Source organism: Cryptomeria japonica, chromosome 1 (genome assembly GCF_030272615.1).
Source record: "Cryptomeria japonica chromosome 1, Sugi_1.0, whole genome shotgun sequence".
NCBI classification, from domain to species: domain Eukaryota; kingdom Viridiplantae; phylum Streptophyta; class Pinopsida; order Cupressales; family Cupressaceae; genus Cryptomeria; species Cryptomeria japonica.
The window spans coordinates 220535706-220607794 of record NC_081405.1 but is presented as its reverse complement, the minus strand read 5'-3'; the positions used below and the strand labels follow the sequence as shown (position 1 = coordinate 220607794).

The 72089-nt window shown below is 37.1% G+C and overlaps 1 protein-coding gene across 1 annotated transcript; it reads left to right on the top strand.

Annotated features, from left to right (window-relative positions):
* The first annotated feature begins 15712 nt into the window (after nucleotides 1-15712).
* On the top strand, nucleotides 15713-48022 carry LOC131042887 (uncharacterized). Its single transcript, XM_057976217.1, has 8 exons — nucleotides 15713-15891; nucleotides 15994-16111; nucleotides 44036-44087; nucleotides 44318-44521; nucleotides 44962-45000; nucleotides 45189-45251; nucleotides 47824-47937; nucleotides 48014-48022. The coding sequence occupies exons 3-8, from the start codon at nucleotides 44061-44063 to the stop codon at nucleotides 48020-48022; spliced, it is 456 nt and encodes a 151-aa protein (XP_057832200.1). The 5' UTR covers nucleotides 15713-15891; nucleotides 15994-16111; nucleotides 44036-44060.
* The last annotated feature ends 24067 nt before the right edge of the window (nucleotides 48023-72089 follow it).

Sequence of the window (72089 nt, the reverse complement as noted above, 5' to 3'; positions counted from 1 at the left end):
AATGTAGATAGTTTTCAATGTTAGATTCAATGATCAACCAAAAATATCTATGAACCATTGATGTACCTAGATTACCTGGACCCATCATAGACTTACACCATTGCACAACTGTTTCTACATCTATCAACTCAGCACCACCTTTGTACTTCGATTCTTCTCTAGCTAGGGCTCTTTTTACACATGTTCTCGCACCATCGTGCTCTCCCTTACCATGTCTAGCTTCAGTGAAATTCTAAAAATGTTGTATAGTGCTTGTCCTATGCATCCTTTTCAACCAATAAAACATCCTTGCATTCTTGAATTGTGCGGTGCAATTATCTGACCATATTAAGTGTCGGTTGTATCGTATGTTCCTTTCCCTTAAACTATCATAGAAAACTTTAAAGCATCCTTGTACAAACTCTGATGAATGAGTACGATCATCACTTATGTAGAAGTGATACTCTCTTACAACCTTTCTATCCTCCTATGTGCTACCATATGCATGCATGAATGCTATGTGTACAAAAATAGAAACTTGTGTAGAATGATAATACATAGATTGCACTTTATTTTGAGGTTGTAGTGTATAATTTTCAAAAAAATCAATGATAGAGATGATGGTGCCAAGAGGAAATGTGTCCTTACATATCTTGAATTGCTTATCTAACCATCGAGCTCTATGTGTATGCATTATGTACTCATAAACTAGTTTCTCTTGAAACATTTTCATAAATTCAGCTACACATATATCATTTTTCAGTAGTTCACATCTTTTCAAATATTTTCCATCTTTAACTCCATATGTGACTATCTTGTATTTTCCGAAGGAAACTAGTTTCCTACCAATTTCATATGTGCTCTCCAAATGTAAACATCTTGGTAAATGTTTCAAACCACCACATATAGCAGAAAAACCTTCCAAACAAGGCATCTTATAATAAATGCAACCATAATGTCTATTACATAGCACACTTGAAATAAATTCTCTTACCGACTTAGGAGGTGCTTATATTGCATTCCTGCAAAACATTGTTAGTGTGCAAAGTAAAACAAATATGATAAAAAAATATCATAGCACATGGAAAATTCAATATGCATCCTACAACAACACGTGGTGCGTACATGATTAATCTTAATATAAAAAGGTTTTTCCATTTCAATAAATCTTTGATAAATTCTTATTTGAGGAAACTTTTGAAGGAATCTTTCATAAAATTTTGTTTGAATCATATCCAAATAGTGTTTGGCATGTGGCTCATGATTTGTAGACCCGATTCACCTTCTAACAACATCTCTTTGGTTGGGCGAAACTCTTGTGTTGTCATGCCAAAAAATTTCAATTAATGTTCTTAGTGCATCAACAACAACCTTGTCTTTGTGTGGTAGTCCACTTGAGAATGCCCAAAGAGAGTTAGGTTCCTCTATTTTTTCTCGCCTTTGTAATTCTTTACTTAATGGCGTTCTACTAACGTTTAATGACTTACTTGTTTTGCATATCAAACGATCTTTTTTAATTTTCTTGCTCATTATGGTTGATGTAATGACACGTTGAGTAGCATTAGAATCTTTAGTACGTGATTTTGAACCAATAGCTTGATATGCATCAAATAGATTTCTCACAATAGTTCTTTCACTGTTACTTTCAAATGATCTTAGGCCTAAATTTTTTATTATCTCTCTAAAATTCAAATTTTTAATCATTTGAACAATTAATTGACTGTTGTCATTGAGGATTGCACCTGTGATGCTAAGTTCGAAAACAAGCAATCTTGTGAAACGTGGAAACACCTTCGAGCCTGTGGGTTGCTCAATGTGAAGGTGAATCTTCGTAGATCAGGTCGGCTTCCTGTTTGGTGAATCTCTTGTAAATACTTTTGATAAGAAAAGGGATAGAAAGGGATAGAAAGCTTGCATCTTATAAAAAATCTATTATAATGAAGGTGATGCACCAAATATCTTATCTAAGGTCTGCAACTTGCTTAACTCACAAAACCTTCAACAAATAACTTTGATTGCTTCACAACTCAACTGAACATGTAGATGCATAAACATTTCCTATAAAGGGATGAATTTAATGCATGCATGAAGGAAAACAACAAATTTTCACAACTTCAAGCAATTAAAATCAACTAACACGTAGCTCCTTGCACCACAAATTGACCGAATGAGATAAATTAGAGGATAAAAATCACAGAAAATTATCAAAATATTCATTCACTAGATAATACAAGAAGTGCCAAGAAAGAAATATGATGCTATATTACTGAAAAATAAAGGAGTGTTGTTGTTACAAAACTCAAATACTGTTGAGCTACAATGCTTTTTTGCAAAAATGTGCATGCAAAAAAAGAAAGAACTAGAGGGAAAAAAGGAGAGAAGGAATATATAGAAATTATGATGAATCCCCTTCATAACCCTAAAATGACTGCATGAGAAAAGCCTTGGGAGAATCTGTCCCCAAAAATGGCATAAAAACTCATGCATAATATTGTAAAATAATAATCTTTACTTCTCAAAAGGATTGTCATTGATCCTGCATGAAGAGAAAATCTGCATGTCTAAATGCGAAAAATAGCTATCTCCATGTGAAAGTTGCATGATGAACTAAACCGTGACTATATTAAAAAGAAATCCCATCGAGAAAATCTTATGAATTCTCTGGCAACTTCTCTCCATGTTGAAACTTCTGTTAAAAATGGTTGTGGAAATGATCTCCTTGTTTCGCAATCTTTCCAACGGTATGTAACACTTGCATATTCAGACAATCAATAAGCATCTGCATTAATCTTTCATGTAGAAATTCATCTCCTTGCTTGGCGGGCTTTTCACCATTCAAACAACCAATTCTGAGTCCACCGTGAAACTTTTTATTATTTCCAGCCACTAGATCGCCTGCATTGACCATGACCACTTGCATTAACTATTTCGTTTACTTCCTAACGAGCCCCACTGTTTGTCACCAAATCCGCATGATTATCCATCAAGCAGTTTCCAACTACGGTATGGCGACCATCGTTTGATCTGTCAATAACCTTCTTGCTTTTTACCTCTCTTGTTGCTCTCTTCATCCTGGGCCCACGAGAATGAGCGACGATAATGAACTTTGAAGAATTTAACCACTTTGAAGTGTTGAACCACTTTGAACCGGTTCAAAGTTCAAAGTTGACTTAAAAAATATAGACATCCACTCATCTGTAGACTTTTGCCACGTGTTAGCCTCTGATTTGCTCGTGGGTCCACTTTGTCTGCCATCTGGACCTAGACCCACCTTGTCACCAAGTCGCATCGATAACTAGGCGAGCAAGTTTTCCTTGCAGCTTAGTGACCACCGTCAGATCTGTCCACCCGACCGTTGGATGTGATCAATCGCTTGATCTTTACCTTTTCTGATTTTCTCTCTTGTGTCATGTGTCAACATATGTCACCGCCTTTGGATCTAACTGGGTGCCACCTTGAATGCCACGTCATCAGTCACTATGTCGCAGGGGATAATCAATGAACATCTTCATCATGTGGTATAGCGACGACCATTGATCAACCCTCAAACTGCTCGATATTTAGCACCTTAGACACTCACCTCCCCTTTGCCTTTTCCACACGTGCTTTGTCACCATGCTGTAGGGGATAATCAGCGATCATCTTTTCATTGCGACATAGCGATCATCGTCAGATCTCTCGCATCACCGTTGATCTTTCTTCAACTTGCCAAACCTTTAACCTCGGTTGATTTTCTCTCTTGTGCCACATGTCAACATGTGTCACCCTTTGATTGGATCATGAGATCTGCCTGGGCACCTCCTAGTTGTCAGGCCTGCCACGCGTCTTGCTCTGTCGGATATCCTTCTTTCGGCCAAAGTATTCCCTTGGCGAGCTATTTACCAGTCTCATTGATATTATTATGTCGATGAAACTGAGCCTTTGGTGAAACCTTTTCGGGACACATCGCGACCAAGGTCTGCTTGATTTCGATGGAACTAAGCTTTCAATGAAACCTTTTTACGACTCATCGCGGCCAAGATTTGCTCGATAAGTCACCCATCTGTGCCATGTCACCAGCCATTGGACCGCCACATGTCTGCCACCTGTCCTTGGTCTTATACTCTCTACCCCGCCATGTCATCAGTCGCCAAGTCGCGATGATATCTGGCGAGCATCTAACCATCATGACATAGCGATAACCATTAGATCTATGTGATTTGTTTCTGATCTTCCCTACTTGCTCGCTCTTTAGTCTCTTTCTGTTGGTCGATCACAAAAATAGAACTCCTTGAGATGCATGCGCATGCGGGGTCCACTGGGCGATGAGCCTCTTCTTGCCAAAAGCCCATAAGCTTTGACACTATAGTTATATGTGACCTTATCTTTAAATGTGATAAACTCCCTCCGTGCAGCCAATGTGGGATAAAAGGTCCTCCTTCCTAGTGACTGAAACCGCTTGGAAACTCTAAGACCTTTTAAAACCCTCTTTGGCACCCAAGTAAAAAACTTTACACGGGTCGATTGCATTTGCTCTGAGTTTCTTTTGGCCTTACATCAGCCATGCCATTTCATCTGCAATAGAGCATAGATGTCTCTGAGATCTACAACATGCTGAGCTCAACCCTCGTGGGAGCCACATTTTAACCCACATGCTATCTTACTTTCCTGTATCTGCACATGAAGCAAACAAGTTAGAGATAAAAGGTGTATTTCTGATTTCTTGCTCGTGATTTGGACCCTTTCAAAATGAATGCAAGGCTTCATTAGGGCACCAAATTTGGCATGTGCAAATTTTTGGTAACATTGACATCTTGCGGTTTGATTTAAGTTTTCAAAATAGTTTTGATATATTCTTTTAACCATTCTCCTGCAAGTTTGTTCATTCATTTTATCATGCATTGATTTCAATATATTCTCATCAATGTCAATTAGATACTTTGGTTTCCTACGAATGATTCTAGGAGGTGTTAACATCGGTGCATTGTGTACATTCAATTCATCAAATAGAGAAGGTGTATGTTCGTCATTTAATTGATTATTCAATGTGGTATCTTCTTCAATTACATTAAGTTCATACGATAAATCAAATGTCTCTTCTTCAATTGCATTAGGTGCATTATGTTCATTTGGTAAATCGAATTGAGATGTTGAGGATGATAGACCTTCTTCTCCCATTGTTCTTATGTCACATAATTTCTTCATACGCTGCCTTTGTTTTTCCTTTTCGGCCTCTCACTGTTCCATCGTTCCTCACTTGTTCTTTCCCATGGTTGATATCGGTTGTCCTAAATAGAATCATATTACATATATATGTAAACAAAAGTTCATAAACAAATAAATAACCATAAATATGCATCTTATCATTATTATTTTTGAATCAAAACTATTAAACAATCACAATAATATTGACAAAACTAATAAGAACAACAATTCAATCATTTGAAATCATGCAAAACCAGTGATAGAAGTGCAGACACAGTTGCAGTGGGGCCTTCAACGACCTAAAAAACTTCTTTTGAGGCCATTGAGGCTCTTGGGAAAATAAAAATATGTCTAAGTACCCCATACACCCTATATTAATAACCGCGTGCGCGTTGTTAGTCCCTAAAATGTTGGCAAGCCCAATAGTATTTTTTCCCACCCTGTACTAATAATTAGCGCATACGCACTCCTACGCTTTAAAAATGTTATGGCAGGGAAGCGAACTAATAGGCTCAGTACCTCGTACATGCTTACAAGTAATAAGTAGCGCATACACGCTCCTACGCTTTAAAAATGTTATGGCAGGGCAACGAACTAATAGGCTCAGTACCCCATATGTGCGATTTTTAGTAAATAAAATGTGAAGAGAGAGAGAGAGAGAGAGAGGAGAGAGAGAGAGAGAGAGAGAGAGAGGAGAGAGAGAGAGAGAGAGAGAGAGAGAGAGAGAGAGAGAGAGAGAGAGAGAGAGAGAGAGAGGGATATGGAGGAAGAGAGAAGGGGAGAGAATCAAGTCTCTATTTTTCACTTAAGTCTCTCTCTCTCTCTCTCTCCCATTATTTATCTTTGAAGTCTCTCCCTCTAATCCTCTATCTCACTTTCCCCTTCTCTCAGGTGTATCTCTCTCTTATTCTCTCCCTCTATCCTCACCCTCCCTCTCTCCCTTTCTCATTACCTCTCTTTCTCACTCTCTCCCTCTCTTCGCACCTCTCTCTCTCTAGTCTCTTATACTCTCCTTCCATCCCTTCCTCCCTCTCACTTAGACTCTCTCTATCTCTCATCCTCTCTCTCTCTCCCTCACCTTTCCTCACTCCACCTCTTAGGTCTCTCTTTCTCCCCCAATCCCTCTATCCACCTCTCTCTCTCTCTCTCTCTCAAATTCATCTCTTCTCTCTCTCTCTCTCTCAGTCTTTATTTATCTATCTCACTCTCCTCCTCTCTTAGGTGTATCTCTCTCCCATTCCATCCCTATCCTCCCCCTCTCTCCCTCTCTAGGGTAATATGGTATTCTTACAAGTCATATGGCATCCTAGGGATCCATGCACGTCTCCTGAGGGGTCATAGGACACCATATGACCCATAACGACATGTAAGAGGTCATATGGAGTCCTAAGGGGTCATAAGACACCATGTGACCCCTTAGCATACCATACGACCCATAATGACACCAAATGGTGTCCTAAGGGGTCATAGAACACTATATGACCTCTTAGGACACCATACAACCCATAACAACACCATATGGAGTCCTAAGGGGTCAAATGGCGTCCTAAGGGGGTCGTAGGACACCATATGACCCCTTAGGACACCATATGACCCTTAGAACACAATATGACCCCCTAACAACATCTAAGGGGTCATAGGACACTATATGATCCCTTAGCACACCATAGGACCTATAATGACACCAAATAGTGTCCTAAGGGGTCATAGAACACCATATGACCCCTTAGGACACCATATGGTGTTGTTATGAGTTGTATGGTGTCTTGAGGGGTCATATGGAATCCTATGAACCCTTAGGACACTATGGTATCGTTATGGGTTGTATGGCATCTTAAGGGGTCATATGATGTCCCGAGGGGTCATAGGACACCATACAATCTCTAATGACACCTAAGGGGTCACATGGTGGGCTAATAAAATGATATATTATTTAAAATTATGAATAGAACATCAGTAGTTTAGTTTTGATATAGCTAAGTTAGACCATTGTCAGCATAAGAGAGACTCCAGGCGAACAAACAATGAGGCTTCGCTAAAAAGAAAGTGTAAGAGCTTGACCTAACCCGAAGAGTCCTTTCTAAAACATATGATCGTGTTAAATTTGCAAGGCTATAGGACTGATCTCAATTGTGACTATAGGAATTACACACTTGATTTATTTCATGGGTATGTACCCTTCCAGGCCTTTTGACAAGTGATGATCATCATATACTACCACTGGCATGCTTACAACAAACTTCAATTTCTTTAGATGATAGGCATTGTGTAACAGCATGGGAACTCTCGCATGCCCACCACTATCATTCTTTGTGACATCATCTGTGTTACTCTCCCTCTTTCTCTTCCTACCAGTTGTTTCCTTCTGAAAAACATATTGCAGGTAGTCTGACTCATCATTTTGCTTTGTTGACACTATTTTCCACATCTTCTTTGCTCATTAAAAACACATTCGAGAAGAATATTGTTTTAGGTTTCCTTGTTTGTCACATAAATGCACCTGTGGTTCAATTTCAGACCCTTCTTCCTCCTATTCAATATACACACACAAATCCATCAGTCAATTTTCTTAGGAGAGCATACAAGATAAAAATCAAAGAGGAAGTTGCAGACAAGAAATAAATTCACTTACTTCCATAGAAGTGCAAACATAGTTGCAGTGGGGTATGGAGGGAGGGAGGGAGAAAATAAGAGAGAGAGGGATGGGGTATGGAGGAAGGGAGAAGGGGAGAGAGAGGAAGGGAGAAGGGGAGAGAGAGAGAGAGAGAGAGAGAGAGAAGAGAGAGAGAGAGAGAGAGAGAGAGAGAGAGAGAGGGAGAGAGAGAGAGAGAGAGAGAGAGAGAGAGAGAGAGAGAGAGAGAGAGAGAGTACACTTACATACACACATATTTGTGTATATAGGCTTGGAAATAGGCCTGGATGACAAAACTACGGTTTGGAAGTTTCATTTCCCTCCATTTCCCTCCTTTTTGATGTGTTTTTATTTTATCAACTTGGTTTATCGACTTTGTCATCATCAGGTCTACACTTCATCAAGTGGGTATTTCTAAAATTGCCACCATATTTTCACCCATCTTCTGAGCTTTCTAAGCATATAATTTTTTAAAAATTTGAACAACAATAACATATTATTATTGAATTTCTTTTACTAGTGTCTCCATAGTTCTCACAGACATAGGTGCACCATTTTTTTAGTAACTTTTGATATACTTATTCAAATTTAATTTTTTTTATATATTATTGTAGTGCACTTGATTCCTTGCAGTTTTTTTTTTTAAATTGTATTTTGGATTTGTTTAGTGCAACTTATGCTTCGCACATGGACATGTACCTAATTTTCAAGATGTGCTCGATTGGAATAATCATTAAAAAAAAATACTAAACAAAAACAAAAAAAAAAAATACGCATCTTCTAGTGCTCACTCTTAACTATCTTTCTGCCAAAGGATTTGTCAAAATACTAAATCTAACTATGGCGTTTTTGATGCACACATCAGACACTGTTATATTTTTTAGAAATAATCAAGGTCTGTTTTTCGTGCACGAAGGATTTGACCCCCCTTAATCTTATCCAACTTTGAAAAAGTTTAGTAGTTTGGAAACTAGATTCAAAGTACTACAATATTTGTTGTTTGATTATCTTCATAACTTGAGTGGATGACTTTCAAATTTTGCCTCCAAGTTCAGATTCACCTGATTTTAGAAAAAAAGTGTCCACTTATACCCCACTTTTTGACCACCATCTTTGTGCACTTACCCAGATAGATATTACCAAAGAGGCTTGAGAAAGTTAAGAGAGTTGCAAGAGAAATGATGTGAGATCTCAAGAGTGCTGTAGAAAAATAGGGGTTGTTGTAGCAAGCGAGAGAGAGTTGGAGAAAGTTGTGAGAGCCAAGAGAACGAGAGAGATTGTATGGAGGAACTAGAGAACTTAAAAGGAGAGAAAAGATATATTTAAAATGAGAGAAGAGGAGGGAGATAGAGGGTCGTGAGCCATTTAGAATATTCTGAGTCGTTTCCATCGACATGCGCAAGTGACAAGTGGAAAGGCATGCTCAAAATCGACATTTGAATGTTGAGATGTCGCAGGACAAATGCATGATGTGTGGACGTCCGCTTGATGCACTAGTGTCCAAATGAGTCATGCTCAAATCCAACATGAGACAAGGGGGACACACGACTAACAAGAAACAAAAGCTGAAGGATAACTGCTGAAAGGGGGTCTTGAGCATCCTGAGAGGGAAAAGGCTGATGCAAGGGCTGAAGTGAGCCTACTCAGGTGCTAGGGGAATCGACACCAAAGTGGTTACAAAAGATGTAGGTCAAATTACAAAGGAGTATGCAATTTTCCACACTACACACCTTTTAAGCTTCAATCCCTAAGAAAGCTAGAGCTAGTTCTTTTGATTGTTTCTATCTAATATCTATTTGCAATGTTACAATATAATAACTAAGTTGATGGTTGAATTTGTTAGGCAAATGTTATAATTTTTGATATCTTTTGAGCAGAGAGGCTTTGTGAAAGGGTGCCAAATTATTTATAGAATAGTTTTTTATTCAAAATCTATTCATTCTATGGGTTGTTATAAGAAAAATGCTATTTTTATCAATTAGGACTGCCTACAATAGGGTTTGATGGTCTTTTATTTTAAATATTCTATCAAGATTTGGGTTTTGTTCAAAGCAAGTTGTTTTAGTTATGAGTTGTGTGACTTCTTCATCTTTATCAATTTTGATTATTGGTATCCTATCTTCTATTTTTCATGCTTCACGAGGATGCAAACAAGAGGATTCTATCTCTCCTTAAATTTTCATTCTTATTATATAAGGCCTTAGTATATTCTCGACTCAAATAAAAGTTAATATTCAACGTTGGTAAGTAACCTCAAATTTTGATTCTCATTCCCATCTTCAATTTGTTGATGATATTGTTTTAATGGGAGTTGATATCATTTATGAGGCTAGAAACATTAAAAAAGCTTTGGATAATTATTTGATTTCTTCAAGCCAACATATCAATGAGGATAAGTCTATAGTGTTTATTTTTTTATTACTCTTGAAGTTCAATAGAAAATTGGATCTATTCTCAAGTTTCATAAAAGCCAAATTCCTTTGACTTGTCTTGAAATTCCATTGTCAGTGGTCTTTATAACATTTTCATTGGAAACTGATAATTGATAGACTTAAAATGAAGGTTAATTATTGGAAATTTAAATGGTTATCCTTTGCAGGGTGACTTAATATTCTGCAATTAGTGTTACACACTTTTCATGTCTATAGATTTCTAGTGCTTTTTGCTTCCTAAATATTTATTAAAATAATTTGATTCATTGTGTCACAAATTTATTTTGTCTATAAATTCGACACTCCTAAGTGGAGTCTAATGATTTGGGATCATGTTTGTAGACTTGAATAAAATGGTGCTCTCGATGTTAGACTTTTAGAGTGTAATAGCTAGGTGTTGACACCTATACTTTTCTTAGTGGTATTGTTACAATCAACATCAAGCATGTGCTCCACTTAACACAAATATTTGTGTGATATTGTTGTAGAGGATATTCCACATTCTAATTTGAGTGGAAGAGGATTTATTATATGAAATACTATGAGAATTGGAGCAAATATGGTTAAGAGTGGTCTTTTTTGGATTTTTTCAATTTTAGAAATAATGCTCTTTTTTTGTTGGACTCTCGAGACCTTAATCCCCTCATTCTTCATTCTTTTCCTTTGCCTTCTTGATCTAAGTAATGCTTTTTTAACAATTTATTGCTCTTGTGTGGTTTCATTTTTTTGGTCTTCTCATTTGGTGTGTAACATTCATATTTATTCTTAGAAAGATATGAGTTGTTGGCTTGTCGGGGATTAACAAAATGATTAATATTCTCTCTCTTCAATTTTAGCTAATTGACCTTGCTGTTATATAGAGAAGAGTGATACTCTTGCATGGGGGTATGATACAAAGGGATCTTATTTAGTTTCAAGTGGTTATAAAATCTCATCACAAGAGTGAAATGTGTATGATGATTTTCCTTGGTGGAAAAGATGTGAAATTCATATTACTAGCCAAAGTGAAATGTTTTATTTGGCTTTTTTCTCATAAGAAACGTATCACCTTGGATAAAATTCAAAAACGGGGTTTCAAGGTCCTTCTAGATGTGTTCTATGTGGATCCAATGGGGAGAAAGTATCTCATCTTTTATTTCAATGCTCATTTTCTGTTGGCTTGTGGATACAATGGTGGTCTATTTGGAATCACCCTTTTGTTTATGCTTCTTTTCTATCTGAATTTTGGGCTACTCAGGGCCACCTTCCTACCCTAGCCTTCATTCTTTTGACTATTTGGGACATAGGACCTATTTTCATCCTTTGGCAAATTTGGCTGGAGAGAAATCATGAAATTTTCCGAGGCTATCAAAGTCTTATTGGGTATATTTGGGAAAAGTTTTGTAACTCTCTGAAAGAAACATTATAAGCCAAGTGCTCTTTAGATGTTGTCTTTCTTCTTTAGAGAATACAAATTTTCAAAAGTTAGATTTGGAGAATTTGAATATCTCAACCAACCTTAAGTCTAAGGTCAGATCTTTGAGTAAGGGGAATAGAGTTGGAAAATGGTCTCTTCCTCCTTTGGGATTGTATAAGATTGATATTAATGGTTCTTCACGAGGTAAGCTAGGAGTTGTAGGGATTGGTGGAATTGGAAGAGATAGAATTAGGTTAGTTCCTTTTTTTTTTCTTTAGCTACGAAGATTGGTATAAATAATCACATGGAGGCTCATGTTGTCTTATAGCTATGGAAAAATCTTGTGAGATAGACTAGATAAAGTTTTTTGTGAGATGTATTCAATGGTTTTGGTTTCCCTTTTCAATAATGGGAAAAATCCTCACTTGATTGTTTATACGACTCAATTTTTTTGCTCGACTCAAAATTTTAATTATGTCTATTTTATCCTTATTCCTCATAAGTGGATGTTGATGCTTATTATTGGCTAAATGGGTTTCTAATGTGAATTGTAGCTGAAATGTTATGGACTAGGGATCTCTTTCTTTAGCCCATATTTCACAGCTTCTTTCACTCCTTCATCACGATTCGAGCTAATAAGTTTTTGTCCTGTTCTTGCTATCCTTTTCTTTTTCGTTCTGCTTCAAGGTTTCTAGGGATGGTTCTACAACAAACCTCTTTGAATTTTTATTACTTGGACTTTAACGATGATTATTGCTATTTGGAAATCTTTATGTAATTCTTTTAATTTCTAGTTTAATATAAATTTATCTTTTTTTTCCTTAAAAAATAATTATATTATTTCATTTGATCAAAATAAACTCAAAATTAAATAAGGATAACTGACTGATTCAAAATTCTTATTTGCCTTTTTTGACAAAAAGCCTTAAGCTTAGGCCGTTTAAATGACATACCCTTATATCAACAATTGAGGCAAGAAAATAATGTAATTTGAAGCAAAGATATCCTCGCACCAACTTCAATGTGAAATGGGTTAGTAAAAAGGCCTTAAAAAATGGGAAGAAATTGTATATTTTTTTGCACTATAAAGACATTAGAGAAAAAACACTTTATTAGTACTGGTTATATGCAACACTTTTGCATTTACTTAAGCCTAATTAATCAATTTTTTGCACCAACCAAAAGTGAGTATTACTTTTGTTTTCAAAATAAACTTGATTTTTTATAAAGTTGATATTATATTTTAAAACTAAAAAATATTTATCTACAATATGATTGGGTGAAAAGATTTGGTGTTATAAGAGAAAATTTATAGGAATGATAGATCTTATAGGCTTTTCCTTGCTTTCTTCATAATTAAAAAAATAAATGTCTATTTTAAATATCTTTTTTCATTATTTATTGATAATCTTGTAAATAGAGTAATTTTTTCATATAAATATATAAATTTTAATAATTTTTTTTGAAAATATAGGTAATAAAATTAATTAACTATTGTATAGGGATTCAATTCACACCATTTAAATAAAATAAAATAATAATTTAAATAAATAATTAAACTATTTCATTACAACCATTACACAACAAATATTTCTTTAAAAAAAAAACCCCAAGTATGTATCTTTTATAGTTATAATTTTGTACAATTTTTTTTGGAATCATTATATTCTTCTTTAATATTTTTTAAAAACCATAATTTTCTTTTTAATCATTTTAATATATACAATATAATTTTATAGTTCATTTAATCATAAATTTAAATATTTTCATTTAGTCATTCAAAAATACCTATTTTCACTTTATTATTATTACTTTGATCTGTAAAAGTCTATGTTTGTATTAAAAATATTAAGAAATTACATAATCCTCAAACATCAAATACTCTGAATCCCACAGTTTGATTTTCACAAAACTACATCCCCCCCTCTAAAATTGGATTCTCGACTTCAAACCCAACCCCAAAATAACACAAGTATCTATTACAATATCAAAACCATATACTATAAACCCTAAAAAAGTCTTGCTCGCGGCCTATCCACCCATCGTATACACAAAAAATTAACAGCTTCAACTAAAAACGTACTGCTTCATCTTCTTATCACTCGACATCTCACAACTGATCTAGTAATCTTCCTTACAGAAGACAAATTTTTGTTTTTCCTTTTGAGACTCCTCTCCACCTGAGGCTTGTTCCATTTGTTCATGGTTGTAGAGGTATTCCTTGATGAGGTTCCAACCTCCTCGTGCTTCTGCCTGACAATGTTCTTTGTCGCTGTTCGCTCCCCGTACTAGAAATGGTCTCGATGGTGACAAAAAATCTACATCTCAAACCCATTCCCCACTCTTGGTGATGAAGCCTTCTCCCGATAATGCCATTTCCATCAAGGTCTGCATCTTAAACTTCCAGTCTTCCCTCACAAATTCTCAAATTCCCTATTTCACATCCTCCTTATTACCCAACTCTAAACACCAAGCAAAAAACACTGAGCCCACATCCACGTTCGTGCAATATTTGAACTTAGAATTCATGTATTCCTCCCCCAAAATATTTTCAACAATCGTCAAAAAATGCAAGTCCTCTATCTTAAAAATGTTCATCATCCCATCTTTTGAAATCTTCCCCATAAAGACAAGCTATTTCTTATTCATCAAGAGAGAAAACATAGCCTCAATTATTGCTATGTAAATCCCTGCCAAACCCAAGCTTTCTTTGCAAACACCACACCCATTCTTCCTTCACTACCTTCCAAAAGCAATTGCTGCAAACCTCTTGAGCATGAGCATTTAAAGAAAAGGCATCATTACTTAGACCGATTCCTTCGCTCCGCACGTATTTGCCACCTCTTTCTATAAACTCCTACTTGGTCCTCGTAGATCTCCCAATGGTTGTGTACTACAAACTCCTCTCATCCACTACACTTCACATTCTATTGATTCCTTCCCATGCTTGGATAGACTCCTGTCCGATCAGTCATTTCTTTGATCTATCCAAACTTCACTAACCAGATGCAACCCTCTAAAGTCATTTCACCATTTCATCAAATTAGCATTGCTATTAAGACACCCCCAGTTTGACATTTAGTCCACCTCCTTAATTCCCTTGTGTTTGATGTGTGAGAATTTAAAACTTGGAATTGATTTAATTTGGATTTAATGATCTTTATAAAATTGTTTATTTTCTAATTTTGGGCTTCACCCTTTGCAATTGGTGTTACTATCACCTAGTAATCACCCTCAATGAAGTTTAGAAAAATTGAGAGTCGGCTAGCGAGAGTAATTTCAAGGATAACTATTTGGGCTTCAACATCATTGTTGGTTCCCTCTTCTAGTTCTTAAGCACTAATTGCAAGTTTGTTTCCATCTTCATTCCTTGTCGTGCATCCCACACCCAAAGAGCTAGGATTTCCTTTTGATGCTCCATCAAAGTTGATCTTAATCCACCCTTTCTCTAGCCTTTGCCAAACGACTTTTGCATCTGAAATTTGACTTTGATTAACCCAAGAAGGCCCTTTAATAGACCGTATTTTCACTTTATTGTTTATATTATATAATTATATAACTATTAATAGTTATTTTATTAAGATCAATTGTAATTAATATTACATAAATATAATTAAAATAATAAATTATCTTAAACTAATAATTAATAATTAAGTTTAAGATTAATTTAATTATTATAATTATAATTATAATTATATAGATTTTATAATTAAATTAGAATTATATTTTTAACAAAATGTATATTCTTACTATAATGTTTATATTATAATTATTAATATTATTTAATTGAAGTGAGAGTTATACTTAATATTATAAAAACATAATTAAATAATATAATTTTAAATAACAATAATTTATAATTATAATAATTAAGAATTACAACAAATATTTTTATTACAATAATATAAAAGCAAAAATATTATCACTATGCGACACTTGTTATGGAATGTGATGGCTTAGACATGAATAACAAAACATGTAAATATTTCATAATTGAAATTCAAAAAGCAACCAATATAGGCCTAATTGAAATAAGGAAATATAAATGACAATATTAACTGCCATTTTTATCTTACTTCATTCATTGAGTCACCCGCAAATAACAAAACTGACTTTTAGTTAAGACAAAGAAGACGAGAAAAGCGAAAAACTTACCTATGGGAAGCGGCAAAAATTGGGAGGGACATCATTCTTTAAAATTTTAAGATCTCTCATTCTACTCATCCATTGGTACTTCGGAGCTACAGTTTCACATCGCTTCGTTTCAGGTAAAATTGGCATATATTTAATTTGAATTAGACAATCTGAACAAACAATTCGTAGCAATTTGCAGATGATTTGCTATCCTCACGATAAATTTGTTTTCGCAGTTAAATTTCCGGTGGAAATAATTTCAGTTTCCAGTTACTTACCTCGAGTTTCGCACTCTTCGGTTGCAATAATTGGACGTCTGTTTTCAAGTTTTCGTTTGAGCTTTTAGATTTGTGGGTATGTTTTCATACCCCTTAATGGAATCTATGCCCTACGAAGTTTTCACTTCTAATGCATTGTTTATTTGAGGATTCTCCAATAATGCAATTGAATAAATAAAAGGCCTTGTTATTTAGTCATTCAGTCTAGAATAATATACAAACTAAATCCCATTAGGTTAAACTCTGAGAATATCGCTTCTGTCCGGTCTAGTGCTTTACCAGTGTAAAGTCTAAATTGTCCCCAAATAAGAATACAACAGCTAAGTAGATGGAACGTTTTGCCATTTGGCACTTCAGTTTGGAAGAATGAACAGTACAAATCCCATCGCATATTACTCTGAAAATCCCGGAAGGACAATCAACATGGGTAAATCACAAGCATTGGAGCTCTTGTGAATAGAGCCTGTGATTGAATTAATCATAATATTTATTGCAATGGTCTATATGGCAAGAGAACTTCATTCTCTTCATCCAACAAAAAAGGCTCAAACAAACTTAAGTTGTCAAAATTAATGATCGAGAAGATCCTTATGTATTCGAGCTAATCCAACCTGAAAATGTTTTGCCCTACCTGCTCTATGATCCTAAAAGGATCATATCAAAGGTTTTAGCTTCCTTGAAGGTCCTTGTTTACCAAGTCTACTCATATCTTGTCACCAATGTAGAACTTGTGCGCTACCTATGCTGATTATGTCAGCGTTTATACTTGGTCTAAGACTCCTCGAGTTTCTTTTGTACCCGTAGGTGTATTTGCTTAACCTTGTCAATGAACTTGTTAGCTTTTTCCACTACCGAATCTCCCTCTTCCAGCTCTTCTCTCGACTGTCCCAAACAAGCATTAAGAAGGAATGGTGGCTATTAGCCAAAGCAAGCTTTGAATGAGATAAATTTATAGATGTGTGAATGGTTCTCTTAGAGGAGTGTTGTATGTATGTCAAATGGTAATCCTTAGGATGTCACTGACTGTACCCACAAAATAACTGTACCAAGGTTTTATTCGCTACCTCTGTTTGTCCATCTGTTTGGGGATGGACAGCCACAGACCTCTTCAATGTTGTATCCATCCTGCTCCAAAGAGTGCCCAAAACTTGCTCAAATATTGATATCTCTATCAGATATGACACTCTCAGACGTTCTCTGGAAGCCCAACATTTATCCGTACATGTTTGAAAAATAAGTCAGCTGTATCACTCTTAGTGTCTTTTTGCAAGCCATTAAAACACACATCTTACTAAATTGGTCTACAACAACAAAGATACTTTCCCATGGTTTCTTAGGCACAAACGATGGTTGGTACAGCCCAAGCTTCTGATTGTTGGGCTTGCTTATACTACACAATTGATAACTCGTTATAAACTTGGAAACATCCACTTGAAGATAGGGCCATTATATGTACTGATAAAGATTTGCAACTATCTTGGTCACAGCAAGGCGTCTTGCAACTTGTGGTGAATGTGCCTTTCTCATGTGCAAAAGGCTCCTTTATCTAGGCACACAAAGTTTCCCCACCTTGTAGAGAAACCCTTCTAGATGGTACTAATCAAGTTAAGGCTCAAAACTGATACTCTTATCTTTTATTGCAGACTGCTACACCTCATTTAAATCAATATCATGCATGTAATCTTCACCGTATACTTCCTTTCCGAAAGGCTCCAACATGGCAAACATACTCTGTGTGGAGAGAAGAGGAGGTATAGATAACATATCTGCCACTTTGTTTGTTGCACCACACTTTTTCTGATGACCAAATAAGAAATAATTGTTGCAAACCCTGTCCAATCATAATGATGTGACTGCCGCAACTTAGTTTGTGCATTAAAGTACTATAAGGGAGATGATTTTGTAAGAATTTGACTATAGCAAGCCAAGATCTAGAGGCAATGGAAAGCACAATAACAAGAGAGAACAAAATAGACAAGAACAAACTGTATTCTCATCAAGATGCGAAATGCCCAACTATTGAATCAGCTGGATTAACATACAATGTACATGAGCTTGCTTATAAAGGCAAGGCTATGAGAGCACACGATCATGACATGTAGCCCAATGAGATGCAAGAGTAGGTAGGGGTAGGTAGGAGAAACAATAGATAATTCCACTAAAGGTGGATCACCCACCAAAGGTGGAATTTCTCCTACAACAATATCCCTAGATATGCAATTCCCTAAGTGTCTTATATGCAAATTATTATGATATGCATTATCCTAGGTCGACTTAAGTAAAGTGTAATTACACGAGACATAAATTTCACCAACACCCCCTTAAGTGCAACTTAGGGGAATGTAGACTCAAGTTAACAATGCAAGATGGGTCTCGGCTACTAGGCCATGTTAGGTACCCATCTCTCACAAACGGAGAAAGAGAGAAAAATCCAATGGGAAAAAACTCCCCTCCAAAAGAGAGATGAAAAGTAAAACACACAATACTCTCAAATTTCAATGATGAAGAACAAAACCTCACGTGAGGAAAAAGTCCCCCCCATAAGAGAAAAGAAGAGAGACCATGAAGCCCCCCTGAATTTAGAATCTCTTGCAAAGATGGTCCAATGATGTCGACCAAAATTCCTCACCATTAGGAAGAAATAGAACCAATGTTGCACCAATAATGCCAAAGTATGACAAAACCAGGTACCAATGTTGATGAAGAATGACCGATGAATCACTCACTGCAACAAAATGATGACCAGGCATGGAGACAACTGTTATGAGCATCGATTGGATACTCATCAATGGCAGATTGGTACAATCTAAGTTTCACTGGAGCCATGCACAAATTAGTACAATCTAAGTCTCAATTGGAGCCATGCACCAAGTTTCACAAGATAGTTCCTAATCTATGTAGTACAAGAGGATTACATCCAATATGTCATCAATGACAAAGTATAAAGAAGAATGACACTTTATATTAGTGCGTGTCTCATGCAAGAGAATACATGACATAGTGCAAATCTGGAAACATGAAGATGAAGCCACCAAAAAGATGCCTTGTAGAAGGCTGCAGATGAAATGCCTTTGATTGGAATGTTGCTAAGAAAAATGTAGGAGCAACTGGCCTCCCTGGTTGTTGGTTGGAAGACACTGCAATACATTTATGTAGGTGGACAAGAAAAATGTATTCCCAATTTTGCTTATTTATGAAATGTTTGTTTTTAAAAGACTTATTATTAAAAACATTTATTAAAAAACAATAAAAAAACTTTATTAAACTTAATGAAGAAAAAGACAAATTTTTAAATTTTTGAATAAAAAATCCTATTAAATAAATTCATTTAATAAAATATTAAAAATAACTTTAAAAACTAAAGAAAAAATTTCAATAAAAAATAGTATTTATTTTTTAAATAATATTTGTTTTTTTTAGTTTTTAATTTATTAAAAAAACAATTTAAAGAAAACATTTAAAAAAAAATGATTTTAAAAGTTTTTATTTACAAACTTAAAAAAATGTTGATTTTTTTTTTATTAAAAAGGTTTTGAATTAAAAAAAAAATAGTTTTAATAAACAACACCCCATGGTTGGGCCTATTGCCCCTACCACGATCATGGTCATGACAGGGGGTAGGTACGACCTGCCTCCCTTGCGGGCCGTAGGGCTTGAGAGGGCCTGCAATAACCGTAGGTACCCTGCCATACTACAGGTACATAAGGTTTTTCTAATATTAAAAAACAAAAAAAAAACAATTTCGTTTTTTTTAAAAACAAAACAAATAAATCGCCTCCCAGAAGAATTCAAATTTTTATAATAATCAGACTTGTACTTGCAAGTCCGTACGATGACTAGAGAGGGTATTTTTTTTTTCACCTCAGGGTGACGAGCTCTAATTTGGACAAATGGATAGGTGATCTTAGGGTTTTTGGTCCTTCTGAGCGCAATAGCGATGTCGTATTTGGTCCAAAGTGCTCCAAAATTGCAGATCGCTCTTGGGACAGGTAACCACCCTCCACCTTTAAATGACTCTATATTTGGCCTTTGGTGTTGGATTTGGACAAAACAAAAGGCGATTTTGACTTTCTCGAATCTCCTCAATCCAATGGTAACCTCAAATTTGACTCAAAAGCTCCAATATTAACCTGCAATAGAAAGCTCCAAACCACAAAACCCCAAATTGCATCAAATTTCTCTCAAATTGCAAACCAATGGCACTCTAGTGGCTTTGATACCATTTAAGAATTTGCCTATAGAAAACCAAGATCTAGAGGCAATGGAAAGAACAATAACAAGAGAGAACAAAATAGACAAAAACAAATTGTATTCTAATCAAGATGCAAAAATGCCCAACTACTGGATCAACTAGATTAACACACAATGTACATGAGTTTGCTTATAAAGGCAAGGTTATGAGAGCATACAATCATGACATGTGGCCCAATGAGATGTAAGGGTAGGTAGGAGAAACAATAGATAATTCCACTAAAGGTGGATCACCCAACAAAGGTGGAATTTCTCCTACAACAATATTCCTAGATATGCAATTTGCTAAGTGTCTGATATGGAAATTATTATGATATGCATTATCCTAAGTCAACTTAAGTAAAGTGTAATTATATGAGACATAAATTACACCAACAGATTTGTATGCACAACTGTCTTTTTGCCCATTACATAGTGCTTCCACTTCTTCATTGTTGAAACCAAGGCACAAAGCTCCTTATCATATGTAGTGTAGTTTATGACAGTCTCTATGAACATCTTTGAATGGTAACAAATGACCCTACCTCTTTGCAGCAACAACACATCCATGGCATAATCACTTGCATTCGTTAAAACTTCAAATGGTTGTTGTAAATTAGGGAGTGCTAGTGCCGGTGCCATGCTGATCTTGTGGTTAAGATTTTCAAAAGCACGCATCTATTTGCTTAACCAATGAAACCTCTTACCATGCCCCATTATTGAATTCAATGGGACAACCACATAAGAAATTGCTTTGATGAATTTCTGGAGGCATTGAGCAGCTCCCAAAAAACTCCTTTTTTCCAATATGATTTGGTGTTTAGCCAATTCAAGATTGCTTCAACTTTGGAGGGTTCTATTGTCACCTCACCATTGCCAACAACATCACCAAGATACACCAATGGTTTCTTTGCAAACTCACTCTTTTTAGCATTCAAAAACAACTCGTTCTCCGTAAGGATACGCCAATTGTACACGTGAATTGAACATCAATTGAAGATTTTCCATTTGAGCTAGTCCTCTAGAATATGTGTTTACAAAAATTGTACTCTTCTCACACTCCTCCATGGTGCCAAAACAGACAAAGGTATGAGAAATGAATTGATTCAATGCCAAAAACTTCTTGAATCACACTGTTTATTTGTTGCAAAGTGAAATCATTGATTTTGGAAGTAAGACTTTACTATGGTGTTTGCCCTTTTATTGTGATTTGTAGTCCATTTGCAATGGTGTTCAAGAATTTTCCATGGTAAATAATGAAAAGCACACAAAAAATACTGAGAGGGTGGGGGGGGGGTGTGAATCGGTATCTTGAACTTTTTAAAACACAAAACTACATAATATATAGAAGAGCATACAACAAGATTCAAACACCAAGATTTCTCATGGAAAGCCCTTTCAGGTAAAAAACCACGGCACATTAATTTTTATTCATTGAAATTGGTCACCAACCCAGATTACACAAGTCAACACCAACTCAATGAGAGCACCAACTCTCCTTAAGTCACAAACTTCTCTGATAAAGCACCCACTCCATCAAAATGAGGCACCAACCTCAAAAATTTCTGCTCTCTTCTACATAGCTTCAAAAAGCTGATTTCCAGCCACCATGTGAACTCTGAAAAGATGTTTTTATTTCAATTTGACCCTCACAATCTCATATTTCACTCAATTTGAACATCCAAAATAATCTAAGCTGTGAGCTTATAAAATATTATCATCCCTATAAAACTTTGCTTTAGAAAACACTAAATATGCTGCTCTGTCCTCTTGCAAAAAGTTACACACGCATCCAAAAAATACTATTTTAACTCAATTCATACAAAAATTCCTCTTTACTTGCGTTGCCTTTTCCCCACATTTATACTAGTCGTGGCCTTCACTCATTAACACCTCCAATTCACACACCACGTGAAGCATCTTTCTTCTTGAAACCGTGTTCAAAAGATGACATAGACTTAACTCACATCACCATAATACTTCAAATGAACTTCCTGCTTCAAAGGGCAAATCAAATCAACCACTTAATAACACCAAGTGCATATGTAAGTTGACCCGACCCATACACCCTAAACATAGTCCAATACGTGCCAACATATTTGTATACCAAAAACGTCTCAACGCCTAGAAATTTTCCAGAATAAATAACGCATCACCAACCCAAAAACATTATTGACACTTTCATCAAGAAAATGGCTCAAGAAGTAACACAACCCGTGATCTGCTACTCACACTGTGTGTCGTGTTTTTCATATTAAATGCAGTGTGTTAATTTTTGCAGAAGTATATCCACACATAATAACTTTCCACAATGTAAAGAATATTGTGCCAATTACGTGATTTCTAGAAAGAGCAAAGATGGCAGAAGTTTGCTATATTTTATTTCCAGCCAAGATAGAGGCACTCGCCAATAGAATTCTTCAGAAAAATGTTTCTTTAATGCCAAAACGTTACACTAAACTAAAGCAGCCTCATACACAACATTAAAATGTCTGAAGCCCACACATCAAATAAAGGGAGAGAGAGTTTGATTCAAGGCATTGCTGAAGTGCTAAAATAGGAGGGAAGAAATTAAAGAAAAAAATAATTTCAAGAAAGACACCTCCATTGAGATTTTATAAGGTGAATACACAGTTTTAATAGAATATTAAAATAATGTTAATTTTAGTATTAATGCTCAATAGTGTATATTCTATTTTAGTTAGATCGTCTTCGATCTTCTCAGCAGTTTCTTATTAGAAACTTGCTATTCTTGTAAATATCCTTGTATTAGTTATGGGCGTCTTGCTCATTCTGTTAATCGATCAATTCCTTGAAATCCATATGCTTCTGCATTTGTTTTATGGTATTAGAGCTATAGGAGAAATTTTTTAATTCTAATTTCCAATTAGTGGAAATTTTCGAAATTATTTCTGTTTTTTTTTTAAAAAAAAAAACTAAAAAAAATCCTTCAAGGTTTTTTTTTCTGTTGCCTAGCTCCTGTTTTTCGCGACCTGCAACCTGTGTTGGGCGTCGTTCGGCGTCGTGTGTCTGCAACCTGTGTTCGGCGTGCAACCTATGTTTGGCGTCGTTCGGCGTCGTGCGTCTACAACCTGTGTTCGGCGTCGTGCATTTGCAACCTCCGGCATCATGCGTCTGCAACCATCGGCGTCGCGCGTCTGCAAACTTCGGCGTCGCCACCTCCAAGCGTCGCGACCTGCAACCCTCTGCAACCCGCGACCTGCAACCCGCGCCCTGCAACCCGTGCCCTGCAACCTGCGACCTGCACCTTCGGCGACGCCATTTTTTTGAAGCAAATCATGGATTCCACCACGACCCTCTGCAATTTTCGATTAAGGTGTTAACCTTCCAGTTTTTTATCGAAAATCAATTTTTCTTGCAGATTCTTGGTGGGTTCTTCGAACACCAATCCGGGTAGTTGTCCGTTTTTTCTGGGTGTCTCGATTTTCGTGCCTTAATTTTCGAGCCCGCGGATCCAGATTCTGACAACAGATTCCTTCTGGGTTTTTCGCACGCATTTCTGGGTTGTCTTTAGATTTTTCTTGGTCAGTCGGGAATTTTTTTTAGGAAACGTGCAAATGGCTTCTCTAACCAACCTGATGTTAGAAGGCAGTCAATGCTTTAATGGCAACAATTACAACATCTGGAAACAGCGTATGTTGACCATTTTTGAATATAGGCGTCTTGACCAGCTTGTTTTGGGAAAAGAGCTCAGTCTTGGTACACCTGGTGCAAATCAAGATAAGTTTGATGAACGCAATCGGGAGGCAGTTATGCTTCTCAAACTCTCCGTGACTGATGATCACTTACCACAGATTCCTTCCGGCAAGACAACTTTCGACATCTGGAAGCATCTGAAGGAATTGCATGAGACATCCGACAAGAGCCGAGCATTCTTTCTGAAGAATCAGCTGTTCTCCATTATGATGGACGAACGCATGTCCTTACAAGAACACCTCACGAAGATTAAGGACATTCGAGATCAGCTCGAAGCTATTGGTCGAACTATGGAGGAAGAAGACATGGTAGTAATCACTCTGAAAAGTCTTCCGAAATCGTATGAACACTTCATTGAGACCCTCAATATTACTTCAACTAATGTTGACCTGAAGTTTTTAGAATTGTGCACCAAACTTCTACAGCAGGATCGCTGGAAACAACAATTTGGTAGTGGTACTACGTCAGCCTCCTCGGAAAATGCCTTTACAGCCCAATCCTTTCACAAGGATAAAGGCAAATTTCAGTGCTCTCAGTCTTCTCAGCAGAAAGGCTCTTCTCAGACACAAGATGGTGCTCAGAAGAAGAATGTGTAGTGCAATTACTGTCACAAGTACGGCCATATGAAGAAAGATTGCCGTCAGAGGCTCGCTTTTGAACAAAAGAAGCAGGGAGGGTCACACCAGAAGGCGCATGTTGCTGAACATTCCGAGCAGAAGGAGTCTGCCTTTTATGCCTTTATGGCTAAGAGGTCTTCAGATCATGCCAGGTCTTTTGATTGGTACATCGACTCTGGTGCGTCACGTCACTTTTCTCATCGGCGTGACTGGTTTACAGACTTCTCATCTTTCGGTGATTCCGTTGTATTTGGCGGAGGTGAGGAGTATACAGTTGTTGGCAGAGGCACTGTTCAGATACAGTCTGGTGGCAGGACTCTCCTTTTTCTGAATGTGTACTATGTTCCTGGAATGGAACTTAATCTGCTCTCTGTCAGCCAGATTATGAGGAATTTTCCTCAACTAGATGTGGTGTTCAGTGCTCACAAGTGTTCCATCATTGATCGGGAGACTCGTCTTACTGTTGCTGTTGGTCTAGAGGATCATGGCCTATATAGGGTTCTTGACACTGGTGATTCTCCTGAAGTGGCTCTGGCAGCTCGTGTTTCTCCTCTCAGCACTTTGTGGCATCAGAGATATGGACATCTCAACATTCAGTATCTCTCTCAGCTATCTCGGGAGGGACTTGTTTCAGGGTTACCTGATATTCAGACTCAGCATCTTGGAGTATGTGGCGCTTGTCAAGCTGGCAAACAGCATCGGACTTCATTCCCACATGGAAAGTCTTGGCGCGCATCTAAGGTACTTCAATTACTTCATGTTGATATTTGTGGTCCTATGAATACATCTTCTGTTACTAGTTGCAAATACTTTTTGCTTATTGTAGATGATTTTAGTAGAAAGATGTGGGTGTACTTTCTTAAACATAAATCAGATGTATTTAGTATCTTTCAGAAGTTTAAGTTCTTTGTTGAAAAAGAGTCTGGACATAGTATCATTACTCTTAGGACAGATAACGGGGGGGAATTTTGTTCTTCTGCATTCTCCAACTTCTGTGATACCCATGGCATCAAACGCCAATTGACTACACCCTACACTCCTCAGCAAAACAGTGTTGTCGAGCGTCGCAATCGTACGGTTGTTGAGATGGCTCGCTCTATGTTACAACACAGGAGTGTTCCGAATAAGTATTGGGCTGAAGCAGTATTTACTGCTGTCTACCTACTTAACCGTTCTCCTACTCAGGCTGTCAAGGGGAAGACTCCAGAAGAGGTTTGGTCTGGTCGGAAGCCTAAGATCAGCCACCTGAAGGTTTTTGGCTCTGTTGCCTATGTTTGGATTCCAGATGCTAAGCGCTCCAAGTTGGATTCCAAAAGTCAGAAACTCATGATGACAGGATACAGTGATCACCATAAGGCCTACGGACTGATAGATATAGACACTGAACGTCTTATCTTCAGTTGTGATGTTGTATTTGATGAAGACAGAGGATTCTTTCAGTCCCCTTCTTCTGAGCAGAGTTCTGAGGATCAGCCTCACAGTGTTCTTATTCCATTAGGTTCGCCTGATGGGAGGGATGATGCAGAATCTATTTTCGATGATGCACTACCTGAGTTCCCTCCGGAGAATAATCCTCCTCTTGCTGCTCCTGTTCCTGATCTTGAGCCTCTTCCAGCTCCTCCAGATGTTCGCACTTCTACTCTCCGGCCTAAATGGTGGGCCAAGACCATTGGTGATCTCAGGGATACTGAGCTCATTGAGGGTAGAACCTCTCGTAATAAGAGCAAACAACAACATACAGTCAATTTTGCTCTCATGGCTAACATACATAGTGTTTTTGAGCCTCAGACATATTCAGAGGCTAAAGGTATACCTGAGTGGGAACAGGCTATGGAAGCTGAGTTCCAGAGTCTTCAGAAGAATCACACTTGGGCCCTTTCTGATCTTCCTTCAGGGAAGAAGCCCATTAGCTGCAGATGGGTGTACAAAGTAAAATACAAAGCTGATGGAACCCTAGACAAGTATAAGGCTCGTCTTGTTGCTCGTGGGTTCTCACAGAAAGAAGGCATTGACTACGAGGAGACTTTTGCTCCTACAGCCAAAATGAGTACCATACGGCTCGTTCTTGCCTTGGCAGCCCAGTTCAGTTGGAAAGTCCATCAAATGGACGTCAAGAGTGCTTTTTTGAATGGTGACTTATAGGAAGAAGTCTACATGACGCAACCCCTAAGATTCAAGGTTGCTGGTCAAGAACAGAAGGTCTGTAGACTAGTCAAAGCACTCTATGGTCTGAAACAAGCTCCTCGGGCTTGGTACATGAAAATTGATAAGTACCTGACAGATCATAATTTTCAGCGGAGTCCATTTGATGCAAACTTGTATATCAAGCATTCTAGTAATGATATTCTGTTTGTGGTTGTCTATGTAGATGACTTAATCATTACTGGCAGTTCAGCACATTTGATCACTAGGATCAAACAGGATTTGTGCCGCACCTTTGATATGACAGATTTGGGACTTCTACATTACTGCTTAGGAGTTGAAGTCTGGCAGACTGAGAACGGTTTCTTTCTCTCTCAGTCCAAGTATGCCAGAAGTCTTGTGGACAGGTTCAGAATGCAGGATTGCAAACCTGCCTCTACTCCTATGGAACCCGGGCTCAAACTTTCAGCTCAGTCATCTTCACCAGTTGTGGATGAATCTCTGTTCAGGCAACTAGTGGGCAGCCTCATCTATCTTACTGCCACTAGACCTGACATCAGTTTTGCAGTGAGCTACATTTCACGCTTCATGACAGCTCCCAAGGCTGATCATTGGATAGCAGCAAAGCGTGTGCTGCGTTATGTGAGTGGCACTCCTGATTATGGACTTCTGTACACTCGGAGTTCTGATTCTATAATCAGTGGTTACACAGATTCTGACTGGGCAGGTTCGGTTGATGACCGTAACTCTACAGCAGGGTATGTGTTTAGTTTGGGATCTGGTGCTGTCACATGGACTAGTAAGAAGCAACAGGCAGTGGCTCTCTCCTCGACAGAAGCAGAGTATCGGGGAGTAGTTAAGGCATCTTGTGAGGTGGTTTGGCTTCGACGAATGCTTGCGGATATGCATGTCTCCCGGGCAGGTCCTACTCCCTTGTTCTGTGATAATCAGGGAGTGCTCAAACTCGCCAAGAATCCAGTCTTCCATGAAAGAACCAAGCATGTGGAAACTCATTGTCACTATATTCGACAGCTAGTTGAAGACGGATCCATCCAGTTGCTATATGTTCCTACCTCGGAGCAGCCAGCAGACATCTTCACCAAGCCCCTTGGTCCTGATAAATTTGTAAAATTCAGGGGGTCTATAGGTGTAGTTAATAGATTGAGCATTAAGGGAGGGTAATAGAATATTAAAATAATGTTAATTTTAGTATTAATGCTCAATAGTGTATATTCTATTTTAGTTAGATCATCTTCGATCTTCTCAGCAGTTTCTTATTAGAAACTTGCTATTCTTGTAAATATCCTTGTATTATTTATGAGCGTCTTGCTCATTCTGTTAATCGATCAATTCTTTGAAATCCATATGCTTCTGCATTTGTTTTAAGTTTTACATTAGCAATAGACTTTTTGAATATTCAACCAAATACATGGCACACAATCAAGCAGGTGAAGTAGACAAGCAGATAGGCAGCCAACTCAAATAGACAGGCAAGTAGCTCAAGCTGACACCTAGGCAATTCAATCAAGTAAACAAGCAGCTCAACCTAGCAATTAATCAACTCATTGAAGTAGGCAAGTAGCTCAACCAAGTAGGCAGGAAGCTCAAGCAGCTCATGCAATCAACCAGGTAGCTTAGGCACTCACCCAAGTACCTTAGGCAAGTAACTCAACCAAGTAGGCAAGAAGCTGAAGTAGCTCAAGCACTCAACCATGTAGCTCAATTGAAAATCTAATGAATAATCAGTAACTTGACAAGCATTCATACAACCTTGATTCTCAACATTTGACATCAATACCAAAATATCCAACAATGTCCCCCTTTGTCATTGATGGCAACCCAAACTGAAATCAAAATAGCTCTGAAACAATGTTGCTCCCCCTGACTTACTACTCCCCCTTTGACATCAATGACCGAAACCAACCTGGAAAACTGAAATGGGGCTGAAAGAATGTGACAATGGAAACTCCCCCTGAGTTAGAACAACACTTCACTTAAAAAATGGAGTGAAACCACTCCCAACTTCTTCCTCAAGCATTCAAAAGTATCCCTTGGCAAAGGCATAGTAAACAAATCTGCAATCTGCTCTTTAGTAGAAACATATTCCAACTTAACTTGCTGATTACTAACTTGTTCTCTCATAAAATGATACTTAATAGGAATGTGCTTAGTCCTAGAGTGCATAACTAGATTTTTAGAAATGTTAATAGCACTCGTGTTGTCACAAAAAATAGATATAGGATGAACATATTCTACCTTAATATGCTTCAGTGATTGCTTCATCCAAAGAACTTGTGTACAGCAAGACATTGCTGCAATATACTCCGCTTCAGTTATAGATAATGAAGTAGAAGCCCGCTTTTTACTTAACCAAGATACAAGACAACCACCTAGGAAGAATGCACCTACGCTTGTGCTCTTCTTATCATCAACTGAACCACCCCATTCTGCATCAGTGTAAGCTGTAAGTGTAAAGTCATTACCTTTAGGATACCAAAGCCCATAATCCAGAATACCCTTAAGATACTTGAAGATCCTTTTTTACTACATGAACATGAGTATCCTTGGGAGCAACTTGAAATCTAGCAACATAACCAACAATTTGCATAATATCAGGTCTAGTAGTTGTAACATATAACAAACTCCCTATCATAGACCTATACAAAGTTTGATTTGCATCTAGAGACTCATCATTTTTATCGAGTTTACATCCTGTCATCATAGGTGTGCTTACTGGATTACAATCTTCCTTCTAAAACCTTTTTATCATTTCTCTAATATACTTTGCTTGGGAAATAAAAATAGCTTCTTCTGATTGATGAATTTGTAAGCCAAGGAAGAAAGATAACTCACCCAACATGGACATTTCAAACTCCTTTGTCATGTTGGCACATCTCTTCACAATCACTATTGAAAATCAAATCATCAACATAAACTACAAAAATCAACATGTTATTATCTTTTTCTTTAACATATACATTGCTGTCCGCTATTCCTCTTTTGAAACCTTGCTGCTGTTGATAACTATCAAGCCTGTCATACCAAGTACGTGGGGCTTGTTTAAGGTCATAAAGAGCCTTTTTCAGCTTACAAACATACTTATGATTTTTTGATAGAATAAACTCATCAGGCTGTTCTATGTACACTTCTTCATTCAAATTACCATTGAGAATTACAGATTTAACATCCATTTGAAAAATATTAAAACCTTTGAATGAAGTAAAAGCTAAGAACATTCTAATTGCTTCTAAACGTGCAACAGGAGCAAAGGTTTTATCAAAGTCAATACCTTCTACCCAGTTGGCCGTCTTCATTCAACTTGTTTCTGTAGACCCACTTTGTACCTATTACATTCTTGTCTTTGGGCCTAGTTCCCAAGTTTCACTCTTTTGAATTTCATCAAGCTCCTCCTTCATGGCTGCCATCCAATGTTTGTCTTCAGCTGCCTCCTCAAAACTCTTAGGCTCAGTCATGGACAGCAAAGAAATGTTCTCATCTTCAAGGTAATTTACATTTCTTCTTGTAGCTCTAGGTCTGTCTTCTTGCAAAATCTGATTAATAGGGTGATTCTTTTGAACAAATTTGGATGCAGCCTTCAAGGATGTTTTGAATGTGGTCTTATTTTGAATTGTGGGTATACTTTCAGTTGATACCCTTGCTGTCCCAAATTGAATACATGAAGGAGCATTATCAAGAAGTGCATCCGCTGCCTCATGCTGAACACTTTCAGCTGTATTTTCAAAATTCCCACTTGCTGTCCCAACTTGTATATTTGAGGAAGATTATTGAACAACACTTTCTACTTCATCTCTTTGAGAGCTATCATCACCATTTTGCAACTTATCTCAAGTGTTAGTATTCTGATGAACTTTCACATTAGCACTTTCAACAATCTTGTGTAATCTTTTGTTAAAATTTTTATAAGCTTTACTTTTGGAAGAATATCCTAAGAAGATACCTTCATCAGCCCTGGGATCAAATTTGCCAAGATTGTCTTAATCCCTGATTATGTAACAAGGACTACCAAAAACTTAAAAATACTTAACTGAGGCTGCCTTACCTTTCCATAGTTCGTATAGTGTTTTGTAATGCTTTTCTTTAATCAACCCTCTATTCTGCATATAAACAACAATATGGACTACTTCTCTCCAAAAAAAATCATTCATCTTAGACTCATTCATCATGCTACGAGCCATTTCTTCAACTGATCTATTCTTCTTCTCTACAACACTATTTTGTTGAGGTGTCCTAGCAACTAAATATTGTCTCTTTATACCATGTTTTTCGCAAAAGTTTATAAACTCATTGGATGTGAACTCTCCTCCTTTGTTTGGACGTAAACATTTGATTTTCAAACCTTTCTCATTTTCAACTAAGGCTTTAAAGGCCTTAAACTTATCAAATGCCTTTGGGTTCTCCTTAAAAAATTTAACCCAAGTCATATATGAAAAATCATCAATTAAGAGCATAAAATACTTCTCACCTTGCAAACTCGTGGTTCTTGCAGGTTCACACAAATTAGTGTGAATCAGCTCAAGAGGTTGTGTGCTTGAATACTCGTTAGACTTGAAACTCTTCCTTGTTTGTTTGCCAAGTTGACACTCTTTACGAATTGTGTTTGAAGGCTTAGTGAGGTGTGGCATGTCTCTAATAGCTTCCTTTCTGCTGATCTAAACCAAACTATCAAAGTTCATGTGTCCTAACCTTCTGTGGCATAACCAAGTTTCATCCAACTGACTTAAACAACAATTTTACTTAGAATTATATTGGCATATCTTATTATTAATGGTCAATGATGTATTTTTAGGTAGATTAGATTTTTTCTAATTTTGCTTTTAGTTCTCGATGGTTTCTTTAGGAAACTTTGTCAATGTAATTGCCTATATGTACATTTCATTCTTTCAATAATAAACAAGCAATTACCATTGTAACATGGTATCAAGCCCGAAAGCTTTTATGAAAATCTTTGCTAAAAGTTTTTAGAGGATCATGATTTATTTCAGGATTTTTTTTTGTGATTGCATAATCGTTTCCTTTTGAAAATTTGAGGTTTATTAGTTTTTGTGGGTCATTGACATTCTTAGCTACGTTTGTGATTTGCGTGACCCTCGTCTGGTGTCTTTTCATTTTTTCCTACTTGTGCAACCTTCATTTGGTTCTTCATGACCTCCTTCTGGTGCTTCGTGGCCTTGGCTTTGGGCGTTTTTTCTTCCGATGTCTATGTTTTGCGACATGTTTTGTGCTTCAAAACCTACGAACTTCCGTTTCCACGTGTCTATATGTTCGTGGTGCTTCTCACACGCAGTCTTAGCTAAGCGTGCACCTATCTTTTGCTACATGCACGACTGCAACCTATGGTTTCTGCTTTCTTTCTGATGGGTCTTGTTTTTGTGGTTGTGACCTGCGGATTTGGGAGCTTGTGTGTTTCTGAGTTCTATAGCCCGCCCTAGGGTTTCAAAATATTTTTTGTGCATCTCGGTTCGACTATCTACGGTTAGGATCTTATTTTTTTGTATAAAAATTAGGGTTTTTTTGCACTCATCTTTGCATTCGGATTTGTGCCTCAAATTCGTGCTAGGGTTTTGAGTCTATTTTTTACCTTGGGATTTGTGCCGATTGTTTCTATAATTAGATTTCAATCTGAAGCTTTTGCCTCGATTTTTGTGTCTTCACACAGTTGACCAGTTTGACATCCGTCTGCGTGATGGCGTCTTTGACCAACATAATGTTGGAACACAGTTAGAAGTTCAACGACCGCAGCTACAACATTTGGAAGTAGCGAATGATGACAATTTTTGAGTATTGGTGTCTTGACCCGATTGTTTCGGGCAAGTCTACTTGTCCTTCAACAGTGGCTCAAGATTAGGTCAAATTTGATGAGGGGAATCGCGAAGCCATGATGCTCATTAAATTGTCGGTCACCGATGATTAGCTGCCTCAGATATTGTTGATGTGTTTTTTATGCACTATGCAACATAGAATAAAATACTAAGCATCTTATCGTCTCTTGAACAAAGACCTCTTGGATGCTAAATTATGTGATCAACCAAGACGACTTCAAGGTTCCAACAGTTAGGTCTTGACCTTATACATGGATAGACTTAGTGATTGTGATGTGATTTGCTGGAATCACAAGGGGGCTTATGTTGATACTTGAATGCTGAAATGCTGTTGGAACGCATTATTTACTTGACTTTTTTTCCTACAGTCCAGATCGTTTACAAATATTTTGCTCCTACAAGCATTAACTGGAGACCATTACATGACACTAATATTTGCTCATATTGAGCAACCAACCATGACACTAATACTAGCTCATTTCGACTCACCACACTAGAATCAACTTGTGGAAGACCAAGAGTCACAAATTAGATTCCACTTATTAGAAACCACCGTTAGCTCATTTCGAGCAACCACACTAGAATCAACCAATGGAAGGACAAGAGTCACAAGTTAGAATCCACTTATTAGAAACCACCTAGAAGCCAACTGTGGAAGACTAAGAATCACAACTTTGAATTCCATATTAGATTGGGATTTGAACTTTGATCTCTACAATGAGAACTCAATGCTTTAACCAATAGAACACAATCCCTTGGACATAATTTACTCAACTTTTAAATAAATAGCAAAAGGATAAAGGGTTGAGAAAGCTAATCTAATCCTAGGAATGTAAGAGACTATGAATGACGCAGTGAAAATCAACTAGACTTTGGTTTGCCATGCAAAGCAACAACTCCACAAAGTTTAGTACGATCTTCTAAGGAGAGCAAAATGATGTTCAAATTACTACCAACGATATAGACACCATCAATGTAATACATATCAATGAGTGAGTAGCAATTGAAGTTAAGCTCATGAAGAGAGTTCAGTCGACCATGCAAGATACTTCACAATCAGTGAAATACTAGTAGTATGAAAATAAGAATTTCACTATTAATCATCCATAATACCTTCCATTTATCTAATCAACATGAAAATAAATGAGAAGTAGAGACCATGGAAAGTGTTGAATCAACACATGAAGTTCACCATATCTTCAATGAAATTAACATGTTTCTTGCAACAAAGTCTTGACAACAATCTCCCTTTTTCTCCTACTCTACTCTAGCTATCTGCTAATAATCTACTAATAATCTACCTGATATTGAACTATTAACCTTTGCAAATGAGGAAGTGGAGCCTTATATAGCGCTCTCATTACAATTGAATGGCCACGATTGATTCACAATCAATGGCTAAGATTACAAGATGAAAACCCTAAGTAGGGTTTGTTACACCCATTACATAGCATTTAATGTTTGACCAATGATAAAATATCATTTTTTCGACACATGTCCATCCTTGAATGATTGAGCAATAGATGATGAGGGTAGGTACATCGAACTTTGTGCCCACATGTGGTAGTTATTCGCCTCATTGGATGAGTTAGGTGCATTGAACCTAGACGCCTTGACTTGAAATGATGTGAAGATGAGTTGTCACCACCTCAGCTTGCTCCTTGTAACTCATCACGGGTGTTTACTCTTTCATGATGTTGATTTTGATCTTGCAATGATGAATCTTCATCCTTCCCTTGCGATGCTGGTGAGTGTTGGGGTGCTCATCATGTGCAGCAATCCGCTTCCTTGCCTTGCTGAAGTGTTCCTCTTCTCTCTAAGTCCACCTTCAAAAGTGTTGACCTTTCATCATCCTCATGTTCCATTTGCTCCATCTCTCATGTTGATGATATTGATACTGACCACCTTTGCATACTTGTGTTTGCTGCTGAAGTATTCTTCTTCTTGATTTGCTTCGAAATGAACATTTGATGTCACAGCTGCTTCCTTGAATGTATTGCTGAACTTGTATTGTTGAATCTCTCTCTATGTGGTGAAGTCCCTCCTCCCTTGCATGTACTTCATACTTGCGTTAGGCTTGTTCTGCTTTGTTGAACTGTTCCTTGAGATGCTTGCAGCCTGCTCACCTACCTTCTCCTTTAGTTGCCTGCAAAACAAACAAGTGAAGCATCAAACACCCATGAGCATAGGCAGATCTAACACATTTTCAAATCTTCTGATCTGATATGCATTTCTAAAGGGATGAAATGATGTTCTGACTTCTGATCTTTTGTCTGAATTTTTTTGTCTCAGGTCTGATTCCATTTTCTGATTTGATTTACTTCAAGATCTGATTTTCATTTCCTTGGTCTTAGCTGTGGATTCAAGGGGTCATTGACACTATCCATAAGGTGGGTGGACTTTTTGACCTCCATTCGAAGGCACCCTCAAGAAGGTCACAGATTTAGGGTGCAGCTTGTAATACTATCAAGTAGGTCGAGTTTTTCATCATGAACCGGAAATGACAACAAACAAGTCGGGGTTTACTGGAAATGACATATAGCAAGGAGGTCGGAGGTTTTAGATGCCACTGACACTAGCTAAGGGGAGGTCAGACTTTTGATGTGTCACTGCAAGTGACTATAAGTTGATCGGGGTTTTTAATCCCAACTGCAAGTGGGCATGAAATGTCCTGGTTTTCACCTCCAAGTGGAAGTGGACATCAGCTTCTTTACTCATTCACATCTTTTTACCAACTTTATCATCTACTTGCTTGATCTTTGAAATCATTCCCCTCTTAGCAACATAAAAATCATCTACATGTCTTTGGGCGGGGTTTTGGATGCCCACTGGAAGTCACCAAGGAATTTCGTGGATTTATTTAGGCTCCAACTAGAAGTCACCATCCAGCAGGTTGGAGATTTTGACATGCACTGGAAGTGAGCATTAACTTGTTGTCATGAATTTTGGAGGCAAGTGGAAGTCTTCAAGCAGGCTGTCGTGGATTTAGGCTCCAACTGGAAGTAATAGCAATGAGGTCGGGGATTTTGCCATGAAGGGAAAGTGATACATCAGCAGATCAGAGATTTGAGATCCAACTAGAAGTGATTCCGAAGCATGAGTATAACCTATTCATTCAGCGTTTCAAGAACTTTCCACTCACTTTTAGCAACTTCACCAACCTAAGACAGCATTAACCTTCAAAACCCTAAGCACTCTCCTCAATCAGTATTCAACTTACCAAAATAAGGACATATTCTGCCTGATCGGACTTTTGAGAGGCAATTGGAAGTACATGTGAGCTGGTCAGACTTTTGACCATCAACTGGGAGTGCTTGTAGAGGCTGGTCGGAGATTTAGGGGTCTACAGGAAGTGACAATGAAGCTGGTTGGGGATTTGAAGGGTCATTGGAAGTGACCTGATTTCTTGCATTTTGCTATTTCATTGACTTACTTCATTCATCCCAAGGGCTTGGTAATTAACGAGGTCTATTCATCATCGTTTTATGCCCTGACTACCCTCTCCTCAAGCATTTCACTTCGCTTGACAACTCTCCATACTTAGACTGAATATTCCACCTCTGATTTTAAAAGCATATGATGCTGATGATCAAAAGAAATCATCATCTTAAATCGTTCATTTCTAAGGCATTGAAAGCTTAACTGACCTCAATTCCACCTAAAGAGAAAGAGATGACTTGATCACTTACTGGCAACCTAAGGCATTGCACCTTCTACAAGTAAAAGGTTAATAGCTAAAGACACCGCCAGACGACTAAGCTAAGACAACTAACCTAGAAAACGAAAAGAAGTGAGGGTCCCCATTTGAAATGGGGTGATGTGTGAAAACATCACAACAGTTACCCTCAGGCAAGACAACTGCCAAAATTTGGGATCATTTGAGGGACATACATGAAATGTTCGACAAGAGCTGCACGTTCTTTCTCAAGAACATGCTTTTCTCGATCATGATGGATGAAAATATGTCTTTATAGGAGCATTTTATGAAAATCAAGGACATCCGTGATCAGTTGGAGGCGATTGGTCGGAAGATGGAGGAAGAAGATATGGTAGTCATTTCTTTGAAGAGTCTACCAAAGTCTTATGAGCACTTTATTGAGACGCCCAACATTACCTCGACTAATGTTGACTTGAAGTTTCCAGATCTTTGCAATAGGATCGTTGGAGACAACAATTTGATAGCGGTGCTAGTTCGTTCTCCATAGAACAGGCCTTCTCAGCTATCCTTTGCTAAAGACAAAGGGAAAAGTCACTCCTCTTCGCATAAAGGCCCAGGTCAATCCTAGGACAACTCCAAGAACATTCAGTGTAATTATTGCCACAAGTATGGTCACATGAAGAAAGACTGTAGGTAATGCTTGGGTTCCGAATAGAAGAAGCAGGGAGGGTCTCAGTCGAAGGCTAATGTTGTAGAGCACACCAATTAAAAGGAATCTGCCTTTTACGCCTTTATGGCTAAAAGACCTGCAGATTATGTTAAGTCCTTTGCCTGGTACATTGATTCAAGTTCTTCTTGACACTTCACTCATCGGAAGGATTGGGTCATATAGTACATGCCTTTCACCGATTCAATGATCTTTGGAGGAGGGGAAGAGTATATTGTTGTCGGCAAGGGCAACGTGTAGATTCAATCTGGTGGGAGGAATTTAATTTTTCTCAATGTATACTATGTTCCAAGCATGAAACTCAACCTTCTCTCTATTAGTCAGATTATGAGACACTCTCCTTGGCTGGATGTTGTTTTCAGTTTGCACAAACGCAGTATTGTTGATCGGGAGACTTGCACTACAGTTGCTGTGGGTATTGAGGATCATGGTCTTAATAGACTTGTTGACACGGGTGATTCTCATTAGCATTCTATGGCTGGCAAAAGTTCTTCCATCAGCAATCTCTACCATCAACCGTATGGGCACCTGAACATATACTATCTCTCTCAGCTAGTTTGAGAGGGTCTGGTTGTTGGCTTACCTGAGATTCAGACTCAGAATCATGAAGTTTGCAGAGCTTCTCAGGTTGGAAAGTAGCATCGGACTCCATTTTCCAATGGTGATACATGGTGAGCTTCTTGGTACTGTAATTGGTTCATGCTAATATCTGTGGACCAATGAACACTCCTTCAGTTACTGGGTCCAGGTGTATTTTGTTATTTTTCGATGATTTTAGTTGTAAAATGTGGGTGTATTTTCTTAAACAAAAATCAGAGGTGTTTAACATGTTTTAGAAGTTTAAGGCCTTGTAGAAAAAGAGTTTGGTCAACAAATAATAACTCTTAGGTTAGACAATGGGGGGGAATTTTGTTCTTCTGATTTCTCCAACTTCTGTGCACATCATGGCATCAATTGTCAACTTACGACACCTTACACCGCTCAACAAAACGATGTTGTTGAGCGGAGAAACCGCACAATAACTAAGATTGCTTGGTCTATGTTGGAACATAGAAGTGTTCCAAAGAAATTTTGGGCATAAGCAGTCTACACTGTTGTCTATCTTCTAAACCGGTCTCCCACATAGATGGTGAAGAAGAACACCCTGGAGGAAGCCTGGTCTGGTAGGAAGCCCAAATTCAGTCACTTGAAAGTCTTTGGCTCTACAGATTATGTTTGCATTCCAGATGCTGAGCACACAAAAATGGATTCCAAGAGTCAGAAATTCATGCTCACAGGATATAGTGAAAACCACAAGGCACATCGGCTGATTGATGTAGACATTGATTGTCTCATATTCAGTAGGGATGCTGTTTTTGATGAAGGATGACAACCTTTTCACCTCTCTTCTCTTGTTGTGAGCCTTGAGGATCAGCCTCTGAAGGCTAAGGATTTGGTTGTTCGTCTTCCCTTAGGTCCACCTGATGGGAGGGATTTAGTATACTCTGACTCTGAAGTTGTGGAGTCTCCCAGACATGTTATTGCACCACCTGACTTTCCTCAGGAAAATGTTAATCTACATCTTGATGAACTTGTTCAATCCATCCCAGGTCCAATTGCTCCTCATGAACCAAATGTTGGTACTTCTACTCTCTGGCCTCAATTGTGGGCCAAGACCATAGGTGATCTTCATGATGATGAGCTTATTGAGGGTAGATCATCTAGAAACAAGAGCAAGCAACAACATATAGTAAGTTTTGCTCTTATGGCTAACATTCATAGTGTTTATGAGCCTCACACATATACAAAGGCCAAAGGTATACCTGAGTGCGAATAGGCTATGGAAGCTAAACACCATAGTCTTCTGAAGAACAACACTTGAGTTGTATTTGATCTTCCACTAGGGAGGAAGTCCATTGGTTGCAAATGGGTGTATAAAGTGAAGTATAAGGCTGATGGAACCCTTGATAAGTACAAGGCTCAACTAGTTGCTAGAGGTTTCTCACAGGTTGAAGGCATTGACTATGAGGAGACTTTTGCTTCTACAGCCAAAATGCGTACAAGTATCTTTATCTCCTAGTCAAAGTATGCTAGGAGTCTGCTAGATAAGTTTTGGTTGCAAGATTGCAAACCTGCATCGACACCTATGGAAAAAGGGCGAAAGTTGTCAACCAATTCAGATTCACCTGTGGTGGATGAATCCTTGTTCAAGCAACTAGTGGGTAGTCTCATCTACCTCACCACCACTAGACTTGACCTTTGTTATGTTGTGAGCTACATCTCTCGCTTCATGACAACTACTAAAGCTAATCATTGGGTTGCAACAAAGCATGTGCTAAGATATGTGAAGGGCACTTTTAACTTTGGCTTTTTGTATGGCAGAAGCAAAGATCCTAGAGTTATTGGTTTCATAAACTCAGATTGGGCAGGTTTTGTTGATGACAGGAAATCTACATTTGGGCATCCCTTCGGTCTAGGAATAGGTGCAGTCACATGGACCAATAAGAAGCAGCAGGCGGTAGCTCTTTCCTCGACCGAAGTAGAATATCAGGGAATTGTAAAATCAGCTTGTGAGGCAGTTTGGCTTCGAAGGATGCTTTTTGACATGTAAATGTCTTAAGCAAGTCCTTCACCTCTCTTTAGTGACAATCAAGGGGTGCTCAAACTTGCCAAAAATCTAGTCTTCCATGAACGAACCAAGCATTTGGAGCTTCAATGTCATTTCATCTGCTAGATTGTAGAGGACGGATTGGTACAGTGTAGTATGTTCCAACTAAGGATCAGATTGCAAACATCCTCACCATGTCTCTGAGCTCGGACAAGTTTGTAAAATTTAGGGGGCAACTTGGTGTAGTTGGCAAATTGACCATTAAGGGAGGGTATTAGAATTATATTGGCATATCTTATTATTAATGATCAATAATGTATTTTTAGGTAGATTAGATTCTTTCTAATTTTGCTTTCAGTTCTCTATGGTTTCTTTAAGAAACATCGTCAATGTAATTACCTATATGTAAATTTCATTTTTTCAATAATAAACAAGCAATTACCATTGTAACACTTTTCACTCTTGACATTATCAAGAATGTACAGATTGTTAGCTGCCCTACTTGCATCAACAATATTTTTACCATCTTTACTAATTTCACAACAATCTGAATTAACAACCAAACTATGTCCTTGATCACATAACTGACTTACACTCAATAAGTTGTGTTTTAGACCTTCAACATATAAAAGATTATCAACTTTCTCACCATCATTAAAAACAAGTGTGCCTTTACCTGCCACTTTGGTTGATGAGTTACCACCAAATCTCACCTTGCCTCCATTTGTCGTCTTGAGAGTTAAAACTTTCTTTTATCTCTAGTCATATGCCAAGAGCAGCCACTGTCAACATACCATATGTCCTTTTCATTCTGTGCAAGAAGGGCTGTTTGCACAATCTAACATTCTTCTAAAACTTCTTTCTCTTTCTTTCTCCAAACTTTAGTAGCTTTCTTTGTGTTGTCCTTTTTCTCAACCTTTGGGTTCAGATTAGAGAAATCTGCCATGCCACTTTTGCAAGCTTTTGCAGTGTGACCAAAGTTATTACATTTATAACATATAGCATTATAATTCCTTGGAGGAGCAAAGCAATTCCTATTCATGAATCTGAAATCATTTATTGCAAACATCCTACAGTTTATTGCTTTGTGTCCAAAGTAATTGCAAGAAAAACAATAACCATAAAAGAAAGAATTCTTAAACTTGGTCATATGTGCTTGCCTTGAGATGTGAGGCCTTTTGAAAGCATTATTTCTGAATTTTGAAGGTGAATCCTTTGTGCTGTTATCATTGTTCTTCTGCTGTTCTTCACTTGTGGACTTGGAACTTTGACCCTCTTCAAGACCAACTCCACCGTTATCAGTAGATTGTTTTTGTGAGCTTAAGATCTTGTCCAAAGGCATGTAACTTTTCTGATCAATCTTCTCATGATTCAGCTGTGTCAAAAATTTGTCCAACTCTCTAAGAGAAACAACTTCAGCTTCAAGTCTCTCACAGTTTTCTTCTTTAAGCTTGAGCTGACTTCTAATTTCTTCTTCAGTTTTCTTTGCTTCTTCAATCTGAATCTTCAAATCAATTATCAATTTCTCTGCATCCTCTAAGGCTTGAGATGTCTTGTTCTTTTCTTCATTTCCTTCTTGTAACAACAACTTCAAGTTCTGATTTTTCCTTTTAAGCCTCTTGGTTTCACTTAGAGCACTTATTAGCTCTTGTTCAAGATCCACTTCTCCTTTTCCTTCATCAAAATAACCATCTTCTTGATTTTCAGTGTTAGTTTCTTTTAGGGCCGTGAATAAAATCTCATCATTTAAGGACTCCTCGTCACTATCATCTGATGAACAACTTTCCTCCTTAAAATAGAGACTCCTTTTGAAATTCTGAGGCTTCTTTTCCTTTCCCTTGTAATTTTTTGTTGTTTAACTTAGACTTCTTTTTGTAGCTGCAGTCCTCACCTTTCTCATATGGACAGTTGGCTACAAAATGTCCTACCTTGCCACAGTTGAAACACTTGAAAGGTAGTTTGCCTTTATATTTCCTAGAACCCTTTTTTAACTTTCTTATGAAGTGTGCCTCTTCAAAATCAGATTCTCCATCAGAACTATCACTATACACATGCTTATCTTTACTTTTTTTCAATGCTTTAAAAGCTGTCTCCCTTTTGGATGAAGAACTAGAATTTGTCCTCATCTCATAGATTGTTAAAATACAATGAAGCTTGTCAATAGTCATCTTGTCAACATCAGCCATCTTTTCAATTGTTGAAAGTTTTGCATCAAATCTCAAAGGTAAAGGCCTATAGATTTTCTGAACTACAACATTATCTTCAACCTTTTCACCCCTTGAGAGAGTTTACAACTTCATAAACTCTCAAGAAATAAGTAGCAACATTCTCTTCTTCATGCATCCTGAGACTTTCAAGCTACATCCTATGAGTATGAAGTTTGGCATTCATAGCTTTAGCCTTGCTTTCAAAAGCCCTCTTCCCATCAACATTAGTTGGAGGATTTGAAGGAATTGTGTAACCAAACACCAAAACCAAGAGACATAAGATAAGCTTGCATTCGCACATTCCAAAATGCGTAGTTAGAGCCATTGAATAAGTGTGCTCTGTTTGTAGCAAGTCCTTAGTCCTTTAAGAGCACTCATGTGTGCTATCAGGATCAACCTCCAAGCTTTTAAGCCCTATTTCTGAAGGTATCTGGTTTTGCTACCAATTTAAAAGCACACAAAAAATATTGAGAGGGGGGGAGGGGAGGGGGGAATTGGTATTTAAAATTTTTTAAAACATGAAACCACATAATATATAGAAGAGCATACAACAAGATGCGAACGCCTAGATTTCTCGTGGAAAACCCTTTCGGGTAATAAACTGCGACACAATAATTTTTATTTAGCTAAATTGGGCACCGACCTAGATTGCACAAGTGAGCACCAACTCTCCTTAAATCACATACTACTTTGATGAAGCACCCACTCCATCAAAATGAGGCACCAACCTCAAAAATTTCTGTTATTGAATCTTTCTTTTCTACACAGCTTCAGAAAGCTGACTTCCAGCCACCCTGTGAACTCTGAAAATATGTTTTTATTTCAATTCTACACTCACAATCTCATATGTCACTCATTTTGAACATCCAAAATAGTCTAAGCTATGAGCTTATAAAATATTTATATCTCTTTAAACTTTGCTTCAGAAAACACTAAATACGCTGCCTTGTCCTCTTGCAAAAAGTCATGCAAACATCTAGAAAATACTATCTTAACTCAGGTCATACAAAAATTTCTCTTTACTTGCATTGTCTTTTTCGCAAATTTAAACTAGTCGTGGCCTTCACTCATTAACACCTCCGATTGGCACAAAATGTGAAGCATCTTTCTTCTTGAAACCTTGTTCAAAACACGACATAGACTTAACTCACATCACCACAATACTTAAAATGAACTTTCCGCTTCAAAGGGCAAATCAAATAAATCACTTAATAACACCAAGTGCATATGTAGGTTGACCCAACCCATATACCCTAAACATAGTGCAATACGTGCCAACATATTTGGATGCCAACATATTTGGATACCAAAAACGTTTCAATACCTAGAAGTTTTCCAGAATAAATAATGCAGCACCAACCCAAAAACATTATCGACACTTCATCAAGAAAACGGCTCAAGAAGTAACGCAGCCCATGATCTGCTATTTGCATTGTGTGTCTTGTTTTTCATATTAAATGTGGTGCATTAATTTCTGCCAAAGCATCTCCACACAGAACAACTCTCCACAATTTAAAGAATATTGTGCCAATTACGCTGATTTCCAGCAAGAGCAGGGACGGCAGAAGTTTGCTATATTTGATTTCCAGCCAAGATAGAGGCATCTGCCAATAGAATTCTTCAGAAAAAAAGGTTTCTTTAATGCCAAAACATTACACTAAACTGAAGCAGCCCTATACACAAAATTAAAATATATGAAGGCCACACACCAAATAAAGGGAGAAGAAGGAGAAGAAGAAGACCCGCCAAGAGAATTCTTCAGAAAAAAATGTTTCTTTAATGCCAAAACGTTACACTAAAGTGAAGCAGCCCCATACACAACATTAAAATATCTGAAGCCCATGCAGCAAATAAAGGGAGAAGAAGGAGAAGCAGGAGAAGAATAAGGAGGAGGAGGGGTATCTGATCTATTATGTTGACATAGGACTTGAACTTAGCCTCATCTATTTGGTGGGCATTGTGCCAAATTTGTGTGGTAGTTTACTTGATTTCAACACTCAACAGCTTCAATTTAAGCTCTCAACATTTATGCATCCCATTTGACATGTTGACATCCCTTTTGCATCACGTCAAATCTTTTTGAAATTAGGTAGTTTATGCAAATTAAGAATTCTTTCCTCATGTTGAATAAAATTTATCCACAAAAGAATGTTTATTGTTATCACACAAAATTCAACCCTTTTCCTCTTTGAAGAATCTTTGTTAAATTTATCCTGCACAAATGATGTCTTTGATTGCTGTAAATTTAAATCGTTGGAAAATAATCTTCTTGTAGATTTTCAAGGCATGAACACTACGTGATGGGGGTTAGATATTCAAATTTGGAGGTAGGTAGGGTTTATATTTTAAAATAATAGAAGGTACATGGAAGAAAATAGTCCGTTTGTGGATTGCTTGGATAACGGTGGTCCAGTAAACTAAATTGGTGTCTTGGTTGGCAGTAACCCAAAAATGGCTTTAACTTTTACCTTAGATAAGAGGCAGGTGTTTTCTCCTTGTCAATATACTGCTAACTGGAGTGAAAATTCTGGGTTACACAGCTCTTGTTTCTTGGCAGGGTTTTGAGAAGATGTCAGGGAATGTAGATGATGCTTCCTCAATACTTGATACATCAAAGGCAGAACGTTCAGTATGGCTTATGAAGTGTCCTCAGGTTGTTGCTCGAGCTTGGAAAGAATATGGTGATGCAGGTCAACCATTAGCCAAAATAACTGTCTCTGTTGATCCACTAAAGACAAATGATTATCCAGCTGATATAAAGGTTTGCCATTGAGTTTCTATATATTATATTTTACAGTTGCTTATAGATTTTCATTTTTGGCATGTGTTTAATGTAGACCCTTCTATTCCTTGCAAAAATGCAACGATCTTTACATTCGCATCGCACCTGTTGCTATGAAAATCTTAATACTTGATGACATAATTTTTTTAGTATTCCCTGTTTACAGAAGTATTGTAGCAGTTTTTTGACCAGTTTCCTGTAATAAGAATAATTAGGTAGTACCATTAGGAAAATGCATTTTCTTACATTTAAATATTTTGAAGGTCTTGCTCTTTTTTTGGTATTTTGTTTGCTACCAGCTGATTAAAATTTCATCACTGGCTTAAAAGAATTTTTTATTGTGAGAGTGATATGAATTTATGTCTCTCTAAACATGTTGCAATTTTCTAGAGTGAAGGTTTCAAATTTTTATTTTGCAGGTTGTAGATCCAGCAGCACCTGCTACTTTGAATAAAAAGGTAATACTAATAGTTTATTACAAAACAATGTGCAAGTTAATTCTCATTTTCAAAACATTCAGACTACATTTGTAGCAGAGGAAAATGCTTCATGCTTAACTCTTAGAAACCAATATCTACTATTTGACACGAGGAACTTGACAGTTGACACCTTGTGAAGGCTTACCTTAATCATATTCTGGCTGCAGGCTGAAGTGGATGAGACATCTTCCGCTAAGCAAAGAAAGTCAGCCCAAAGCAATAAATCAGAGGTATGATTCCATTGCATTAGATATTTTTTAAGTGGCCCTAAATTACTTTTTTCCTACTTGTGCAGAAGATTTCCAGTGTGTTCCCCAACAGATAAGTAAATTACTTATGCTATCCGGGGATGTGTTCCGCACCCAAACCCTGTATCCCTGTCTTCTAAATTACCTTTTTTCTCTGGCCATCACTTGTTGCCAAGATTTTTGCAGACATGTCTCGAAAACTGTCAATTTGGAATTGCTATATCTTGTCGTTGGTATGGCTGGGGACATCCATGGTGTCTCTTAACTGACCCATGAATGTCCAGATGGCACCAATTTTGTTTGGGTAGAAAATAAACAGGAAATTTGAAAAAAATCTAAATAAAAACAGGGAATGGGGAGACAGATTGATGAGGAGGAGGTGCAGCAGGGATTGGTTGTGGTCTCACTGGAGAAGTCACAATTTGATATAGAGAGCAACTTTGAGGTAGAGGTCAATTTTGATTTTGATAGCCTAGACAAGGCACTGCTCTAAGAGGTCTGGTTGTTGACAGTTGTGTATTTTTATATCTCTTATCTTACTGCCATGCCCATTGTTGGAAACTTGGACATATTGTCTTTTTAGAGCCTTGGGCCTTTTTTCCTAAAAAACACAATGAATTTGAGTTTTTTATTGCTGATATACTTGAATCAATGAATGTTGAATGTTGGTAATGTAAACTTGTAAAAGTTTTTCTATATATATATTTTTTTGTGCGTTGCTGTCTCCAAAAAATAGCCTCTAGGATTGCTGTCTTTGAAACATGTCTGACTGCTCCATGCCATAGCCATCCTTGTAATGCCTGTGCCATTCCCCTCGTTGAAATGCCCATTGAACATAATAAATGACAGATATTTGTCCCGGATTGGTCAGTTTATTGTATGACAATCCCAATCACAGTTCTAGAAAAGGATTGAAAAGAGTCTCCATCGTACTGTGTTCCTTAACTACAGACATAATATAAGTTTGATGTGTTGTTTGTGAACACATGTTAATCTCTGAAGGTAACTACTATGCATTTTGCACATACAACATTTTATTTGAGAAGCTTTATAAATTATAACCTGTTGTTTGATAGCTTGCCTGGCAAGTTGATTGCTCTATTGATTGAGAGCATTGTCAATTAGTAATCTCCATGGTTTGAATGTGCATGTTAATAACCTTAGCCATTTTTAGTAGGCTCCACTCTTGCAACAAGATTAACACATAAATTTTAAATTCCTGGATTGCCTTTTTATGTTTTCAGATCTCATTTAGTGACATCTCCTCCTCATCTTGATGATAGAACAGCAAGTGTGATGCAATGCAAAAAAAATTACCACAATTTTTTTCAAAAGCATGCTATCTAATTTTCATTGACTCTGGAAAATCATGTCTACTTGTTTTCTTCAACAATTTAAGATGCATACATAAGCAGGTGATTGAGAATAATACTTTAGTCACTGTTAATAGGATCATGTAACTAAGAAAATCAGTATGTGATATTGAAGATTATACTGCTGTTCCTAGTTTAGGTAGAATCCCATTTTAGTGAAGATATATCTTTTAATTACATCAGTAAAAGAGGATGCTTTCTGTGCAGGCTTCTTTCTTGTGTGAGTGCTAGAATGTTTTGCTTTAGTGGGATGGGCATCCAACATTAGAACTGGAAGACACTCCCTTGATCTCTTCTTTGCCCTGTGATGGTTCCTGCTGCTTCCATGCCCATTCCTCCTAGTTCCAGAATATACAATGTGAATTGCCCTGGTGAAGGCTCTTGGGTGCTTTAAAAGCAGATTTCTCAGTCTGCATTTATAATAGCAGTCAGTAACTATCCTGTTTTGTATTTGTGGCGTTGCTACCTATTTTCACAATACTTTGGGCTTTGTGCATCACTGAAAAGCTTCTGTGGTGCTGCTTATTGTTCATGTTGGGGTCTTCATAAGTGGCTCAATCATGGTATTTGAATATTAGATTCCAAGTGAATGTCATGGCACATCTCAGATGATGAATTTTTCCAGTGCTGTTGGGCGTGTTTGTATTTTGTTGACTTCATAGAGTCAATTGTCAAACATCATATTGATGAACTTTCGAATGAGGATCTTATCAGTATTATTGAAATTGAATTTTCCATGATAGGCTGCAGATGAAAACAGCAAACCTTAGGTTCTTCAAAATTTTTGTTGTTGCCCATGATTCTGAGTGGACATTCTAATCAGTTGTTATCTGAAAAGCCACACAATTTAAAAATTCCAATCAAGAACTAAATTTCATAAACCCCCAAAACAGTATCCACGTGAATGATATGTGACAGTTATGGCAATTTCTGGCATTTTCAGTGAAATATGTCATTATGTTGATATAGGAATCCATAAATTGATTTTGTTTTGTAATTTTTTTTAGTTGTGTGTTATGGTAAGAATGTATACATTGTAATTAATCTAATATAAGTCTGTTGATGCGTCGGAAGTTGGAGCCAATCAATCAAATTAATGTTTATTGAATCTTTTGTAACATTTTTTTTCTCTGTTTCTTGACATTAATCATCATTATGTGTCCAATTGTTTATGGATGCAGTTTATGATGGAGTTGATGGCAAATGGATCTGCAACTGCACCGAAGAGCTATTCCTTGAACATGTCTGCTGATATTGTTCCCATGTGTGTTTTGTTAGAGACAAGTCAAGGCAAGGTCTATATCTGGTTCTTAAAGATCATGTTTTTCAACTTTATTTGCTTAAGGATTTCTGGTGTTTATATATTTGCAGATAGGATAATGGTTTAAAAACTTATACTCAGTAAAAACTTGGTGGGTCAAAATTTTGTCTGAGACTTGGGATGTGACAAAAACTCAACATATAAAATATACAGAAAATTGTAAAATAAACTTAAATGACAAGCAAAATAGATTTAAAAAGCACAAGAAATGAATCTAATTGTTGCATAACTTGGAAAATTGTTGAAAAAGTCTTTCAAACCCACAACAATGGAAAACAAAAATGAAAAAAAGAATTCAATTTTTTTTTCATCATTTAATGGTGGCAACTCAAATGAGCATACTACATTCTACCCGATTGCCTTCTTGAGCTTGGATACATGAAACACATTATGAACTCTGCTACTAGCTGGTAACTCAAGCTCATAGGCAACCTCTCTAGTCTGTCGAGAAACTTTGAATGGACCATAGAACCTCGGTTTAAGCGTCTCTACTCCACGGTTTTGTAGAGTAGATTGTCTATATGGCTGTAATCTCAAGTAAACCATGTCCCTAACCTCAAAACTGCGTTCTAGCCTATGTTGATCAGCATACAACTTCTGCTGATTCTGTGCCTGCTGCAAATTCTCCTTCAGTGACTTCATGATGTCCTGACGCTCTTGCAACAAATCCTTTGCCTTGAGCACTCTTCTATGTCCAAAAAGTAAATCCACAAAGTTGGGTGCCTTGTACTGATACAAAACCATGAATGGCATCATCCTGATGGACATATGATGGGTAGTATTATAGAAATACTCACCAAGGTGCAGCCATTTGATCCAAGTTCTTTGTTGTCCAAAAACATAGTTTCTAAGATACCCTTCCACCCATTTGTTTCCAATATCTATTTGTCCATCTGTTTGTGGGTGGTAGCTTGTACTAGGAGTGAGCTCAGTCCCTTTTAGTATGAAGAGCTCCCTTGTACATTGCTATTTGGCATCCCATCTAGTTGCAAGATCTCCCTAAAGAAAAAATCAACCACCTGTGTAGCTGTATGTGTTGCTGAAATGGCAAAGAAATGTGCAAATTTGATCAACCTATCAACCACGACATAAATGCAATCTTTGCATTGTACCTTAGGTAACTCTGTAATGAAATCCATGGAGATGGCTTCCCAATTTTGTTTAGGAATGGGCAAAGGTTGAAGTGGCCATCTGGATAAGTGTGCTCATTCTTATTCTGCTAGCAATTTGGACACTCTTTGACATACGTAAGGACTTCATTTATAAGTCGTTTCCAAGAAAGCCTCTCCTTGATTTGCCTATAGATTTTGAAGAAACTTGGTTGACCAGGCATAGGTGCATCATGGAAAGTCCTCATTATCTTCACCTTAAGCTTTGAAGAAGGCACGAAATAAATTCTATCCTTATATATGATCAACTCATTAATCACCTTGTACCTTCATCATGAATTGTGCCCTCTGCAACTCCTGCTGCCCATGAATCTTTGGCATATTTTGCTGCAATTTATTCTCTCCAATCAGCAAAAATCTCCACCAAAGAACATGTAATGTCCCTGTTTGATATTTTCCTTATTTTTAGTCTTGAAACAATAATTTTAATTTTAAATTATATCTGTAATATATTAATAAGTATAATCTTATCAAAATTGAATATATTTTATTATAATCCTTAACTCAAAATCTTAAGAATAATGTGAAATATAGAACTTATCTTGCTTTATTGTAATAACTATAATAGCCTCTTTCCAAAGTCTAATGCTCCCTTTATGTCTTCATAAAACTCTTCACTGTCTCCTTCTTTAATATATCTCGACTTTCCTATACTCAGAAATCTTCCCATTGAAGACCAATTTATGATCTTCTTATCATGAATATGATCTTAGCCTAAATCAATTGTCATATAGCCCGATCTTCTCCAAGCCTAATTCCTCCCATCTCGGGTGAATTCGATGGTCTTAATATATGATGGGAAACGATGTTTGAATAGACACGTATTCTAATTTATCCTAAATTGCACCTTTTGGTTATACTTTGATCGGTTACTTAACAAATCAGAATCTTGTTTTCGTTAATGATTTTGATGATCATTGATAATTCTAAAACAGATCGATCATTATAATATATAACCATCTCTCATATAGTTGACCCAATCAACCATCTTGATAATAAGTAAATTTGACGAGTTTTATCTTTGTTCTCAATAGACGTAAGTTTATTAAATACATTTCTTAATCTGATTGCTGCTCATAATCGCGTTGTTTTATTAACATTCTTCTTGAATAGACATCGACTCTTGATATTGCGTGTGAACATATCAATCAATATAATCAATTTTCTTTAATGATGTTGCTGTTAGAGATCCTTACCAAATCATGCTGCCAAGTGGAGTAGCCACTGGGCATTGCTCTCAAGACATTACTGCTGACATTGTGATGAACCCTTGCTGGTTCAACTCTTCAACTGCTGTAATTTGTAGTCTTCTTTGTAATTTTTAATTATTAAGATGGTTTTTCAGAAATAGACAAAAGTTGCAGCAGAAGGTTTCTTTAATTTGCAACCATATTGAAATAATACATGAATTTAATCAACTGAAACAATGAATTAGAGAATTTAGAAGCATACCTGTAGGTTCTTAGCCAATTTATTGAAAAGAAAGAATAAATCAGCAACATACAAAGTTCTGATTTTTATTTTGAAACAATTCAGATCTGCTCTTATTTAATACTAAGACACCCAAACAGTGGAAGATGGTGCCAATAAATGAGCAAGCTGTATGTTTGGGAAAGAAGCCTCCAAACCACAGAAGAATTAACAACAAAACAGTAAATAGGGAAACTTCCAACAAATCTGCCTTGTAAGAAGCCAAATCTGCCCCAATTCAATTCAATTTGACTTCTGAATGAAGCCAACCAAGCTGCAACAATTCGATTGATCTTTCACAATCTCAAAGCTACCGAATTCTTGTTGAAACTTAGTAGCTTCGGTAAGATAAATGATTGAATGAGAGACTTCATTTATCTCTCATTCAATCATCTACCTTATCGATATAACTACAATTTAAGTATAGACCTCATGATTAAATAAATGAACATGTTATAACCATCTCATATGCATAATCGATAATATTAATCATGTTGTGATCAGACCGGAATTATAACTACCATAGCTATCATATGATAGCATTGATTAAATGCTATCATATGATAACTATAATAGTTATCACTCTAAAACACATATTAATACCGAATCATTTATTCGTTGATTATGTTTAACTTATCCCAATCACTTATCGGGTAACTATACATTGCCCCGATTATTAATAACTATCGACATATGTTAAATAGCGTGACCGATAGTGATTGGTATAACACACGTTAAAGAGGAAAGACATGACCAATGATTAACAACACACCACATAGGTAATGTGTTTATATTAACCGAAGGGGTGTCTATGCACCGATCAAGACATGTCTTGATCGGTCATGTCTATCAAGGCATGCCTTGATCGGTGAATCATAGGCTATAAATACATGCAAATGAAGTGCTGGAGAAATATCGAAATTATTAATGTTATCTTCAGCAACCTGTGACATAAGACATAGAAAATATCAGTAAGGAGAATAATAATATACATAACTTCAGACTTGAACATAAATTTGAATATCATTTACATGGTATCAGAGCCACGCTGATCGAGTCTGAGGCATTCAAATTTGAGAAGTTCAAACCGAAGATATAAACATCATATTTCCCATGGCTAACGTTATCAGATTTGAGGACAGACTTGAAGGAGGCGACAATTTCTCAGCATAAGAGCAAAGAGCTAACACTCAGTGCTCTAGATGGGTTGCCTAGTTCATGTGAGACATTCGTCCAAGGCATCAGTGCAAGAGATAAATATCCAAAATTTGATAGGCTAAGAGCAGATTGTCTTCAAGAAGAGTCAAGGCTAAATAAGAAGGGGATCAAAAAAAAGAATATAGATGAAGATCTACTTGTTTTAAATACCAACTCCAACAAGAAAAACAAGAAGAAACACTTCAAGAAGAGAAAGAACCGACATGACAAAAGATCATTGTTGGTTGAAAATTTTGTACACTTGGGGAAATATACAAAATTGTTGTTTCAACCACAGCGTGTGAGTAAAACTCTCCTAATTAAGAGAAGGCTCCCCCTATCTAACTACGACTTTGAAAATAAAATAGGATGGGACAACAATCTTTCTTCTTTCAAGAAAGACAATATCCTTTTCTCTTCACAGAAAAATGATACCGATTTGATATAAAACAATAGTAACAACTTTCGAAATGAAATGAGAGAAAGGAAATGAAGTTTCCTGAAAGCTCAAAGACTTCCGTCACTTCCTTCGAGACGGGACAACAATATCAAGCTCAAAGACTTGATTATATGAAGTCCTATCTACTTTTTTCTATACTAATTCTATCAAGAACAAATTATAACAGCTCAAAGACTGGAATATCTTATTCTTTTCTACTTAAAACAACGGGAAGTAGTATTAACTCAAAAACTCACAGCTATTTCTCACAAAATCTGCTCCTAAATTCTCTTAAGAACAAGTGAAAGCACAAAGACTTACAACTTCTCTCAACAGAATATTTATTTTAATCTATATTAACCTCAAATACTTGCAGCACAAAGATTGCAAGTCAAATGTGATTAAGCTCTTTAAGAAACACTTGCAAGAAAGATGATATAGAACACAAACTCAAGTATGTAGCACAAAGACTCAAAGCTTGAGCAATTTCCTTCTATTCCTTTCAATTGTTGAATTTACACATGAAAGCTCAAAGACTTCTTTGCTGTAAATTTGACAGGGTTTTTGCTTGCTTTCCAAAAGATAAATTTTACAATAGACCTGTAATGTCCCTACTAGTTAGAGATCACTGCCCTGCAAAACAAATTGTTAGAATGCAACAAATGTATATATTTAACTAATCTAATTTGCAATTAAATTTCAATTAATTAATTAAAATTAATCTCAATTCTTGTTTAATAAAAAAGGATACGAGTGCAGTACTGGGACATGTCCTTAGGCGGTTATGATGCTCGCCTTCTTGGAACCCATGTTGGTTCCAAGCCATACTAGGAAATCAATGGATAATTTGATTCCCGTCTTGGATGTAACATCTTACATCCAAGCCTACCAAGGAAAACCATCATATATGATCAATTCTTCGCCTTGGATGATGCATCTCATCATCCAAGTCTACCAGAGAGGACCGACCGGATCCGTCTCATCTTGGGTGAACTTTTGACGCCCAAGCCATAACATATATGCATATAAATACTCAGTATATACTGCCTACCAGGGATCATCATAATCCTTGAATTAGGCTAAGGGAATTTCCTCCCAATAGCCTCCATCACATAGCCAAATTATTGTTATTCATATTACATTTTATATTTCATTATCATTTATATTTTATGCCTGCATCTACATATTACTATTATTGATCCTACATACATACATATATCCTTCATACATACCTATATATAACCTGCATACATACATATATATATATACTGCATACATACATATATATACCGCATACACACATATATACTACATACCTACATATATACATTGGTACATATATATGAGACATTTTTATGCTAAGACTATAACTCTGTCAAAGAGGTTTGAGATATATGCCAAATCATTCGAAACATATATGTGTGTGTGTGGCACACACGTCCGCACACATATATATTCTCGAGGTGTGCAACTATCCTCTTACCTTTCCGTAGTTTGCTGGTGCAGCCTTGTAATGTCCCCTAATGGGACCCTCTTATATACTGTCCTAGAATCACAATAGAAGGATATTTATGTCAAATAAAGCTTGGTCTGGAACCTACACCGTCATTATTACATTATCAAGGGTATTGTCAGCATTATATTATATTAAGGTCATTATATTAACAACATTATACTATATCATATTACATTTATATTCTATTAATAGTATTATTTTATATTATTTTTTTTCTTAACGACATCTTATTACATTTATCTTATTGCATTTTTAACAGTACCATATTATATTTATCTTACTAACCATATTTAATTATCATACATTATCAAATATTAATAAATCTGTCTTTATTATTTTTGTTAGTTGTGTTATTAATACTTATGCTAAATTAAGAATGCAGTGTCCTATATACTTATCACTGCCCGAATGACTATACTGTGCTGTTTCTAACAGTCAGTTTGATTGCTGACTTTATCTTGTTGTATTCCCTTGCTCTACGTGTGAGTCCTTATCCCCCCCTTACATTCATTTTTATTTCTTATTTATATCTTCAACTTTTCAAGAGTCATACCCTTTGAGCGGATGTCTCATTTGAAGAGACATATCCCATTTACTAATTATTTCCTTTATTTTTTCACAAAGGATCGATTCCACTAGTATAATAATTCATAAGAACCTTAATAATTATCGTTTCTATTCATATATCAGGAATCACACTAGTTAGGGGTATCGTGTCATTTTTAAGGTGGTTTATTATAAAAACAATGTTTTACTGATTAACTTGTTGCCACCGTTTTAACTATTGATTAGCTCGTATTACCAATAAGTTCCTTCATCACTGTTTGCTATCTAACCGATGAGTGAAAGCCGCAATGAAGATCTTTAGGATCTTTGTTTTGCTGCAATCTATAAGGATCTTTGTTCTGCTGTTATTCTTGATATTGTCGTAATGACTATTTAATATATTAACTTCGTGCCTGCTGTTAATATGTAAAATCCCTGACTAAAACTGTCTGTACTTCAATATTTATGCCCAGTTTATATTACTGCAAAATTCAAGATTAATCTATCTGCAATAGTTTATATATTTATTCCCAGTTTGAGAAGTTTTAATTGACGATTTGGACAATGCAGGACTGAGAATGTCTTATGTGCTGACCCCAATTACTTTGTGAATGCAATAATTTTCTAAATATTATTCAACATCATAATATTCACAATAATTTTAAAATAGCACTCAAATGGAATCGCAGTGCACCTGTCAATAGCTGACCTTGCAGATCATGTGGTTGGCTATTATCAGAAATGCAGACTGTGTCATACTTTGCAGGATGGTGGAATTTGTAATGTATCGCATCTCAGTTCATCCCATGCCGTTTATTGCAAATATGCTCCTCCATAGTATATTCTGCGCTCAGCACCATGTTCTTTGAGATTATTGGATGCACAGGTCTTAACCCGATATCGGGTTCATCCACCGATCAGTCCTTGCTGTAATACATACGTCTGATGCTATCTTGATTTACCACTGTTTGCGGCCGTTGCGACTCCGATAGCTTCCGGGTAGCTGTGCGATTAACACGGAAAAAATGCCGTCACTCGATCTTCCTCTTCCACGAGTCGTATTAGCAACCTCGCCCAATGACAGATTTCTCTCGCATTTGTGGAATGCCGTCGGAAGTGTTTAGGAAAAAACAAGAACAGTGTGCCTTTTTACCAACTCATAGACGCTTATTTGCTATCTGCGTGAATGAGTAATTTCATCAACTCTTCTACTGTGCTCTGCTCCTTGAGTCTTCGTTCCAATAGGCCAGTGGCTGGCGAAAGGAAAACGATTTGTATACGATTTGTATACTGGATATCACACAAATGATCCGTCTTTGTTCAAAACATTCCCCTCACATCCATCGCAGATGCCCATTCCTTTTATTACCATCGAAGTGGTTATAAATCCCGTAATAGTTACGGCTAGTTATGCTTAAGTAGCAAATTAAAGGAATATACCTTTGTAAATATTAATCATTTATATAAATGAATGGGAACTTCATATAAAGTAATTAATATTTTTGTATCTTTGTTAATCACGTACAAGGGGACATGACAGTCTCCCTTGCCTCGTGTTGCTTGCCCTCAAGCAACTCCAAAACTGTTTCATTTTCTCGGGTAGCATCGTCCTGAGGCAAATTTTTCCATTTGATAAGATATTCCTTGACAGTTTTGTTCTGCAGTTGCCTGTGCCGTGTTTCCAAAATTACCTTTGGGATCATTTCAAGCTTCCCTTCATCATTTAGAGGGGGTAAGTCTTCGGACATTGACACCTGCTGCCCCAGAGCTTTCTTGAGACAAGATACATGAAATACATTGTGTATTTTGCTATCCACCGGTAAATCAAGTTCATAGGCAACTGTACCAACCTTCCTGCCGACCTGATACGGACCATAAAACCGTGGTTTTAATTTTTCAGACCCACTACGTTTGAGAGAAGATTGCCGATAAGGTTGCAACCTGAGAAATACCAAATCCGCCACTTCGAATGACGTTCAACTCTTTTCTTATCTGCATAGATTTTCTGTTGATTCTGAGCACATTGCAAGTTCTCCTTAAGAGCTGACAAAATATCTTGGCTTTCTTGAAGCCAATCACGAGTTTTAGGTACATTGCTCTGTTTAAAAGCAAGGTCAAGAAAGGAGAGTACATCATAGCCATATAATGCTTTGAAAGGAGACATACCAATTGACATATGAAAAGTAGTATTGTAACAATATTCCCCTAAATATAACCAACGAACCCAAGCCTTTTGATGATCGGCCACATAGTTACGAAGATAACCTTCAATCCATTTGTTCACTATCTCCATTTGTCCATTGGTTTGCGGATGATAGCTGGTGCTATGATTCAACTCTGTACCTGTTAATCTGAAAAGCTCCCCCCAAAATATGCTCAAAAATCTGCTATCTCTATCACTAATTATAGTCTTTGATAAACCATGTAAACGGAAAACTTCTCTGAAGAATAACTCTGCAATCTGAACTGCTGTAAACTCTGTAGTGATAGGAAAGAAATGCGCAAATTTAGTTAATCTATCAACCACGACAAAAATACAATTCTTACCATGGGATTTCGGTAAACCTGTGATGAAATCCATTCATATACTTTCCCATTTCTGTTCTGGTATGGGTAGTGGTTGTAATAAACCTGCCGGATAGGTTTGCTCTGCTTTATTTTGCTGGCAAGTGGTGCATTCCTTGACATAACGTAGTACATCGTTTTTTAATCCCTTCCACGTGAATCTTTCTCTTACTTGACGATATGTCTTGAAGTACCCAGGATGCCTTGCTAGAGGAATATCATGCATAGACTGGAGAATTTTTTCTTTCAACTTCGATCCTGAAGTTAAATAGATCCTGTCCTTGTAATAAATAACATCATTAACAATTCTATATTTATCATCCTGTATATTACCATCTAACAAATCGCATGCACAAGAATCCTTTGAATATTCGGTCAGCAATAAAGATTTCCAATCAGCTGTTGCAACAGATAACGCGTTGATTTCAGGCCTTCTAGATAACACGTTGGCAACAACATTATTTTTATCTTTTACATATTCAAACTCAAAGTCATAAGCTTGAATCTTACTGATCCATTTCTGTTGCCTGTCATTTAAATCTTTTTGATCCAAGAAATATCTCAGACTATTGTAGTCAGTTTTTACCACAAATCTGCTACCAACTAAATACTGTCTAAATTTTGTCAATGCATGCATGATTGCTAACATTTCTTTATCATAGATGGAATATAATTTCTCAAGTTTATTAGGTTTCCTGCTTTCATAAACTATATGATGTTTATTTTGCATTAAAACTGCCCCTATTCCATCACTAGAGGCATCACATTCCAACACAAACGGTTGACTAAAATCTGGAAGAGCGAGTATCGGACAAGAACTCATTACCTCTTTAAGTTTCTCAAATACCTGTTGAGATTCATCAGTCCATCTGAATGCCCCCTTTTTGGTAAGATCTGTCAAGGGTTCCCCAAGCTGTGAAAAACCTTTGACAAACCTCCTGTAATAACTGCATAAACCAAAGAATCCCCTCAATTCCGTAAGGTTCAGTGGTGGTGGCCACTCCAAAATGGCTCTTATCTTCTCTTGATGAACCTGTACCCTTGTTGTACTGATCATATGCCCTAAATACAAAATTTCAGTCATTCCAAATTCACATTTAGATGCCTTAGCATACAATGATTGTGATTCCATAATACCAAGAATTATGTCAATATGTTTCAAATGCTCTTCCCAAGTTTTGCTATAAATCAATATATCATCAAAGAATACTAGCAAAAATTTCCTTAACTGTTTGTTAAAAATGTGATTCATACTGGATTGAAATGTTGCCGGAGCATTTGTTAGACCAAACGGCATAACCAAAAATTCATAATGGCCATAATGACAACGGAAAGCAGTTTTATGAATATCTTGTTCTCTTAACTTAATCTGATGATACCCTGATCTCAAATCAATTTTAGAAAAATAAATGGCACCATGCAATTCATCTAACAATTCGTCAATTCGAGGAATTGGATACTTGTTTTTGATTGTTTTTTTGTTAAGAGCTCTGTAATCAATACACATTCGAAGTGTTCCATCCTTCTTTTTGACCAACACTACAGAAGATGCAAAAGGACTAGAACTAGGTCTGATGTGCCCCATATCCAATAATTCCTTAATTGCTTTTTCAATTTCATCCCTGAATGTTTTAGGATGTCTATAAGGAGTAGTAATCACTGGTTTAGCACCTTCTTCTAATTCAATAGTATGTTCGAAACCTCTATCAGGTGGAACTCTTGGAGGAATATCATTAAAAACCGAATGATGTGAATCTAATATTGTTAACAAATCAGCTTGATAGGATTTAGATTCAAAACCTGATACCTTGTTAGAGATTAAACATTGTGCTGACCACGCTACATCTCCATGTCTGAAAATAGCTTCCATTCGTTTCGCACTAAGGATCTTGGGCCCACTGTTAGACATACCACGAAGGACTACTTTCTTATCATCAATTTTAAAAGAGAATTCCATTCTTTTAAAGCTCTGTGTATATTCATCTAATGTTTCCATCCACTGTATGCCCAGAATAACATTAATGTCAGCCAGATCAATCACATAGAAATCATCAGTAACAGTGTAATTGGCAAGAGTAATATTCAGTTTAGGAACTTTATGAGTACTAGACAAATTGGTTCCACCTGCTACTCTAACATCAAATCCCTCATGTTTTTCTGTCTGCAAACCACGTTTTTCTACGAGTGCTGCATCTATAAAATTATGAGTAGAACCGCTATCAAGCATAACAATTACCCGCTGTCCTTTCAAAACTCCTCTAACCCTGAAAATATTATAATGAGGGGTTCCTGTCATGGATGCTATGACTCCTTCTCCTTGTTTAGTACTTGTTTCTGACTTAGTAATCTGATGTGTTCGTTCTATGTTAGGATCAACATTTTCGTCATCCTCACTGTCAGACATAACCTCAATGTAATGAATTTTCCCTTTCCCTAAACATCTGTGCCTTGGCTGCCATGCTTCTCTACAACTGAAACAGAGTTTTTTCCTTCTGAGTTCTTCTCTTTCCTCCTTATCTATCCTGTTTCTAGGGAATTCATCTTTGTTGCAAGGTTGTTTGTCTTTTTCCGGTTTAGGGGGTGGTCCTTTGTTAAAAATTTTTCCTTTTGAAGATGGTTCTAATTCTCTTGCCTTTTTTATAGCTGTTTGTAAAGTAAGGGGGTTTAAGGATTTAACCCACCCTTTGAGGGAATCAGACAATCCATCTATAAATATCACAATCTTGTGCCTTTCAGAAATTTCAGTGACTAAAACTGCCAGTTTTTCAAATTCAGAGATATATTGTTCCACAGTTCCAGTTTGCTTAAGTTGAGTTAGATCCTTAAGGTGTAGTTCAGGATCCTTAGAATCAAACCTATCAATAAGTTTGTCAGTAAACTCAACATAAGTGCCTATCAAATTGTGGCCCAAAGTTATTTGCCCATGATGCCTCCATTCATGTGCTATACTGTCAAGGTGTAATGCAGCATATTTAATTGCCTCCTCTTCCAACATAGGGTTTAATTGGAAGTAGGTATCCAATTTTTGCACCCAAGCCCGAGCAGTTGTTTTACTTGTTCCGTCAAAATAAGGAATGGACATTTTTCCAATTTTCCTTTGCAATTCACTGTTATTCCCTCGCTGACCTCGTGGCCTATGTTTCATTCTGACATCTAAATATTCTCTAAAGGTCATTGTTGATCGGAATTCTTCACCGGAATCTAACCAATCCTGATGTATTTCTGCCTGTATTTCTTTTATTGTTGGTTCATTTTCTGGTGGCTGGTTTCAAGCAGTAAATGTGGGCATAAATGGTCTAGCTGTTCCTGATCTTGTTGGCTGATTATTAACTGATTGTTCATCTCTATTCCCATTGTTTTGATGCTGATTATTTTGTCTTCCATTATTTTGATGCTGATTAATATTATTAGCCATAAACTGGGTCATCAAATTGGTCATTCTATTAACATTATCTTGCATATCTTGCTGACTTCTGATCAATGCGGCTAATAAATCCCTATTGTTATCCGGGTCTCCCAAGTTGGTTCCAAAAATAAATTCCTCGTCTGTTTCTGTGTGGCTATTCTCAATTTCAAATGGAATTGATGAACTATTCTGTGCTAAAGGAGAGTTTGTAAACCTGTTTTGACGGGCCCTAGTACTTCGGAAATTATAATTTCCTTGGTGCATAATCAACTGTGTAATAAATTTTTGTGAAATCTCGATACCCTACAGGTTGGTAGGACGCACAAGCTTTGATACCACTATAAAATCCCTGACTAAAACTGTCTATACTTCAATATTTATGCCTAGTTTATATTACTGCAAAATTCCAGATTAATCTATCTGCAATAGTTTATATATTTATTCCCAGTTTGAGAAGTTTTAATTGACGATTTAGACCATGCAGGACTGAGAATGTCTTATGTGCTGACCTCTATTACTTTGTGAATGCAATAATTTTCTAAATATTATTCAACATCATAATATTCACAATAATTTTAAAATAGCACTCAAATGGAATCGCAGTGCACCTGTCAATAGCTGACCTTGCAGATCATGTAGTTGGCTATTATCGGAAATGCAGACTGTGTCATACTTTGCGGGATGGTGGAATTTGTAATGTACCGCATCTCAGTTCATCCCACGTCGTTTATTGCAAATACGCTCCTCCATAGTACATTCTGCGCTCAGCACCATGTTCTTTGAGATTATTGGATGCGCAGGTCTTAATCCGATATCGGGTTTATCCACTGATCACACCTTGCTGTAATACCTACGTTCGATGCTATCGTGATTTACCACTGTTTGCGCCCATTGCGACTCCGATAGCTTCCGGGTAGCTGTGCGATTAACACGGAAAAAATACCGTCACCCGATCTTTCTCTTCTGTGAGTTGTATTAGCAACCTCGCCCGATGACAGATTTCTCTCGCATTCGTGGAATGTCGTCTGAAGTGTTTAGGAAAAAACAAGAACAGTGTGCCTTTTTACCAACTGATAGACGCTTATCTGCTATCTGCGTGAATGAGTAATTTCATCAACTCTTCTACTGTGCTCTGCTCCTTGAGTCTTCGTTCCAATAGGCCAGTGGCTGGCGAAAGGAAAATGATTTGTATACGATTTGTATATTGGATATCACACAAATGATCCGTTTTTGTTCAAAACATTCCCCTCACATCCATCGCAGATGCCCATTCCTTTTATTACCACTGAAGTGGTTATAAATCCCGTAATAGTTATGGCTAGTTATGCTTAAGTAGCAAATTAAAGGAATATACCTTTGTAAATATTAATCATTTATATAAATGAATGGGAACTTGTTGTGACGTATTCACACATCGCCCCATTGCAAATGGGGACCCCTACTTTTTTTGCTTTCGGGGGTTTGCTTTCTAGGTGTTTAGGGTTTGTCTGTTAGCCTTTGCATTTTGAGTGTCGCCAAGGGATCAATAGGATGGTAGTCCTTGCTTGAGCCAGGGGAGTCAACAGGTGCTCCAGGTTAGGTTTTCTTTGAGAGTCTTCCTTAGGGCGTGGTTTTGCTCTTGTTGCTAATTGTGTCTTGCTTTGTGAGTGGGTATCATTCTTGAAGGTCCGAGCTAGGTCAAGTTGGTGAGTGATGAAGTCTAGAATGTCATCCTGATCTTTAAATGTCCTGAAATTTGGCTAAGTCTGGAATGCCCTGATCCTGAAATTTGGCTAACTCTGGAATGTCCTGATCCTGAAATTTGACTAAGTCTGGAAAACTGAAGAATCCTCCGAAAACTAGATTTTGCAATATAACTCTTGGAGGTTCGAAACCACTCTCAAACATCTTGGAAGTATATATGGAATTATCTTTCTTCTTTCTTATACTTAAATGTTATATTCCATAAAATGATCTTGACGGAGAGTCCAAAATGTCAAATTTCGCTCCTGACCCTTCCAAAGGGTCCAAAGCGAAATTCTCCATAAGACATTCTACTTTGACCAAAACCTAGAACTAACGCATTCCCGGGCTTGAATGAAGGAAAAAACACTTGTTTGAATGAAGAAATGTGAAAATGAAGTCAGGATCTTGGCCAAGATTAGGAATTTCGCTCCTGACCCTTCCAAAGGGTTCAGAGCGAAAATCTTTGTGCACCTCAATTTATCACTTGTCAAGACCAATTTCATAGTTCCTTAGGCATGTTTGGGGGATTTTTGACATGTTTTGACCTTAGGAGGTGAGTAAAGGTGGATGAGATGAAGATTTTAGCCAAGAATAGGAATTTCGCTCCTGACCCTTCCAAAGGGTCTAGAGCGAAATTCACTATAATCCTCATTTGCTACCTTGAATGGGCTTAAAACCTGGTTCCTCAAGTGCAAAACAATCTATATTTGCCTCCAGGAGAAGATTGAAGTTTGAAAAATGAGCAATTAAAGCCTAAATCAAGATTTTCGCTCCTGACCCTTCCGAAGGGTCCAAAGCGAAAATCAACCTAAGACTCATTTGTTGCCTTATTTGACCAAATTTTCATTTGCAAGGCATTTTGAAGGGAAGAGTAGACATGGTTGGACGTTGGAAATGTTTGAAAGCTTTGAAAAAATGAAGGATTCTGGCCAAGAAGGTGAATTTCGCTCCTGACCCTTCCAAAGGGTCCAGAGCGAAATTCATTGCAAGCCTATTCTTTTGACCTTGTTTTGGCGTAAGACCTTATCCCTTGGGTGAAGGATGATGTTTAGTTACCTCTTGAGGTGATTTTGAGTTGGAAAATGGAAGAATGAAGCCCAAATCATGATTTTCACTCCTGACCCTTCCTTAGGGTCAAGAGCGAAAATCCTCCTAGACCTCATTTCCTTCCCTATTTGACCAAATTGTGATGTCCAAAGCATGTTGAAAGGGGAAATGGACATGATCTTGGCTTTGAGAGTGTTTGGAAGTTGTGAAAATGAAGGATTTTAGCCAAGAAAGGAAATTTTGCTCTTGACCCTTCCGAAGGGTCTAGAGCGAAATTCCTTATAAGCCTACTTTTTGACCTTTCTTGGACATGAAACCTTGTTCCTAGGGCAATGAAGGATGAGATTCTACCTTGCAAAGAAGTTTCAAGTTGAAAGAATGATGATTTTGGGTCAAGAATGAGATTTTCGCTCCTGACCCTTCCAAAGGGTCCGGAGCGAATTTTCTCAAAACCTCTCTTTGCTATCAATTTTTTGGTAGATCAAGTGTGGGCTAAGGTAAAATCAAGGAGAAGTTGCCCCTGAGAGTGACTTTAAGTTGCTAGAAACCATGAAAGATGAAGGAATTGAGCCTAAAAATGATTTTCACTCCTGACCCTTCCAAAGGGTCCAGAGCAAAAAACACTAAAACCATCCTTTTCTCCAAATTTTGTGCTAAGTCAAGCTTGGACTAGGGTGAGAAAAGCTATTTGGAATGCCTTGGAGAGATGTTTGACCTTCAAAAATGTGAATTTGAGCTAAAGTTGGAATTTCGCTCCTGACCCTTCCAAAGGGTCCAAGGCTTAATTCTTATAGGGTCTGTTCCTGGAGAAAATCTTGGGCAAGTTTCATGTTAATATCTTTTTGTTGATGATTTAAGTTGAAAATGCTATGTTGAAATGAATTTATCATGTGTACTTAATCATCTTTTGGTTTGTTTTGGCAGATGAAAGAAGACCAGGCCAGGACAAGGACGACCTTCTCCAACCCAGCATCAACAAGGACGACCTTCTCCAGCCCAGCCTCATCAAGGACGACCTCTTCCAGTCCAACATTTGAAGGAAAGACAAGGTGGCATCCCAGTCATCATTCCTCTAGTCGGGTTGGTCCACTTCAACAAGTCCAGATTCAATGTACCTGACTCATCAAAGATGGCACTAACTTCGATGTATCTACCTCGGCTATCCATTGGTCGAATATTCCAGAGAAGACATGTGTCCAAATAATGCAATTATTTCATTGGTCAGAATTAAGTTTGTTGTAACAAACCCTAAGTAGGGTTTCATCGTAAAATCTTGGCCATTGATCTCAAATTGATCTAAGCCATTGAATTGTATTGTGGGCACTATATAAGCCTTGGCTCCTCATTTGTAAAGGCTAATAGTTAGTCAGGAGTTAGAAGGTGAATAGTTAGAAATAGTGAATAAGTTAGTTAATAGTAGAGCAATTAGAGTAGAATAGAGAGAGAAGGCAAAGATTGTTGCCAAGATGTTGTAAAAGACTTGTAAAACTTCATTGAAGAAATGGTGAAATTTATGGGTCGATTCAACAATTTGCATGGTCTCTATACTTCTCATATTTGATTTCATGTTATTAGATGAGTGGAAGAAATGTGTTTGATTGATGGTGAAATTTGTATATCCATACTACTAGCAGTTTGTTGATTGCAGACTCACCTTGTGTGGTCAACTGGAATCATTCAGCTTAAGCTTAACTTCAATTGTCGCTTCTTCACTGATATGCATCAGCCTGATGGTGTCTATGCCTGTAGCAATGATCTGAACATCATAAAGCTTTCCTCCGAAGATCGCACTAACCTTGTGGAGATGGTCTTGGGATGTCAAAAGAAGACTTAGTTAGAATTTCATCAAAGGTCATTCATTGCTCCTACATTCTTAGTGTCAGAATTAGATCCTTCCCTCGCCCTCATCCTTTTTTCCCTTTTTTTCAAATATCTAGGCTAGTGAAATCATGTGTTCCGGCAATGTTCAAAGCAAATCAAACGTTTAGTCATCAAGTGTAAGTCCCTTTGTGATTCCAGCAAAATCACATCATACCACAAAGAGCTTATCCATGAGTAGAGAACCTACATACAAGAACCTTGGAGTTGCCTTGACAGATCCTTTGGCGAGATCTTCAGTAGTCGGGAAACTTTGCTCAAGAGAGGATAAGGTACCTTTTAGGTATTTTATTCTGTGTTTGGTCGTGTACAAAAAACACGTCAACAAAACTTCATATAAAGTAATTAATATTTTTGTATCTTTGTTAATCACGTACAAGGGGACATGACATAATAACAGTAAAATTGTTGTCTTAATCATTATTGCTTCATGTAATTATTTAATAAAAATATTAATGAATATTTGATATTAATAAGATGATTAATATGTGATACGTAATACTAATATTAAGGTATATTAGTAATCTGTTTATTGATGGATTTGATTATTTAATACTAAGGAGGTTCATTCATATCTTTAATTTGAATGAACAATAAACTCAGAAATAAATAATTGATGTATAAGCATATTTAGATATAAATCACTATTATTTGATAATATGGGGACATCGCAAACTTTACTAAATATTATTTAATTAGTAATAATAAAATATTAATTAATTAGTACTAGTCGCTACATTTATTTCATTTGTACATATTGAATAAATTAAATATTAAATTAATAAATAAACAATTTTAATTGCTATATTTGGGTTATATCCCTTGATTAGAAAAAATCATGATGAACAAGCATGGGGTATGACAAAGGGTACATGACATTTAACGATCAAGGAGGGGACATGACAGTCCGTCCTTCCTGAAATTGCTTGTCCTCAAACAATTGACAATTTCTTCAAACTGAGTCATTTCCTAATAAAAACACAAGGTATACGTATGTATGTTTAAAGGCATGAAGCATACATGAAGTACACACAATACATGTATTAATTATACACGGAAATACACACAAGGATACATTTAAAGCATGAATCATTCATAAGGTACATAAACAAGTAAATTTATGTTAAACATGAAGTAGGTACAAGGTAAGTAATACACAACAAATACTTGAAGCATGAAGCAATTCACTTCAATACATATGAAACATGTGCAACAACATGATGTATGAAGTAGCACACATGTAAGTATGAAGTAATATACATGGAGCATAGATGTAAGGCATGGAGCAATACACTCTAATACATACCAACATGCATTAAACATACATGAGAAATGTCCTCATGGAGTAAACAAGTATGAGGCAACACAAGTACACATATTGGAGAGTATACTTAGAGTAAGCATGTAATTTAAAGCACATTGGATTGATCCACGTTTTCCAATCAATTCATATCTTTGGAACTATTCTAGATCAACCAAAAATAGAACTACCAAGATTTACTTCCCGTAGATACATGAGACTTCCCTTCCCTATTCTGCTAAGTCTTACAAGATGGAAGATTTACTGTGCCAAGGGCGCATGACACAGTCTACATGCGGCTCCCTCAAGGTTTGCTACCCGTCTTGGGCCATTTTCACCATGTGATCGATTTACTCTGCCTTTCCCCCACACACTCCCTATCTTTGCAAGTATTAGAGAAAGGCGAAGAATCCCATCACTACAATCTATAGGTTAAAAATTTAATGGTATGATTCGAATTACATTGTCAATTATTTACTTAGGGCAAGAAACTTTCAAATGAATACACATGTAATGCACATAAATAGGGGCAAGGCATTAAGCACATTCATAAGTATTCACACCACTAGCCTTTAAAGCAAGAAGCATGTACATAAGTACATAGAACATGAAGCATATGAAACTTGTATTAATATACGCATGTCATGAGCTAGGTAAGCAACAGACATGAAGAATGAATTTAGTATTCACAAATATTCACAAGCTAGGAAGCATATACTTGTAAGGAATGAAATACTCATTTGGAAAGTACACACATATTAAAGAGCAATATTGTAGTTTTGTCCCACAGGATGGTAGGATTATGCTCTGATACCACTGTAATGTCCCTACTAGTTAGAGATCACTGTCCTGCAAAACAGACTGTTAGAATGCAACAAATATATATATATATATATATATATATATATAACTAATTTAATTTGCAATTAAATTTCAATTACTTAATTAAAATTAATCTCAATTCTTATTGAATAAAAAAGGATACGAGTGCAGTACTGGGACATGTCCTTAGGCGGTTATGATGCTCGCCTTCTTGGAACCCATCTTGGTTCCAAGCCATACCAGAAAATCGATGGATAATTTGATTCCTGTCTTGGATGTAACATCTTACATCCAAGCTTACCAAGGAAGGCCATCATATATGATCAATTCCTCGCCTTGGATGATGCATCTCATCATCCAAGTCTACCAGAGAGGACCGGCCAGATCCGTCTCTTCTTGGGTGAACTTTTGACACCCAAGCCATAACATATATGCATATAAATACTCAGTATATACTGCATACCAGGGATCATCACAATCCTTGTATTGGCTAAGGGAATTTCCTCCCAGTAGCCTACATCACGTAGCCATATTATTGTTATTCATATTACATTTTATATTTCATTATCATCTATATTTTATGCCTGCATCTACATATTACTATTATTGATCCTACATACATACATATATCCTTCATACATACCTATATATAACATGCATACATACATATATATATATACCGCATACACACATATATACTACATACCTACATATATACATTGGTACATATATATGAGACATTTACGCTAAGACTATAACTCTGTCAAAGAGGTTCGAGATATATGCCAAATCATTCTAAACATATATGTTTGTTTGTGATACACACGTCCACACACATATATATTCCCGAGGTGTGCAACTATCCTCTTACCTTTTGGTAGTCTGCTGGTGCAGCCTTGTAATGTCCCCTAATGGGACCCTCTTATACTATGCATTTCACCTCAGAACCTGGGACTAAAAATATCCTCTTTGTAAATGATGAGGTCATCCACAAGAGAGTACCTGCTGTCCTGTACCGTTCCATCAATAATACTAGATGCCCATAGATTCTTGGCATACTCTGCTATAATCAAGTGTTTCCAATCTTCGTACACAGCTGCCATGGAGCTCAATTGGGGGCGGCGAGATAAAGCATTAACAATAATGTTCTGAGTCCCTTTTACATAGGAGATGCCAAAATCATAAGACTGTAACTTGCTGACCCACTTCTGTTGACGCTCATTTAGATCCCGCTGTCCAAGAAAATGCTTCAAACTATTATGATCAGTTTTGACACAAAACTTGCTGGCAACTAAATATTGCCTAAATTTGACCATTGCATGCATGATGGCCAACATTTCCTTATCATAAATACTATAGCTCCTCTCCGGACCCTGAAGCTTCCTGCTCTGATAAGCTATAGGATGACGATCCAGCATGATTATTGCACAAATACCCTCTCCACATGTGTCACAATGAAGCTCAAAAGGTTTAGTAAAATCGGGTAAAGCAAGAACTGGACATGTAGTCATCAATTGCTTGAACTTCTCAAAACACTCCTGTGCGAGAGGTGTCCTAACAAATGCACCGCTTCTTGGTCAAATCAGTGAGTGGTGTAGCATGCCGTGAAAAACCATTAACAAACCAATGGTAGAAGGCACATAAACCAACAAATCCCCTGAGTTGAGTCAGGGTCTCAGGCGTAGGCCAATCAACAATGGCATGCACCTTATCAGGATCCATGCGAACTCCCTCTTTGCTGATTATGTGACCCAAATACAAAAGTTTTGCCATTCCCAATGCACACTTGAACTCTTTGGCGTAGAAGGACTCCCTGTCAAGTATGCCTAAAACAGTATCGAAGTGAACCAAGTGCTCCTCCCAAGTTCTACTATAAACCAAACTGTCATCAAAGAAAACCAGAACAAATCTCCTCAACAGAGATTGGAAGACCCTGTTCATAGTGGACTGAAAGGTAGCTGGTGCGTTGGTCAACCCAAAAGGCATAACCAAAACCTCATAGTGTCCACAATGACATCTAAATGCAGTCTTCTCAATATCCTGCTCCCTGACACTGATTTGATGATAACCTGTTCTTAAATCAATCTTGGAGAAGTAACAAGCTCCGTGAAGCTCATCTAACAACTCATCAATGCGAGGAATGGGATACCTGTTCTTTATAGTCTTTTTATTCAGCATATGCTAATCAATGCACATTCTGAGTGTACCATCTTTCTTCTTCACGAAAACAACTGATGAAGCGAAAGGAGATTTACTCGGTCTTATGTGTCCCATTGCTAGAAGTTCTTTGATAGTTTTCTCAATTTCATCTTTCAACCGCTTGGGGTGCCGGTAAGGTGTAATCATAATGGGTTTGGTGCCCTCTTCAAGCTCAATAATGTGTTCTATGCCTCTATCAGGAGGCCTACCAGGAGGTATGTCACCAAACACCTATGTATGCTTAACTCTAAGCTCTTGAATATCTGAATGATTAGGTGTTTTATGCTGCTCCTCATAAGTAGGCATGAGTTTACACTCTGCTGCCCAATCCACCATGTCATGCTTGACAAATCTCTCCATTCTTTTAAGAGTGATTAATTTCAAGTTGCTGGTTTTGATAGCTTTAAGAACATGATTAGTCCCATCAACCCTGAATTTCATCTCCATATCTCTGAGGTTGAGTGTAAATTCACCTATTGCATGAAGCCACGTCATGCCAAGAACCACATCCGTGTTTCCCATGTTAACCACATAAAAATCAGCTTTGAATTCATAATTATTGAGTTTCATGGGTAAGTCTGAAATCATTCTATCGCAAGTCAGCACATTACCATCAACAACTTTCACCTTTATGCCTTCAAACTCTTGAGTTTGAATCCCATGCTTTTCCACCAACCGTGCATCTATGAAATTATGAGTTGCACCTGTATCAAGTAGAGAAATGACTCTTTGACCAGCCAAGAGTCCACGCAACCTAAAAGAACCTTCTCCTTGCATGCTAGACATATTAGCTTCCCGTAGATGAAATTCTCCTTCATTTTCAACTTCCTTTTTTGAATTTTCAGTCTCAGAGTCATTTTGATCAGCTTGCTGGTCCGTGTTATCAGTCATGTTTTCTCCCTCATAAAACCACTCTATATTCCTATTTTGACCCTTAGGCTTGAGGGGACAATCATGGTTTTGATCATGAGGGCCCTTACAATGAAAACATAGCCTCCTACGCAAATCATTTAGTGTTTCCCTATCCAAAGGCGCTGTAAACTTCTTCCCTTGGTCCACATTTTCTAATTTCTTTTGATCAGACTTGCTGTCATTAAATGATGCGAATGGTTTTAAGTTGTTTGGAGTGAACTTACTACGAGGAGCGGTAAGTTCCATGCTGCGTGCCTTCCTCATGGCTTCTTGCAAGGTAGGGTGATGAAAAGCCTTTATCCAACCTTTCATAGGCTCATAAAGACCTTCGACAAAAAGAATGACCAACCTTCTCTCTGAAATGTTAGTTACCATAACTGAAAGCTTCTGAAATTCACTAATATAAGATTCCAAGCCGCCCATTTGTTTCAGCTGAGCTAAATCCTTGAAATACAACTCTGGATCTCTTTTATCAAAACGCTCAACCAATCTGTCAGTGAATTCTTGGTATGTAGTAATAAGGTCATGATGCAAAGTCACCATCCCATGGTGCCACGAATCATGGGCTACCCCATCCAAATGCAAAGCTGCAAATTTAATAGCATCTTCTTCTGACATAGGACGTAGATTCAGGAAGGTATCCAACTTGCTAAACCATCAGAAGTAGAAAGTATGAGCTTGTTGATTGCATATTTGAGATCATTAGTTTTGTTTCAAGGTTTCCTGTCATTCCGATTCCACTTCTTGTTGTGTTCCCTCTTTTGACTCATAAACTTGCCACTTGTTGCTGCCCTGTTACTGAACCCCTCATAATAACTCCGGCATCTTGGTCCTCATTGTTCACAGCCTCTCTGCATAGCTCACCATCATTCTTGTCCCCCATAACTTCCAAGGGTATTTCTTCAGTTTGATTAGGATCACCCTGTAAATCAGGTCTCCTGTGTGTGTAATACTTGTGAGGCCCACTTTGTTGTTGATGCATAAAAAATTCTAACCCTCCACGAAGACAGGATCAAAACTTTGATACCACTGTGATGAACACTTGTTGGTTCAACTCTTCAACTGCTATAATTTGTAGATCTTCTTTGTAATTTTTAATTATTAAGATGGTCTTTCAAAAATAGACAGAAGTTGCAAAAGAGGGTTTCTTTAATTTGCAACCATATTGAAATAATACATGAATTTAATCAACTGAAACAATGAATTAGAGAATTTAGAAGCATACCCATAGGTCCTTAGCCAATTTATTGAAAAGAAAGAATAAATCAACAACTTACAAAGTTCTGATTTTTATTCTGAAACAATTCAAATCTGCTCTTATTTAATACTAAGACACCCAAACAGTGGAAGATGGTGCCAATAAATGAGCAAGCTGTATGTTTGGGAAAGAAGCCTACAAACCACAAAAGAATTAACAACAAAACAGTAAATAGGGAAACCTCCAACAAATCTGCTTTGTAAGAAGCCAAATCTACCCCAATTCAATTCAATTTGACTTCTGAATGAAGCCAACCAAGCTGCAATAATTCGATTGATCTTTCACAATCTCAAAGCTACTGAATTCTGAAGAATGCACGCTCTCCAAAACAAGTCCAAACCCTAGCCGCCATAGCCAAGTGCTCAGAAGAAAATGTCAAATGCTCAATATCAAAGAATGAGGTTTAATTTTCATCTTGGCTGCCTAAATACCCAAAAGGTGCGATTTTTGGCAATTAGGGATTTAAAAATTATAACTTGCTTTTAGGGTTTCCAACTTAACCCTAAAAGCAACGCCTAGCTTAGGAGATAATAAATTTTCCCTTAAATAAATTTAAGTGATGCACTTTATGATTTTATATTAATATTTCATTAAAATATTAATTGCCTGTGCAACCACTTAAAAATTCATCTCTCTCTCATTATTGCTCGGAAACTGAATCTGTCAAAAGCTAGGGC

Bases quoted from the DNA above. Each gene is read 5' to 3' on its own strand.
- LOC131042887 (XM_057976217.1), top strand. From the start codon at position 44,061: ATGGGGGTTAGATATTCAAATTTGGAG. The intron at 44,088-44,317 runs GTAGGTAGGGTT...GTTTCTTGGCAG, and splicing joins TTAGATATTCAAATTTGGAG to GGTTTTGAGAAGATGTCAGG. The intron at 45,252-47,823 runs GTATGATTCCAT...TTATGGATGCAG, and splicing joins CCCAAAGCAATAAATCAGAG to TTTATGATGGAGTTGATGGC.